This window comes from Argiope bruennichi, chromosome 6 (genome assembly GCF_947563725.1).
Source record: "Argiope bruennichi chromosome 6, qqArgBrue1.1, whole genome shotgun sequence".
Lineage (NCBI taxonomy): Eukaryota > Metazoa > Arthropoda > Arachnida > Araneae > Araneidae > Argiope > Argiope bruennichi.
Window position 1 is genome coordinate 136,493,697 of NC_079156.1, and position 56,627 is coordinate 136,550,323.

General features: G+C 32.1%; 1 protein-coding gene across 1 annotated transcript; it reads left to right on the plus strand.

Moving 5' to 3' along the window:
* Positions 1-357: 357 nt before the first annotated feature.
* Positions 358-49,204, plus strand: LOC129972481 (pancreatic triacylglycerol lipase-like). Its single transcript, XM_056086627.1, has 10 exons — positions 358-496; positions 20,331-20,566; positions 23,351-23,497; positions 24,913-25,021; positions 27,863-27,979; positions 28,094-28,210; positions 43,505-43,786; positions 46,879-47,029; positions 48,008-48,205; positions 48,898-49,204. Exons 1-10 carry the CDS (start codon positions 409-411, stop codon positions 48,995-48,997), a joined length of 1,545 nt encoding a protein of 514 aa, XP_055942602.1. The 5' UTR covers positions 358-408; the 3' UTR covers positions 48,998-49,204.
* Positions 49,205-56,627: the final 7,423 nt, after the last annotated feature.

Below are 56,627 nucleotides of genomic sequence, written 5' to 3' on the forward strand. Positions count from 1 at the left end.
TCTAATAAATGCATTCGAAAAGCGCTTTCAATGAGTACCTTCGGATTCTTAGTTTTACTTCACCAAAACGCAAAAATAAACATTTGAAAGTATTTGGATTTATTTTGCATCGTAATGCACTTTTTAATGAATATGGAATAGCTTTTAAGTGTAAAACATGGGTGATTAATTGACAATCAGATTATCTTTAAACAATTAAAAGTATATATTTCAACGTTTAAAACAAAAAAGAAAAGCCGGCAATCCTCTTCAGAATCGCATGCAACGGGAAATGACCATTCTCGCCAACCTTGCGATGAAACGGTGGTACTGGCAACCTCCTTGGCTCCGGAAATTAAATCTTTCAGATATCTGCTAAAAACTTTTTAATCTGAGATCTCTGTTCATTGAGAAGATATTTCAACGCATATGATGTGGTCCGGCCTGATATCGACGCTTCTTCTGCTTTTCTTCGCCAATGCTTCTGCATATCAAACATTCTTGAGGCAGATATTCGGTAAGAAATCTTAAATTGTAACCGGGCATTTTAAAAATTATATTTTAATGCCCATTTATAAATTTAGAACTTCATTTCAAAAGTAAATGCTCAATACAAGCGTTGTTTCAATTGCGTTAAAAAGGCTAACTTAAATAGTTTTGGTACCTACCAACTGCTTCCAATATGGAGCCAAAATTCTATGTGATAATTTTAACAGCTATTTATTAGAAAACGCAATTTCACTATAGGATTGAAATAACTGCCGTTTTTCTTATTAAATTAATATTTAAAGGCAATTCCACAATAATATTATAGAAATAGTATTGGTATTAACAATATTACAAATACAATTGACTATTGGTAACTATTTTTAGATAATTGGTAACTGGAAGATTCTTTGAATATCCATTTACTTAGTTTCTACCTATACGGTAAAAATTATCGATATTCTGTTCAGATTGTTAAGAGACATTTCAATAATGTAATTGAAATTATTGAGAGTTCATTATTATTTGTAATATTCAGATGCAAAGCATAATTTAGAAATGGATAGTTATTGACTAAACACATTATTACTATGTTGTTCCATAAAATAATTGCGATAATTAAACTGTAATCAAATGTCGGTTCTAAATTTTTTAAATATTATTTCGATAATTATAAAAATTTGATTATATGTAATAAACATTTTAATCTTCGTTCATACAATAATCTTATGCATATTTGCTAGTTAAATTACTTTTTATTTTTTCCATTCCTGTGGTCACATACAGTCACTCAAAAAAGTATTGGGACACAAAGTTTGAATAACTACAAAGTTATTTATAAAACTATTTATCACATTAAAATAAACATGAATGAACAAATATTTTTAAATGTAAATATTTTAACAAATTTTAATTAAATATTTTTAAACAAATATTTGGTGTACAGGAAATTCGAATGAAAATTTTATTGGGTATTTTTCATTTGTAAGGAAAATTTTATTGGTATTTCAGAATTATAATTTGATCTAGCTTTTTAAAGATAATTCAAAGGCGAATAGGAGTTGAAAAAGTACTGGGACATTTTTGAAATGAGAAATTCAACAAATATATAGCACTTCAATAAAATTAAATTTACTATAATATTTTTAGGCTATAATTTTAAGTATAAAATTTTCATTAGATAAGATTAGTTGTAGAAAAAATGGTGAGAAACAAAGATATATCGATTGATGAGCGAAATCTTGTAATAAGTCATTAGAAAAAATGGAAAATCAGTTCGCTTTATAGGACATATTTTGAAAGTGAGTTAGTCTACTGTTTTTAACATTATTCACAAGTTCAAGAAAACAAATCGTGTTCAAAACAAGCAAAAATCAGGGCGTCCGAGGGCATTTAATGCACGTGAAAAGAGGTGAATTGTGAAATAAGTTCACTTTAATCCGAAAATTAGAGCAGTAATATTGACTCTGCAATATAAAAGTAAGTTTGGAAAATCTGGAAATCCTGAAACTGCCAGTGTTTTGAGAAAACATAAATATCACTGCAAAGTACCTCAAAGGAAGCCCTACATCAGCAAAGCAAATCGACAAGCTAGGCTGGCATTTACTAAAATGTTTGTAAAGCAGCCAAAAGAGTTTTGGGAAAATGTCACTTTTGTTGATGAAAGTTAATATAACAATTTCGGATCGGATGGTAAGCAAAACATTTGGCTGAAATCAAATACAGCTATGCATGCCAAAAATTTACAACTTACTGTCAAATAGGGAGGTGTCAATAGTCTGGGGTTGTATGGCAAGCAGTGGTGTCGGGAACTTGTATTTATTGGTTGTACAATGTATAAACATGTCTATCTTTTCATTCTCAAGTGAAACTTAAAAAAAAAGGGTGAGCAAGCTGGGAATCGCAAGACATTTTAAATTGTAACAAGATAATGACCCGAAACATAGAGGACCTATCACTGATATTTGCAAGTAATGGATCCTCTACCACTATCCTATTGCTATTAAGGCTGCTGAACAAAATCCTGACCTTAATCAAACTGAGCATGCGTGGGATAATTTGCAGCAAAAACTATATGAACATCAAATTTCTAACAAGCAGGATTTAAGAAAACATTTGGTCGAAGTGAGGGCCAAAACTCGATGGATCATTTTGCAAACAATTGGTCCAATCCATGCCAAATATACAAGAGTTCATAAGAAGCAAATGCGGCCCTTCAAGATATTAACTTTTAAGTTTGCATTGTTTTCTTTATTTATTGGGAAGTGTCCCAATGCGTTTTCGAGCACGTTTTTTTACTTGATTTCCTTTATTTTCAATTATAACCATAATTGCATTAATAAATGAGTTTTGTTTGAATTATTATGATTTGTATATATCAAAATTATATTTATTTCTTTGTTTTGGTTTCATATGTATATTTAAGTGAAATATTCTGAAAAAAATCTGTGAACTTTTGGTGTGTCCCGATACTTTTTGGACAGATTGTGCATACATGGCGAACTCGAACAGAAACTCATACGGTGACGTATTCGTTATATAGTTTTATTAGTTTTAAACTGAAAAGGTGTGATTGATTTGTACAGAATCTTTTATATTTAAATTCAAATTTAAAAAGAAGTAGCAATTCATTTAAAAAGATAAATCACTAAGTCAGTTCTGTCTTTTCATTCACAGTTTCACATTAATAGAAACGCCTATTTTGCGTCGCATTCTAAAATTTTTTATTTTTAATATAGCGTTTAGATACTTTGACTACATGCAGTTTTAATAGGTATCAAAGTTACAATTTATTACCAAATAAATCCTTCAACTTTCCTGCAAATTGAGCAATAATTTTACGCGAAATTTTCTTCTTTGCTATGCACTAGATACAAATGCCTCTTTTACGTGATTCAACGACGCTCTAATAAGTAGAAAATCTGCAGTCGGCTGATAAGGAGAAGCTCTTAAAATCTTTAGAATGATTCTATGCATCATCAGTTGTGGATTCAATTCATTGCTTAACTTTTTGACATTTGGTCGAAAAATAGACCTTGGAATTCTGAGATCTACGAGTTCGTGGCAATTTTATTTGAATCGTTAGTACCGAATCGTAATTAAAATATTGCGCTGAATGCGTACCAGCAAAATCGAAACATTCGAATCCAAATATTTCTAAATTCAATTTAAATTTCGAAATAAAGCAGTTGAGTTAAACTCTAATTGCCAATTGAGCACTCCATCTACCGGTAACGGAATATCTATGGAATATTCGTAATTCGTAGATGGCCATCAAGAATTCAAACAATTTCGAAATGAGTGCAATAAAAAAAAAGCTTCATATGCAATTATGTGAGGATTTTGGCAAGTATTTATTTGCCTCAGAAAATTGTTAGTCAAAAATATATGCTATAAAATGATAACATTTAATTGAAAGACAGAAACATGCAAATTCAATACAGAACAGCTTCCGCGCTAAGGTTTTGGAATTTAACTTAATGATACAGGATGCAATGCCAAAATATTAATTTTTAAAATTGCTTTAATTCGTTGAGAATATTGCTATTCAGCTTGTGGAAATCCGAGTAAACATTCAAATTCATTCAAAATTAAAATTTTCATAAAGAAAATAAAACAAAGCATTTGCATAAAAATCTGTGTTAAGAGAAGACACAATTTGATGCTTGAAATAAACAAGAGAAAGATTTTCTCTGGATGCTCTAGATATTATCTAGGGAACGATGCAAAAGCACGGATTGTTCTAATTTTAATCGATTGCAGTTGTCTGGAAGGAGTGTTTTTCGGAAATGGATACTGAAAGATTCGAGATTCGATTCCAACAAAGAACTTTGAGCGTAAGGGTTTGGTATTGGTTTAATCAGATGTCGTCGAGCCAAGGATCATGATATTGTTGTGCCGTAGAAGTTTGGAGAATGAAACATCTACATAAGTGCTTTTCACGTATTCTGATCAAAGTTTAAAAGATGATCCTGCCCCAAAATTAATCTTCCAGTGAAATTTTGAAATGGGACGTTAATCACATTAAATTATTCCGGTTAATCCGAGGTATCTTTACTACTAAGATTAATAATAGAACAAGCCTACACAACACGGTAATTTATAATTTTCAAAGGAATTACGGCATTAAATGGTCGTTATTCATTTTAATAACTTTTTTTATTAAGTAAAAATACAGAAAGTAAATTTTTTAGAAAATAATTTTAAAAAACTGATTTTTGTTGGTCGCTTTTACTTTCTCGTATGCTAAGTATAAAACATAATGTAAATATATATTTAAAATAAAGTTGACTTCGAGATTTCGGCCCTTATGAGTCTAAAAGACACATTTTTGGGATTGGACCTATGGATTACATTGCAAGTGAATAAGCAAAATATCTGAAACATAATAAGCTAAAACTATGAAATATGGTAGGTGGTACACCAAATTTATAGATTTCTATCAAATTTTAATTGAAATCTGTCGATCTGTTTTTAGTCCGTTTGCTTATAAACACGGTGAATCTTCAAAAGCATGAAAAATTAAGTAGATGATCTTTAATATATTTTATCGTTTAAGCTATATAGCATTTTGAATTGGTCTATATATTCGCTTGTATATGCACACGATAGTTCAAAGACCTAGCCAGTTAGATAAATGAAATTTGGTATGTGTCTTGTAACCAAAAATGTAAATCAATATCAAACTTTAAATTTACTCGGTCGAATTGAAGATACTCAAATACATGCACTACTTTCTTTTTTTTCATAACACTCCAAAGCATAACATGCCATGTTGTGTCAGCATGCGCGATGCTTTACCTGGTGTGTGATTCACTTATGGACTTTGACACTTTCTCCCTCCCGAGAATTCAGATTCTTACAGAAAAAGAACAGAACGCATCTTGTATCGAGTGGAAAACTGGGGATTAAATATTCTTTTAGCATGGTTTACTTATAACCACGTAAGTGGCTGCACGGTCTTGGACATTGTGCTCAAAACCATGGAAGCCCGCAACATAGCCACCTGGTTTTCATTCCCGAAATCTTCTCTCGGGAATTCTTTTGTTAAAAGTTTCTCGGTACAAGGAGCTCTGTTTCTATAGAGAAATCATAATTCTGAATTTTGTTTAGGTGCATTTTAAAATATGAAAGACAGAATTTGTGAGCTAAAGAAATATGTAATGACACTGCACTTTTTTGACCTGCAAAATCCTTGGCCCTAAATAAATTTTCGTTCCGAAATAGCGAATATTTATGTAAAATTCATTTCTATATTTGGTATTTTAATATTATTTGTACATAACACTTGCGAATAAATTCAAATGTTTTTCTAGCGAATCGAATTGTCAGTTTTATGCAAAGTTATATTAGCGCTTTCTGACAAGCTAATATAGCGTCTTGAATAACAATATTGCTACATTACTCCTATATTGTTTGGGGAAAAAAGATTGTTTCAAATATAAAAGCAATAGTGTTTAAAATGTTTTCGTGTCAGATGTTACTATGAATTATTTTAAAATTCATTTAAAAATTATTTTATTAATTTAAAAAAAATTCAAAATCCTATTTCAAGAAAATTTTTGACTCATTATGTTGTAATTTCAAATAAAGAAACAACAAATAGCTTTTAAATCCAACCATCACATGATTCTAAGGATTTAGAAAGGGCTGGTAAGGGTGTCTCAACTACGGAATTTTTTAAAATACAGTGCTGATCCTGGAGTCCGGCCACCCATCTGAGGCCTTCCATTGATTTTATCTAAAGTATTTCTTCGGTAATGATTTATAGAAGTTTCGACCTTCACAATCTTCTTTTTATTTGACTTCTTCTTCACACGTTTCTTCATTTCCATAATTATGAAAATAATTATCTGTAGAATAATAAGAAACCGAAAATTATTTTATTACTACAAGCAATAAAATGAGCTTTTGCATACAATGAACTATGAATCTAATTACTTATCCGAGTGCGAAATGCTATGACAGTTAAAAAGTAGCTATTAGTTTATAATTGTTAGTTAAATTATCGCTTGATAATATTACCTAAATAATATTCAGATACTTTATAAAAGCTAGTCGATTATTTCAGTGACTTTTGGAAATAACTATAATTTTTTATAATATTTTATGAAACGTATTATTAGACATAATTGTAGATAAAAGAGCTAAATGGATCAACAATGTCACAACTTTTACACCTTTCGTTTCCAATATGATAAAGACAAAATATATTAGAGCAGTGAGAAAAATTTAAGTCTTTCGGACTTGAATCAAAAGAAATGAAATGATTATTTGCTTTTAGGTACGATAATCTTTGATTAATCAATATTACCAATGGAAAACGGAAAATGTTTTGTGATGTGAAACATTGCAATGAAAAATGATCATTGTAGATCAGCATAAAAGTGAAAAAAAAAATCGTTTCGAAAAAAAAGCGATATTAAAAATAAGCAAGTCTACAATACTCAGTATATTTTCTAAATACAGGAAAACTGTAGAAAATACAGCGTGGGAAGGACGTAAAGCAATTTTCATACTTCGTATGCAGATGTATTTGTTAAACACTATCACCCAAAGGTAAGTGATATTAAATTAAATTAAACCTAAAAAGCATTTCATTAAAGCATCTATTCCTCAAACTGTAAGAAACATATTGAGGAATCATTAATGCTCGCGTCGCTAGAAAAAAACGGTTCGACTAAAATGAGCTAGAAGGAATTAAGATTAGCTAGTTTTTTTAAAACTAAGACTTCTGAAAGTCCACAATTGAAAGCAAAAGATATGGAGATAGGTTTAATACTGAGCTTATAATCTTCGTTCTATAGTAAGACATGGCGGTGGTGGCCAATTTTTCTGAGGCTGCATGTGTAGTTTTGAAGTAGGAATCTTTGAATTAATTAACGTAAATGTCAACAAATATGGTTACTTAAACACTCTTAAAAGAAAGAAAAGACAAAATTCTAAAAACTGTGCTAAAAGGGAATTTTGGCCAATTTTAAAATTTGCTGAGACAACGATCTGAAGCATATGCCCTATATTTGTAGGTTAAGGGTTCTCTATCATGGTCCTATGGACATTAAATTGCCAATCCGATTTAAGTCTTTAGAATATTTATGGGATAATATGCAGCAACGTTTGCAACAAGTAAAAATATCCTGGACAAAAAAAGTAATTGAAACACGGAGAAATATTTTTGTCATTATATGCAAGCAATTAATCAATTTGATGTCAACTAGATTGAAAGAAATAAAGAAACAAGGGTCGGTTAACAAAATACTAAAACAGTGCTTTCAAGTACAATTAAAATAGAATATTTTTACAAAGCAAAACATTGGCTCAGAGTAAATTTTTAAAAAGTAACATAAAACTCAAAAAAGCGGAGAGGGAAATGTGAAAATCAAACAAAAGTATTTGTAACATTTTCTTGGTTTTTGGATTGACACTCTTTCCGGAAATTGCATACTATGAACATTGATACACGCAGAATACAATGATAAATGGAATCAAGTAATATGCTAAAGTGACCCGACTAAAAATGGGCTTCTCTTTTAAATTAAATTTAATCCATTCAAATATAAATTGAGAGGTTTGATTCATACTGCTCTGGAGAAATTTTCTACTACATCTTTTAAAATCCAAATTCTAGATCTATGAAATAACGGCGGCAGTACCAGCCTCGATCTTTGCATATTCATTGTAAGTCTGATATTATTTAATCGTGTTAAAGAATCTCGAGTGTTTAATGGAATCTCCTGATATTACGTGTTTATTACAAGTAACGATAGACGCGATGTAATTCCCCGAAAAGTCCTCTCGTTCCAGCCACTGACCCCAACGCATTTATCGCCGGATTCCTTGATGGCCGCTTTTCGCCAATCATTTCTGCCCTTTGGTCTTCATCTGAGGCAAGATAATGCCTTCCGTTTTAATGACATTATCTGTCGTCCGAAAAGAATGAATGCGATTGGATTCGTCTGACGGAAGATCACTCGCATGAACCGAAGGTATTTGCATAGGGAAGTACATCAGAACTACGGTGACTTTTGCTGCGTTGGTTCCAATCTTATACTGATGGACCTTAATTGAAATTCGTCCCGAAAATTGCGATTCATTACATTACAGTAGGGTTTTTCCACTCACTATCAATTATAAAAAATATCTTTGCCACCTCAAATCTGAAAAATAAATAAAATGAACCGTATATTAAAGGTAACTGAAAATAAAATCAATTGAATTAGATATTTACCAGATTTTAGGGAAATATTTCAACAAGATTTTTTAAAACTATTTTGCCTTGTGAAAATGGAAGATAATAAAGACCCCATAAGGTCTATGAAGATCCCCAATAATTTTCGGGGCCCCAAATAAGTATGCAATTTTTAGTTTCAGATGCATTAGACAATAGACCACATATTTATGAAGCAGATTTGGTTGTTCTTCTTGCTTCAAGAGTGAAGCTGCATAAAAATGAGGTAATACATAAATTAAGCTTCCAAACATTGAGTTCTGGTAGAATGGCTCCCTTTACCGAAAGCATTTAAGATCGAGACAGAAAGACGCGAGCACAACCAATTCGTAAAGAATTTTATTCTTTCTATGCTGAAAAAAAAATCCCTCTCAAAACAATTTAAAGAAGGCTAAGAGAAAGAATTCTTTAAAAAGAGTAAGAAGACTTGAAAAATATTTTTTTAAAAACCATAAAAAAATATTCACCAACCTGATTAAAACTGAAAGTTTAGTTGAATCTTGAAGAATATTTTTGAAACATATTAGTAAGAAAATGATTTCCTCGAAATGAAATTTAAAACTATTACCTGCTAAAAGCTCTCCATTTTTCCTTTTAATTGCCGAGTTTAAATAAAATCAATGTGTTTTATATGAAAATTATATCTATTCGAGTAATTTCGGTGTAAAAAAATGTATACATTATAAAGAGTGAATTAAATATGCTTATGTCTTTATGTATGTGCATATTTATGAGGTTTCTACAGTTTAATCCCTGAAGTAGCATCGAGATAATCATTATTGGAGTCGTGCGAAGTGCACATTGCCATCTTGTACATTTCTCAATATTGAAAATGATTTTCTTAATTTTTTTAAATTTTTATCTCAAATGTTTCAAGCAGAGTAATTAAAAATAATTTTCTTTGAGTTATCCATTTTTTTACTTGCATTTGAATTTTGAGATCGTAACAAAATTTTTAGAATGAGCGAAGAATTACAACTAATCTGATGCCTATAAAGATTACATACAGGAAAAAATTTAAAGCTAGTTTTGATTAACACATTGCGTAAGGCGCTCTTTGCGCTCATCACGCTACCAGAGCCCGCACATTTTTGACGCTCTAGAAGCCTGCTTGGCAAGCAATAGGATGCATATATGCACATTTTTAAAAATTTCCATTTGATATTATATTTGAGTAAAATATTCTTAAATATTACTATATATTTTATACATGTATTTATTATATAAGATTTTTTACATTTTATTTCAGACTTGAATAATGCTTTAGAGTGTGATATTTGGTAAAGCCTATTCTCTTGTGAAATGGTATACGGTGCGATTTGCAGCAGTATCTTGTTTTAAGACTTGTTTTCTCGTGTTGCGTGTCCCTCTGTTATTGCTTCATAAATAACAAAGTTATGATGATATTAGAACTTGCAAGTTTTCCTTAAAACGTGCTGTCCCAGGCGTATGTTTTACAGATTTCATTGCGGTCCTTAATGTGTTAAATACTTGTCTCTGGTTGATTACGCATCGATTTAGCCGAAAAAACAAGAAAACGAGATATCTCGTGACCCGTACGTAATACGTTAATATGTGAATTTTGGGAATGAAGTAGCGAAAGGGGAGGGGCAAAAGGATGCTGTAAAATACAATTGCTCAGTACACGACTCTTTTAAAAACATTGAGGTTTATTTCGCCCTTTAAATTCAAACATAATTTGGAGGGTGATGTTTATTTCTGTTCCGTCACTGATTTAAAAAAAAAAAAAAATATTAAGTGTAAAATGAAGCTACAAGAGTTTCTTGCTTTTACTTTCCAGCAACGCTTAAAGCTCGATTGGAAATAATTTTAGGTGTGAAAAATACAGTTCTTTGTTTTGGAGAATTTTTGACTTCTCAATTTAATTTTTAAGTCTCTTGAACAAACACCAATATTCCCTTATGAGTTTTTATCTATTATTAGTAGCTTTGGCGGCCAACTTATTCGTCCGAAATATTGGTTTTCTAGGCTGGTAAATTGTTAATATGGAATTGATATATTTGAAGTTTATCTTGTTATAGGATCAGTCTATTACAAACAAATCAGTCAATTTTGATCAGTTTATTGCGAACAAATTTAAAATGTATATACTATGACATAAAAGCAAAAGTGGAAACCTTACTTCGATTTAATGCTCAACAAAAAAGCAATTTTTTAAAATCTAAAGTTAAAAAAGGTTAAAAGTTATAAAAGGTTTGACGAGACAGTGAAATGAATCTGAATTTCATTTCATTTTCATCACAAAATAAAAATATTTTTGCAGATTACGTATCAAATAAAAAGTTTATTGGAGAAAATCGGAAGGAAAAAAATTATGAAAAGAAATTAGTATCATTAAAAAGGGAAATTTTTCGAGTTTCAAGAAAAAAATATTTGTGGGAGATAAGATATAACTGAAAAAAAAAATCAAAAATTTGCTTACGATTTAACTCATTTGTATTTAATTTAACTTTTGGAGAAGCACTTAAAATGGACAGACACTTCTCCTGTCTTGGTGAGAATGGGCCATACTTTATCAAGATCGGGAATCGGAGATTTGTACAAATACATGTAAACATTCATCTTTAATTTAATCTCATTTTCCCGAGTGACTGTCGGAATGACGTGGATATTGTCACTATAAATAGCCTGCAGAGGCTACTATGAATATCTAACAAAAATGGAAATCGGATGCGATACAATGCCCTCGTTTATTGTCATGTTCAGCTGAACAACAACAGAACTTTAACGAGGCAGGTGCTAAATTGCGCGCGGGAAGAGAAAGTGCATGGTGGCAGGGGGTGGGAGAGAGAAGTGGGTCAAATGATTTGGGGTGTGTTGGTGGGTAAAAAAAGAAAGTGATCTGTCGCTGCCCGCATACTCTAGTGTTCAGCTATGGCGCGCCTGGCAAAGGTTATCTTCTGTCTCATTGCTTGGGGCTTGTTGAAGGCGGACTGCATTCTACTGAAGAAAACGAAGAAAGTAATAAGTGAGTCAATGAAATCTATTTACTAAACATGTATACTATTAAGTTCTTCGAAAAATCACTCCAGATTCGTGAAAGTTACTTCAAATGTTCCAGCATAGGATCCGGCTGTGCCCAGCTCTAGGAAAAGACCTAGGGCTGCTATCGAGAACTCCTACATAAATTTCCCGTTCCGTATAAAGACTGAGAATTCACTAACTCCGTTGCTTATCTGGTAGATTAAAATATCTCAAATTTTTTCCTGTTTAGCTGATCGTAGCTTCCTAAGGCCGAGCTACACGAGTGAAATTTCTGGATTTTTCCGGAAATAGTTAATCAAAATAGTTAATTCAGTTTCCATAGTAAAAGGCACGAGCTACGTAATTCCATTAAAGTTCTACTTCTCCCATAAATAATCAAAATATAATTTTATATTAATAATTATATCATAACAGTTTCAATCTAATAATTCTACCAATGTTCATGACATTAGAGCATTATGCGCTCGTTTAAACTATTTTGAATTCATTTTAATCTTTACCTAAACGTGCAAATTATAATAACTATTCCAAATTATGATGTGGAGGTACTCGTGACCGCTTGTCATACTTCGGAACTCCGAAACAACACGACATTGCCATTGTATATGTTCGAATATTAATTGATCTTTTATTTCAATTAAAAATTATTAACTGTGATTTTAATTTGTAATTTCTGTCTTTTAAAGTAAACTTATATTTTCAGTAAAAAATTAAGCATTTTTTAAAATTGTGAATAATATTTATTTTAAATATATCTGATTTAATTGAAAATACATTTTATTTTATTCCTGAATAACATTAAAATCAGACTGAAATGAGACAACTCTAAGTTTAAAAAATTCAGATAACAATTGAGAAAGCTGATATTTTAGGTTAAGTAATTTTTTTTCCCATGCATTTTTTTAGTGGCCAAAGAAGTATCCATTATCGTATTAAAAAAGGCTTTTCCAAGTAGAGAAATATCACTGACAGAATAATAATAATAAAAAAAATACCCTATGCAAAAAAGAAAGCCGGAATTTCATATAATTGTTTTTGGTAATACATTTTTTTTAAGTCGATAATTTTAAAAGATGATATCTCTGGGAAATATTAACTTTTTGAAGTTCTGCTGTCTGCGACCTACCATAAGCTCGTCGATTTTGCTAAGAAATATTCCTTTGTACATAATCCTGAATAATTCATCCTATTTTCAATATTTTAAACTGAAAATTGTTCTGTCAGAGAAGAAAACGTTTTAAAGAGTAACAATCTCTTATTGTGGAATGATTAGGGACTATGGCATCATAACTGTGTCTCCACTTCTAGGTTAGAGGGCGGTGGATTGGAGACCCCATTTCACCATAAATCCGTCGTGTCTGTAAGCTTAATGTATCTGAATATATCGTTGAGTATGAAGCATTGGGTGATGATCAAACTTCGGACGATACCAAGATTGGAAATACGGAGACAGGAATGCAGGTTCAAGTGCCATTCTTATCACGATCATTGTTCACTTTCCAACCCTTGCACGTTTTCAAAGACGAACGCTCATCTAATCGCCTATCTTGTAGAAAGATAAAGAAACGAAAATTTAAAGGTTTATTGCATCCAATTGAAAATGAATATCGCTGAAGCAAGATTTCGAGATAAGTGAATTTCTTTCGTGAAAGATGCAGTTGATAGATAGGGAGGAAAAAAAGAACGCATTCACTGAAAGCGATGTAGTATCGATATGGGGTGATTATATAATTTGGAGAAGTCTGCTTTCGAAACCTGGCTAATATTTGAAATAGAAAATGCGCATTTAAAGTGAAGAAAAATCCCTCAAACGCCAGATGTTTTGCAAAGGAAGACAAGGACAAAGTGGTTTGTCAGATATTGCAATCTCTCAGTTTTAATAAACATCAGAAAATAAACGAACGCTCCAAAAAGGATTTTAAAAAAGTGTTTCAATAAAATATATTTATCAATCACACATTTAGTATTCTTTTAAAAAAAATCACATTCGAATTTATTTTATTTAACCCTTTTCATACGGATGGTGCCTCTCACTCACCATTCAAGACGGTGCATCATTTTAAAGTTTTATTTGTTTATTTTTCACTTTTGATTGTTAAAGATATCTGCAGAGTAGTAAGAAGATTCAAATTGATTAAACGGGAGAATTCAACTTAAAGCAATTATATATACATAATATAAATATATTTTTCGGAGCAATAAAAAAGTATTTGTATTAGGTGAGTAAGTATGCATAGAATTACTTTTCCGAGTACAAATAGTTAAATATAGCTAAAATGGCTTTCTGATTCTCTGCTTAGCAAACCGATTATAATATCTGTATGGAAATCTTTGATTAAAGTTGCACCGTGAAGTTTCATAAAAAAAATAATGAAACTTTTTAAATAATAGTTATCTATCAAAATTTCCCCCCGCTTGGGATAAGAACATTGTTATTTGATTTAAAATGAACGCGATTGTATTGAAGACCCCTTGTTATAAAACTGAATGTTTCGTAGTTTACTTGATTCATTATGAACTGGCACTATTTCTTCTCTATGAAAATGTATTGTTTTTTTTTCTTTTATTTTTAAATCACTTCACTTGATTGTATCTAACATTTTTCGATAAAACGCGATCGAAAAAAAGTATCAAAAAATGAGTTTTGTTGATTCACAAAATACGAATTTTATGAGGTAATATACTAGTAGCACATTTTGATAACCTAAGAATCAATTATATGACATGAAAATACTTAATTTCTAATTAGAAAAAAATAAGCATCTTAAAAGTCACCATATATTGTCAATAGATCCCATTTTCTGTATTTTAAAGGAAGAAAAAATGAATTCCCGCCCCGCCCTAGTCGTAAGGTGATGGTGTGCCACAGCGCAGGTCATTTCGCATCTAGCTGCCCATCCCAGAGAAGGAGAACTGACATAACGTATTTTTTCTCCTTACGAGAAGCACAGTGATTTCAAAATGAGAGAGATGTATTTCGTCTCTATCTTATGAGATTCCAATGGAAAAAAGTATCAAGTATAATACTTCTTAATATCCGCAAACACTTCAAGAAAGTACTATCATCACCAAAGAATGAGCCATTTTGCAATTCAATCGCAGGTAACAAAGGTTATGGTTTTCAACGGATTTCAAGTCGGTCCTGGCAGGGTAGCTGTCGTTTTAAATCAATCTGGATATCTCTATTCCAGACAAAAGAATGTGACATTCATACCATGGGAGAAATATCTCTCAAGCGTTTTCTTACAAAGGGGAGTAAGAAATTTAATAAATGTCCATCTTTAATGTAGGCTAATAATGAAAAATGAGTCAAATCTTCATTTCAAAACTGATAACATTAAACTATGTAACGATCTAATTAAGAAAAATTGAGCTTAACCAGCGTTTTTTATTTTACCCTCCAGCTACGTATCCCGCGATTTCCGCGGGTTGGTATTTAGTCCATTTTCTGGTGCATCCCGCGTTTTTTGCAGTTTAGAGTGTTTATTTTTACGATTACAGATTTATATTATATTATTATCGCGTAACATATAGTATCAGTTCACTTTCTTTGAAAAGTATTATTTGCAGACTTCACATCTAAATAGTGATTTTAAAGAATGACGCAGTCAGAAGGTTAATAGTATGCCAAGACTTTCACACCCACGATAGAAAATTTTATTGTTATCTACGGTGAAGAGAACCCAACCAGAATTGTCTTTGGAATCGCAGTGAAATGACTGTCAAAAGTGGTGAAATGGGATGTTCTCCTCTCCACTTCCTCATATTTGGACAAATGGAGTTCTCGCGGTGTCCAAATAGGATGAAGAGAATCAAATGCGCATTTGGACTTATTCTTTTATACATATGACAATGAAAATTGAACACATACCAAAGAGGAATGTTACGATAACGCCTGAATTTCATTTCTTTCACCTATTCTGCTTCTGAGTTCACACATCTCCAAAGAGATTTCTGAAAATGTTTCTTTGGACTCGAGGATATAAAAAGAAAAAGATTTAATGAAATAACGAGGTTTCATCTTTAGTCGGTTGCAACACTCAGTCTTTGTATTACATGAATACAAGAAATTTCATTCGCTATTTCCGCCTTCGAGATAAAGTAAAATGTATGTATATTTTAAAGAGCATGACACAAATCATGGTGACAGTTTACATCTCGGATAACACCCGAGGTCGACGATAAGCATCGTAGAAAGTGAAAACTGCCGCATCTTATCGATATCTTGCATATAAAGAATATTTTTGTAGGATGGTACAGAAATCCATTTGGAACATTTTATCCAAAAGTTCATTGGCCATTGTTCTCTAAAGCATCCAGGGAAAGAAAAAGGAGATTCAAAACTTGAAAATATTTTTCTGTTTATTAAAATTCATTATTCAGCAACAGTAATGTGCACTCGCAAAAAAAAAAAAAATAATAATAATAATAATAGTAAAAATCCCTATAACCGTAACGCACAAGAATGCCGCCACCAAAATAATGTCACCACAATCATGAAATATATTGTTGTAAACTATGCTTGCCTTTTCCCGATATATATCAAATTGTATGGGAATAAATTTTGTCACTGAAAAGCTTATTTTTTGAGCTTTAAAGTGCAAAAAATGGGTTTTGTACATATGCTCCGAAGTTATTTAGAGAAAAGAAAACTTTTTTTGATTCATTTTTAATTTGAATGGTCTTGAATGGTGAGTGAGAGGCACCATCCGTGTGAAAAGGGTTAAATAAAATAAATTCGAATATGATTTTTTTAATAAATGAATTTTTTGATTCATTTTTTGTACACGAGAAAATAAAACCTTTCTATCCGGCAGTAGAAGATTATAAACTTAAGATCCCGCAAGCATTTCCTGGACCTCTCAAAATCAAGAAAAAATTCGAAATGTTACATTGCCCGAGAAGACGTCGGAATGCAAAAGCATAAATTATGAAACTTCACAATCATGCAAGAAGCATGCGCCATTTTTAAAACATGTAAATACTCTTAAAAACATTGATGGAATAATGATGTATTTTTCATATAAATCGAAATGTGTATCATACATTCATGTTTCATTTCTTAAAAAAGTCTTCATTGGTCTCAATACAACTTTGCCTTTTAGTTTTTTTTTTTTTTTTCTTTTCTTTAGATGCATGCATGCACTCTAAAGTCTTTATTAAGAATGTCTCAAAAGCGGTTAGTCATTTAGTGTTATGGTTGAGTGCCTTTATATATTCGAAATTTTGAAAGAATTTTATGGATGTATTTATTTGAATGGGAAAGGGATACTATAGTGAAAATTCCAATAACAGAGTACATTACAAAATATGCACCAAATTCTTTAAAAATAAAGACTGAAAATTGTAAACCATAAAAATATTTTAAAATCATGTTATATATAATCAATTCAAAAATATTAAAAATAATATTTTAAGAGTTTATAAATTGTGAGTTTTGAATTTTAAAAATATTAAAGAAGTAAAGAGATTGAAAAGATAAATATATTCAATCTTTAAAAAAAAAAAAAAAAACCTTTTAACAAAAACCATTACTTTCAAAGTAATATCTCCATACTTTTTTATTGACAATTTCTATTAATTATTTTTAATAGTCGGTTTTGAAATCCTGAGAGTTCTATTGAGGAATGACACTGGCATTTTGAACTGTGGCTGGAAGCGCGGGCGATAGCTGACTGATATGTTGTTTTCGAAATTTTCATACCAACGCAATAAATTACATTAGCACCACACACACATGATGGAACCACCATCTCAAAATCAAGCTGCAACCAGACAGCCGATCATTCTGAGCAGTTTCACTGCTTTCGGGAGCCGCGGTGGCCTGGTGGTAAGGTCTCGGCTTCGGAACCGGAGGGTTTCAAGTTCGAGACCTGATTCCACCGAAGAACCGTCGTGTAAGGGGGTCAGCTGCATGTTAAATCCGTCATGACCAAACGTCCTCCCGCTGGTGTGGAGAGGGGGGTGCCAGCTCAGGTGTCGTCCTCGTCATCTGACAGCGGTTCAAAATGACGAGGTTCGTCCCAAAATAGCCCTAGTGTTGCTTCAAACGGGACGTTAATATAACTAAACTAAACCTCACTGCTTTCGGTACAACGCGGATTATAACTACGTATTCAACCGAATATACGAGATCCCGTTTAAGCACATATGGAAATATGCTGAAAATAAACGATGATTTATGCTAGTTTTTTTGCGCAGGAAATTGATTAAAATAGGCTAGCAGTCTAACCGTGTTTGAAGTGTTTAGTTATGCTAGAGGGCGGAGAGCTGTGCGATGGTGGAGGGTTCACCTGACATTATTTTCGAAGTGGGCACCCGCGGATTTATGATCCTAATTTTCGCATGACCCCGTTGCGGATTCTCGGAGAAACCCAAACAAGAGTTTAACTTTTGAGTCGAGACTTTTTACGACGTGGATATTGAAATCAAAGCGAGCAACTTTTTTTTAAAACAATTTATAGATCCTTGCATTAACGATGAAAATAAATTACTTCTGTATTATTGATGATTTATTTTCAGATAGTTTTGGCAAGTAAGATGCTGAAATAGTGCTTTAGAAAGAAATAGTGATATGAATGTTAAACAGAGGGCATACCGTAGGAAGTTACACAATATTTCGCGAGTTTCTAATTCGAAATTATTTTGCATTTCTTAATTTTGAAAGGGTAGTTGAAATATTTATTTGAAAATTCTGAATCTGCAATTGTTTTTTTAAAGTGTCTGTAACTATTTCCTGGCGTTACGGGATTACTGTTTCTATTTGTCTTGCCATTTCAGATAAATTGAATTGAAAAAAGATTACATAATTACAAAAGCTTCTCATATAAATTTGAGTTTCTACTGATTTGCAAATAAATCAAATACAGACAAATCGGTTTTTATGCTTATTTTTCTAGTTTAATTTTTTTATATAAAAAAGCCTTTTTATTCAAAATGTCTCAAATGAATAAAAAGTAATTTTAAAAGAAAACATAAAATGAGACATAAAATATTATATCTTCACATTACAAAAAAAAAAAAAAAATGCTCATATTGCATCACTATTTTTATTAGATATGGACTATCTGAAATTTTTGTATTTGTAATAATTAATGTATAATTAAACAAAACCTTTAAAATATATTCTTGTATGCAACTGAATTTTTGCCTTTTTTGCAAAGAAGTTTTAAGTTTACATTGTGAGATTTTGTTTCATTTTCTGGACTTCTTTTAGGTAAGCTATTTAGTTACTTTATATATTCTTTTCTCTATTATTATTATTTTTTACTTCGTATACTTTTTATTTTATATTCTATATTCCTTACACTTACATAAATTTATTTTTCTTTAATTTCTTGTCAATTTTTGGATTCTTAGCGCATTTTTTTAAAAAAAGTGTTGCTGGTAAGCCATACTGCGAGTCAAGGTATTAGATATCCCCGTAGATGAGTGTTTTCTAGTTCTCGTTCTGGAGGGCCCTGGAATGAGGGCCATCATTGATTGATTGCCAGTCTTGGTTTGCCCTTTAAAGTGTGGATGATAAAACGGGTTTCTTTATTTGCGCTAGTTCTGAATAAGTTGCTTTGCAGCGAGCGCCTTTCAGTTGTACTGGTAGGCTTTGACCAAGTCATGGTACATTCTTCTTATCCATCAAATCGCCTGTTTTTTTTCCATTAAATTCCTTTCGATATAATTCAGCTAGCATTTGATTTTATATATTGTCTTGGCTCTCGTATAAAACTAAGATTGTTCTTTAAATGACTTATGACAAATAAAGATGGACTTTTTTTTCACAGTATTTCCTTGAACATTTGTTTATTATTGTTGGATCACATAATGTTGCTATATATTTTAAACATTTTTCATATTCATAGGAACTAAAACTGACATTACGTCTTGAGTTTTTTTATGCTATGCATCTTGATCGATTTACCTTCCGTAATAGTTATTTGGAAAAAAAATCTTGTCTGTATTTATAACTTCATTGACGAATGGAAAACCGGATGGGCGATGGTGGCCTGGTGGTAAGGTCTCGAGTTCAGAACCGGAGGGTTTCAGGTTCGGGCTCGATTCCATTGAATAACCGTCGTGTAAGCGGATATGGTGCAAGCTAAATCCGTCTGGGCCAAACGTCTCCATACTGGTATGGTGTGAAAATTTTGAGAGGGGGTGGTATCGACTTCTTCATCTGACCGCGATTCAAAAGAGCAAGATCCATCCCAAAATTGCCCTAGTGTTGCTTTAAAAACGGGACGTTAATATAACTAAACTAGCAATGTAATATAACTAACTAGCAACATCTGGCTACCAGCTGGTATATTGCAAATATTTATTGACTTTTATTTCGATTATAATTTTTATGCATAATATGTTTTTGGTTTTCTCTAAAAGGTATTTTTAAACATCAAATGATTATTATTTCAGTAGATTTGCACTTTTTCTGTTATTGTAGGCATACACTTTCCTAATGGCGCCATCATATTAGATTGCTATTAAAAACGTAACTACTCGGGCTTTCTATCTTCTAATGGCGCGTTACTGAAATTCATCTTATTCCTCATGTAAACTGCACTAATTACTAATAATGTACAAGAATTGTGCAACAAACAATCCTTTATGAACCACATATCTTAAAATGACATATTTCCAGGTTCTGCCTTGATGGGGGACCTCCTGTCCACTTTGCCGTCTCGGTTCCAGTGCGTTGGTGCAGGTAAAAATTTCACACACTTTCTGCTCTTCTCCCGGATCCACCCGGACAAGCCTCACCCACTGAGACCGGACGACCACGAACTCCTAGTCAAATCCGACTACGATCCGGCTTTTCCCACCAAGATCATCATCCACGGATTCGTTGACAACCTCCAACTGAGCGACTGGATGCAGGTGAGAAAGCCGCAGTTGCTATGAAAAGGCTCTCGTATCGTGACCCGCATCTGGCTTTTCATTCAGTGATAGAATAAATAAATTCGGTTAATAATAAGGGTGCGATTACAGTTGCAATTGTTATTTTCGGTCAAGATCATTCTCCAGGATGGAATTCCGTTGCAGTGCGCTGTGTAGAGAAATTGTGTGGTAGCTTATTTGTAAAATCTATGCGGGGAACGTGCTTCAAATATTCGGAGTACAAATTTCCATTTTAAAGTCTATGGTAAAGATAATATGGCCATTAAAAGCAGCTAATACAGGGGTGGGTCGATCGCAATCGACCTGGGGACCACCAAGACATTTGGGGATGATCGCTTTTACTGAGACCTAAGACACGCATACTTAACCCTCTGGATGCGCCATTCTTTCAAATCAGTATTTAGATGCGATATTTGCAAATATGTTCAAATAGTTTTCAAAGAAAGTGAACTAATACAATATGTTACACGATAATAATATAATAAAAATCTGTAATCGTAAAAATAAATACTCTAAACTGCGAAAAACGCGGGTTGCAAAAAAAAAAAAAAAAAAAAAAAATGGTCTGATTGCCAAACCACGAAAATCGCGGGATAGGCAGCTGGAGAGTTAAGACAGCATATCGTAGCCGTCTCGCAGACGACCACTTAGAATTCAGTGGAAGATGAGAAGTTAGTAATTATATAACCGAGATATTGGCGGACGGCATGTAGCAGAAGTCTTCTACTAACTATAACTACAAGAACTAACTTTAGATGAAAAATGATTTATTTTTTAATACATTTTGAACTGTTTGCTATTAAATCTCTTGATATTATCATTTTTGATATTCTTATAAATAATATCATCTCTTGACATTATTATATTTGTGGCTATTATTATTATGTCTGTAGTTATCTTTGGTAAGTACATATCCCGTATTTATTAATTAAGCTATAATAAATATTGTAAACTTACGCCACTGGGAGGATCGCAACATTTTGGAAAAGTTAAAAGTAGCCCTTACCCTGAAAAAGGCTGCCCACCCCTGATTTAATACATAGTTACATTTTATTTTACATTAAAAGGATTATAACTTTGTTTCGATTCATATTAGAATCTCCTATTGCCGTAGTGATTTGTTTAAAATCTTTTCTTTACAAATGTTTATATTTCTACGTATTGTTTTACTATTAAAAAACTTCAAAGATAAATCTTTTAAGAATATTAATTTTTATTATATTTAGAAAAAAAAAAGACTAATCTTATTTAGCTGCGATGGAAAGCAAAACAAAAGATTTTTTTCAAACACATCGTCTTCTACAAATTTAACTCATTATCTTATGCGAGTAAAAGCAAATGAATACTAAGTTACGCAGAATAGCTGAATTCCTATTTCTGTTTCAATCATGCTGCATTTTGCCTTTATTGGGAAAAGAAACTCGAAGCCATCCATCACAAATAATTCTCTTTCCCTTTATCATAAATTCATTGCAGCACTAACAGATGCTGTGGTGAATTATCTTTCACTCTCTTCTCCACTGTCATATTTTAAACATGAATACACATTTCAACAAAACTAGATGCTTGAGGTTTCGCTACACGAACTGAATATTTATTTTTTACAATTTGACATGCTGCTTAAAGGCTAATCATTTACCTTCCGGATTCGGAATAACCTTTGAGTCTTTGATTCACGGCGGTATTAGAAATGCCCCATCTTTTTGATTCAGAAATAGGAGTAGGAGGCTTTTTTGAACCACCATGTTTCAATAAGATTTATGATGACTATTGGAGCGGTGGAGCCGTTAGAGTTTAAACTTATCAAATGTTTTAAATGAATTGTTTTTCTCATGTTATTACTTTATTTATAAAAATGAACCCATCTGTTCAATTTAAACAGAAATAAAAATTTCTGTGAAGCATGAGCCTTTTTACTTTCTAAAACCAGTAGGTGAATCTGAGAAACACTATTTCTCTGCAAATCTATTTAAATTCATTTATTGTAACTTGATAGAAAAAATTGGTTTCATTTTGCTGTGCTGTTCATTTGATATGGTCATTCCGAAGTAACATTTCTATTCTTAATAGCTCTGTTTGGCGAAAGTAAAATTTCTAGACGTTGAACACTGAATTTTTAAAAAATTTCGCTTTAACGACCCAATTTATTTTCTTCTATTTTTTTATGAAGAAGGCATAATGACTCTAAAGGCTGAAATTGTTTAGCAAAATTCACATACAAGGCTAAAAAAGTGGGGCAAAAGACTAAAATGAAAGCTTTTCTGAATTAAATGCGATTATTTGCACGCATTCCGTTTAATGCTATCAGGACGCATTACAAATTGCAACGAAATGTTTCATATTCCTGAACTCATAAAACGGCTCGGCTGAGTGAAGATGAAGTCTCCATCTGAAAAATTAAGATGCAAGGACCCTTCGAAAGAGTCTGACGAATACAAAGACGCCGATGTGTTCTAACAAAGGCATTAGACTGTGTTGCATGAAACTTGTAATTTTTTTTTTGTCAGATGTGTCAGATCATCGATAGATTAATGTAAGATGTAAATTGAGAATCTTTTGTATATGATTTGGAAAATTGGCAATCTTTAATTTACATATATATTTCAATTAATAAATGGTATAACCGTATCATGAATATAATGGTTTCATATTTATTCATTATTAAAAAATTTCCAGTATATCTATTAGACCTATTATTTAACAGTAGCTCAATTAACTTAATGAAATGCATTCCAAAAAATTTAATTTTTTATTATCCTACAGAGAATGAAGACAAAATTCCTGGCAACAGGCGATTTCAACGTGATCATAGTGGATTGGTCCTGCGGCAACGAGTTTCCGTATTACCAGGCAGTGCAGAACTCTAAAATTGTTGCTGACGAGCTGGGAAAACTTGTCAACTTCTTGCAGGTACGTTGAGGTCTGTCCGGAAAGTTCTCAAAAACCGATCGCACTTAATTCCGAAAGATTAATTTTTTCTTCTCATTTGAGCGTTGTCCTGATTCTTCATTTATCATAGGAATTTCTTATGCGTTTTATTGTCCATTAAAAAAAAATCTAAATTCTAGTCTGAAATATCATAGCATGATTGCTTTAACAAATTAAAAATAATCATTTTTATGTTAAAATATTGCGGCCATGGTGGCCCGATGGTAAGGTTTCGGCTTCGGGACTGAAGGTTCCAAGTTCGAACCCCGTTGGCTTGGCGCAAAAGTTTGGAGAGGGGGTGCCAGCTCAGATGTAGTCTCATCATCCGATTATGGTTAGAAATTATGAGATCAGTCCTAAAATAGTCCTAGTGTTGTGTTAAAAACGGGAAGTTAATGCAACTAAAACTAAACTTTATTACAGTATTTTGACATCCTTTCTAAATCATGTTTGTAAATTCATAAAAATATTAAAACATTCATCGTTTCATTAAGCAGATAATCTTGTTAGATTATGCTATTCCTTTATGTGTTGTAATTAGATTAAAAAGAAACTAAGTAAATTGTAATTCTTATTTAAATAAGAACTGTGCATGAAAAAATAAAAAATAAAAATTTTTATTAAACGTTTTTTAACAGTTAAAAGTAAAGGCCTAAGTTATTAAAATTAATTGTCAAATATTCTGTGAATTTTCAATCCATTTAGGAATCTGAAACATTTCATGTTTCTCCTTTTTCTTATTCGCTTTGTTTGCTTTTTATAGCATTTAATTTTTGTTTTTTTATAACATTTTTTTTGAAAACATTCATTTGCAAAACATAAGGTGAGTGGACATGACTCTTGTACATATTTATGTCGGTTTTAGATTTTCTTACTTAGAAAAATAAAACCTACTACTTCAACGCTAAATAAATGATATAATAAAGTGATTCCTATCCGATGAAAATGCATCCTATCTGAATACGTCGTTAATTATTCGATGTAAAATAAAATAGATGAATATAATCTTATAAAATATGGACATCGAAAGTAAAAGTAACATGTTTTGTCAATAAATGCAATTATTACAAAAATTGGAGGAAAACCAAAATATTGTAGTAAAGGCATCTTCAAAAATATTTGTTGAGAAATGAGTAAACTGCATCTTGCATCGGATTATTGCGCTTTGAATATCTCTCAATAATTTTATTATTCTCATTAATGCTAATAGCCTATCGAATGACAAAAAATTAAATATTATAATAAGTTTTAGATAATTATATATTGAATATCGCTTACGTAGCAGTTCTTCTGAATTGCTCTGGGCTTAAATGTGTGTACCTGTAAGAGAAGGTCAAATTGTTTGGTATTGCATTTAAAAATCTATCGCTATTGATCTGTTATTCTCTTTTCCTCAGGCTGCGACAGGCGCGGATGCCGGCGACTTCCACTTGATCGGGCACAGTCTGGGCAGCCACATCGCAGCTCTGGTGGGGCACGCGGTGCCGCATCTGGGGAGGATTTCCGGTGAGATCCCCTTTCAAACGATCTTTTTTTTAATCACTCTTTCTCTCTCTGCTATTTTCGTTGTCAGCCAAGTGTTCAGAGGGGCGGAAAGCCTCCGTTGTTGAATTTAAGTTTTGCGCGGGAAAAGGTATCTAAGCGGAAATGAGTACGTACCAAATCCTTTTCGCGCACGTGTCACTTTTTTGAATGATATTAGAGCCGGTCTTAAAAAGTGCGGAGCCCAACGGAAAAAAAATGATGGTTAAAATGATTTTCTTAAGAATTCAATGATTTAGTATTAAGAAAAAAGCAGAGGGAGCACTTACCCCCCCCCCCAAACTTTAATATATATTAACCCTTTGAGTACTTTTGACATATCAGTACGTCTTGCATTTGTTTGGGCAAAGACGCACATGGCGTTCTGATACGTGATGGAATCTACTGCTCTTGCTTGGCCATGAAATTAAAATGTTCCAAGTACAATTTTTTTTTTCAAATAAATGTGTATCCAAAGGCTTAAAAGAATACAGCGCGTTTTGCTCTTCTCAAAATAGTGAAGAAAATGGAGCATGAATTTAAATCGTTTTCTTTTCTTAATGGAATGAACAAGCTTAGGTGACAAGACCAATAAATAAATAATAAAAAAAAATTAAATAAAAAACATAATACAGCAGTCTAGCTTATCGTGGTTTTGACTTATAGTGTTCATATATTTAAGGATACAGCAAGAAGCAAAACGAAGGGTAACCATCTCCCTAAATGAATATTTTCCAAAAATATAATAAAACCATGAGCTAAATTTCATCCATTTAGTTGTTTGCTTTTTTCATCCACCTTGTCTGCATGCGTACGAATAGATTTCTCTCTCGTCATTTCGTTGAAATCTGCAGTTTCGAGGTAAGAAGCATGTATTGAATGGAAGCTTTCTACCTTGTCACCTTTTTCGTAGACTCGGAAAAAATGCTTTCAGGGATTCTAAAAGATCTAAAATATGGTTATTTATCGAATATCTATGCCAAATATTTTGAGAATTTCAATAACTTGTCTTTGCTTACTTTATATGCAACAGCATGGGAAAAAAAAAAAAAAAAAAAAAGATTAGATTTGACATTTTAAATCTCAGTTTTTCATTCTGTGGTAATTTTATTTTGGGTGCATGCTGTACCTGCATCTGAATGAAGCAGAGAGATTATAATAATTAGATGCGGGGCCCTTTAGGCTTAGGCACGAGGCTCAATGGACCAAAATTCAGCTGAATGTGTAAGGACCTTTAAGCGATACAGCTTTCGAGTCCCACCCTTCTTTTCCATTCTCAACTACCCAAACGAGATTTTTTTTTCATTGCTTTCAGTTCCATTTCAATAAAAATAGATTCCAAGTATGAAATGGACGACTGATTGTAATAACGAAAAATGAATTGGAAATCGCCTTCAAGGGAGGGAGTTCCGTTTATTATATAAAAAGGGGGAAAGAAATTTGTGTAATATATGCATTAACTTTTTGCCTTTTCATCTTTCACCGTTTAATTTGCATGCTTCTCATGTGGTTCCAAAATATTTGCATGTTATCAACAATTAGTTAATTTTATTTCCCATTCCTGGCAATTTTATTTCCTAATGATTATAATATCTGTAAATTTTTTTTACTCTTAAGAAAATTACTATTTTATTTGACCAAAATTGAAGTATAACTTCTGGTTGCACATTCCTTGCGTGATTAACATGATTTTCACTCAAAATCTGATCGATGAATGGCTTAACAAAATGTTATTTAGGTATAAAGAATATCAACTTCCTTTTATTTATGGAAATGCTTGTGCTCCGAACAAGAATATAATCTGTTAATAAAGAAAAAAGGGTACAAACTTAGAAAATGGGAATTAAAATCCCTTTAAAAAACAATTGTTATTAAAACAAGTTGATGGGACGTTATATCGTTCTTGAGAGATGATGAAAATCTAATTAATAAAAGAACTCGGGCATTACAAGCAACTGCGCCGTTTCTGTATACATTTCAAGCAAATTTTTCACTTGCTTCTGATCAGTGCTAACTTTTGGATATTTGAAGTCCTAGGCTCAAATGCGGAGCAGATAATACGACTTGAAGAATATTTTGAGTTTGAATGTTTGGGAAGAAAAACCAGGATATCAATGTATATGTATGAATCAAACTTCCAGTTAGAGAAAATTATATATGGAGCTTACTTTAAGCCAAATAACCCCTTGATATTAGCTAAAAATGGTTCAACATTTTCACCAGTCCAAATATTCCAAACATATGCAATTTTACATAATAAAGTAACGCATAGTATGCTTAAACCTAATTTCAAAAACTCACTAATTCAATTTCTCATTTTACTTGACGATTAAGAAAGTGTAAGGATTACAGAAAAAGAAAAATGAATGGAACGAGGACACTGACGGTTGCAGTGTTCTTGTAACTTTGATTTCATGTGATTCTATAATGGGGGGGGGATATGTACAAAATAAACATGTGCAAGGATATCGAAACAACAAGACTCAATATACATCGTAATCTTTTGTGTTAAAAATACTTGCTAAGGAAAAAACTCTCAATATCAAGTGATAGCTAAACGCTGCAATTAAATAAATAATTACTCAATATTCCCTAAGAATCAGTCGGTTGCCAAAGACGGCTAATATAAAACGAAATGAAATCAGTCGTATGCTGTTTTCTTTCCATGATCGATACCAATTGCATTTAGTATATCCTTCCACCCCTTTCATCTTTCTCTAAGTGCTTAAGATGAATAAATACCCGCGATGAAATATTGCATTTATTTTCATTGATTGAAATTTCTCTCTATTCAAACCGATATCAAAATTTCTTTCTATCACGCAGCCCTGGATCCTGCCGGCCCGCGGTTCTATGATGCTCCGCTGGAAGACCGGCTGGACCCGAGCGACGCCCAGTTCGTCGACGCTATTCACACCGATTCCGGACACGGTCTGATGGAAGGTGAGGACATTCTATTTTGAGTAAAAAGAAAAAAAAAGTATTCTTCCTGTTTGAGAAATGGCATTTTAATTATCTACTGGTGCCCGTGTACATGTTCCTGTTGTTTATTCTTAGGTTTAGGGATGCGCTCGCAGGTGGGTCACGTGGACTTCTATCCGAATGGAGGCAGCGACCAGCCCGGCTGCCACAGCTCACCTTTCACCATCCTGCCCAGGATAGGAATACATAGAGGTGAACATCGATTGTCATTTTACAGACGCTGTTTCCTCCTCTTTTAGGAAAATCCACTTAGCGATTTGATTTTAGAGCTTATTGTGATTCGGAGGGAAGAGAACCCTTTCTTAAATTCCATTATTAGTAATAGTGAATTTACAAGTATTTTAAATAGCAATACAAAAACTACAAAAAGCTTTATTTTTATGATTTCATAACAAGAAATATCTTTATCAATAATTTATGAAAAGGAACAGTTGCAAGCTACAACAGAGGAACGTTTCGAATTCATAAAATTGCCATAAAATTTAAATTATATTTTAATGATATAAATGCAATTGATGAAATAATCTTTTAAAGAAAGCGCTCCTCCGTGGCTTCAGTAAGAGAATAAATGTTTTAAAAAGCATCATGATCCTTACGCTGTTTTTAAAGAAAATAGCAAAATATTCCACATACCCGGAGGAAAACTTATTAGGCTAAAATGAATATAAAAATCTTCTTAAAATAAAGATTAGTTGAAGTGATTATTTTTTGTTATTCAGAAGTGACTCAGACTATATCAGTTGTCTAAATTCCGATGTTTAAATCAATGCGACTATCACTTTAATAGTTAAGAATAGGCAGAAATATTTATAATTAATAACAGGCCGCGTCAATTGGAAGTGAAACGAACAAAGCAAAAACAGAAAAGCAGCCGGTGGGGTTTTCTCCCCAATTTTTTCGTATACCCTCTAATGAAAGTGTTCTCCCCTCCCTATGCAAGTCGTGTTCAAAGCGTCCCTGTGCATCAACTGCATGGCACAAAAATAACATCAGTTTATTAAATTGAATTTAATGTTTGTTATTTGCATACACTTATGCCATTATAATATTTTTCGAAAGGAGAACCTTCTTTTCTGTAACAAATAAATATTTTACAAATGTGTAATAATTTCGAATGACTTGGGAATGCATTTAAATAAAAATTCATTATTTTAAAAGAATTTGCAAAAAATTGCTTGATAAAAAAAATTAGATATTTATTTTAAAAAAACTTAGATAAAAAAATAGATAAATTTATTCCTTCGAATGTGCCTTTTCATTGAAAGAAAGCTTGCGTCATTTGGATGTTAAAAATTATTTTTTCAGTCACCTATAATAATTTCGGACAGCTTTTACATTACATGATATTTTCTTTCCGTAATTTTTTTTAACTTAATGAAATCGCACGCTGTATTCTTTACTCAACTCGCCAATATTTTAAAGTAAATACTCAAGATGGGAGCATAAAGAGCATATTTTTTTCATGTTTCAAATAACATCTTTAAATTCGTAGTATCTTTTCCTGCATCGTTGTAGTTGAAATCCTTGTAATATTTTCTGAATGATGTACTGTTGATACTCATGGTTTTTCTTCACTGATTTCATTTTCTTCCTCAAATTTTATTTTTCATTAACCGTTTTATATCTGGGTTGAGAAAGACACCTTCCTTGATTTTAATTTCTAATAAATGTGAGAAAACATCATTTAAATACCTAAAGCAATGATCATTTTTAGCCAAGACTTTAACAAATTGTACCACCAACTCTAATTTTATATGCTAGAGTGCTAAGAAGACATCATTTAGATCTGCGAATTACGTTTGATCAGGTCCATTAGAGTCCATTCTTTCCTTATATAGCGATAATTTCTAGATTTAATATTCCTTCTCATCGAAAAAAAAAGGTAATTTTCATACAGACATGTTGATGACGAATAAACATGATCAAAATTTTAAAACTCCCTCAATTTTATTTAATGAAGTAAAATTAAATTTTTTAATGATTTTTTAAAAAAATGCCGAATTAGTTACTGAAAATGAAGCAAAATGATACACTATAGTGGAATCTTTAAATAACTTCCATTGAAAAGAAACATTGTCAGCGTGGGAAAGTAAATGAGCTTTAAGACCAAAAATAACTCGTATGATATATAAATGATTCTTCTTTTTAAAAAATTTGGTAAATACAGTAGACTCTCGATTATCCGCGGGAGGGTTATCCGCGCCTGCCACACAGTTTTTTTTTTTGACTGATTTTTTCAAAAAGGTGCAGTTTTACAGTTATGCTTTTGTAATTACATAATACATTACAGTATTAAAACAGTACATATGTATTCATTTTTCTGTGTATCCTTGACGCCTCTCGTAAGTACAAAGCACTTTTCTGTTTTCATTAACAAAATGCATTTTAGGTTAGTTTTGAGTGATATACTAAAATATTAAGCGTTAGTTAAACATTTCCTGCTGTTTATTTTACGTTTTATTGTACATAAAACGATTGTTCAAAGTTGGAATGACTGTTTTCTCTTTTGCTATGCCCGTTTTTAGCTTTTTTCGGATTATCCGCGACTTTTTTTATCCGTTGCGGCCGCGCCACCCAATTCCGCGGATAATCGGGAGTGTACTGTACTTTTTCTCGATTTTTGTAACAAAAGGGGAAAAAATTGTTCCTGTAGCAAGAAAATGTGTAAGTTACGAATCCAAAATTTAAGCATTTTCTTTTGAAGAAATAAAAGGGAGTATTAAATTATTTAATTTCAGTGCACATTCGAGTATCCAGTTCGCGAGTATATGGCTTCCGTACTATCCGGCCTAGTTTTTCCAAAACTAAAAATTGAAAATTTTAACTCTTGTCTTAGGGTTACATTTTCATATCTGTGTAATCATTTATCAATGAAAAATGAAATCAATTTGAGTCAATTGTCTCGCGAATTAGGTCTACGATTTTCATCAATGCTTTATGTTGCCCGAATTGAAGTTGGGCATTACAGAATTTAAGTTAAAATGTAAACAGTTTATATCCTTTAACTTCCTTTTCCTCTAATAAATTCTTGAAACTTGCAGTGCAGTATATTAACATATATAAACTACTGGTACAGAGCTTTCCATTTTAACTCAACACGGTACCGGCAACTGCTTCTGTGATTCACCGGACCGCGGCCGCTTTCACATTCCTCTCATAGAACTCCGGCCTGCCCTTCGCCGCATTAGACCGGATACTCGGGAGTGTACTGTATTAATTTATTTTTTTAAGTTTTCTTCTTTTTTTTTTTTAACAGTATTGCATTTTATATTAAAATTTTTCTGGATCAAGATTTTTATAACAATATATTTGATTCAATGAAGTTTCACACTATATTTATTAAATATCCTTCATCATTTGTTTTATTTGTGAAGAAATCTCTCAGATGGAAAATAAACATTTCTGTGATCAACGTGTCTGATTTGCTATACAAAATATTTGACATTGTAAAGATCGATTTAATTCCAGCTGACCTTTTTAACTCCATTTGATAGTGATTTATCACTTTTTGGGAAGATTCACTATCCCATTCCTGAGAAATATTCTGACCATTCTAAAGAAAAAAAAAGTTAAGAAACTGCTCAAGATTCTGTTTGCCGGCAATAGAAATAATTTTCCACCAAGGAAATAATTTTTTTCCTTCTCATTAGCTAATTTTTCAAAACCCAGAACAAACGGACATCCAAAGGTGCTAAATCAGGACTATATAGCGAGTGCAGAAACCTAGTTCCGTTAACTTCGGCCAAATGGCCTAAATTGATGCTGTTTAGCTTTATCCTAGTAAGAGACCATCCCTTTAAGATTAGCCTATTCTAGACATTTCCGGTCACTGGCTTGCTTTAAAACATCCGGTTGGTCTTTTTCTTGCCTGAGAAATTAGACAACATCCCTTCCAATTTCAGGAGAAAAAAAAAAGCATAACTTTCTGGAAATGAGCACTGGCATTTTAGGTGATTAAAAGTGTATTATTTGAATAGCTCCATGATTATTTTGGCTCAGCATTATTACAGACAATCTATTTTACCTTGTCTATCACCTCACTTTCAAAAGTGAGTCATTTTCGTTGAATATAAGCAACAAATATTAAAAAAGGAAACGATATTTAAATATTAAGGTGGATACAAGAGTCGCTACGTCGACATTAAATACTCACAAATTGTCGAATTGGACACTTCGAATCTCTCATCTGTTTCAAGAGTGATAATGCGGTAATTTGTAATCAGAGCGCCTTAATTAATTGAAGAATATTGTTTTTATTTGAAGAAACGCAAAACACATTGCGAGAACGTACCCTAGAAACCCTACAATGAAAAATGCATGAAAGATCATTCTGTGACATTCATTAAAAATTTTAATGTATGCTATGAAAATGATTAAGTTTTCAATTTTCTTAGATTATTTTCATCAGTGTCTCTTTTTCACAATGTGGTTTTCCCTCCATATTTTTTGACCTAAAAAAAGCTTTCCTGTACTATTATAAGCTATTAAAAGTGTGCCTAACTTTTGTTATATTATGTTCAAATTTTATTTTATACGACCAACAACAAAAGGCAAAGTTTTTCAGAAAAGGAGTTTTATTAATATGGGAAGTATTTGAGGCTTATTTTCAAGGTTGCGATCCACGTTATACTCTCAAATTCTGTATTCGTGCTGACTGACATCAAAATTATTTAATGTTAAATTCCTTCTTTGAAAGAGGTTTTCCCCTTCTGATGACATCTTCCGCTTTATGCAGAGATTTACCGAGTTCTTTTTCTAGAGATCGTGTGCTCTCCTTGGTCGTGACCGAAAGAGGGCTGGTGTCTTGGCTGGTTCTGCATGTGGCGTCTGCAGCAGTCGAGAAAGCGACCGCTTTATCGTTGGTGGCTTTGAAAGGATCGGCTCCGTAGACACGACGATTCCAGTCATTGCCGACCAGCATCTCATCGATCTCTTTTATTTCGCCTGTGGTCATCATCTTCATTTTCAGATTTTCAGGATCTGATTTCAAGTTCGGCCCAAAAGAGGTGCCCCCGTCAGTCGAAAGGTCAGCTTCGTAGCTGATGATTGACTCTAAATCGCAGCTGGGGGCGCGGAATTTCGACTTCTTCAAGCTGGATCGCCGTCTTTGCCTGCTTGCCTTTTGTGCCTTCTGCCTGGATGGTTGATCGTAATCTGAATCAGAGTCTGCTGAGGGAAGACGAGTGATTTTGGGGCATTTCAGAATTTTCCCCAGAGAATCATCGAAAGCAGAAACTTCAGAAGCTGCTGGATCCGCAGTTGTTTTCATATCGGAATAGTTTTCTGCTCTTTTATTTGCTCTTCTGAATTTCGATTCCTCGTTGCTCTCTTCTATATTTTTGGATGGTAATGTTTTTTGCATCCATCTGAAAATATTGAATAAGTTCCGATGTTCACGAGTGGGCTGTTCTTCGTGATTATGTTCGTCGAAATTAAAACATGCTTTGGGATTTGACACCACCGCTATGTTTTCTGCAAAATAATCTGAATCGTATTCATCTTTCCCACCCCAATGATGTCCTTTTCCAGACGATTTTGAATTCGTTTTCCTCTTGGAATGAATACGAGATTTTGGTCTCTCTTTCTTATTCTTGAACCCATGGTGTTTCTCTATAGCCATGTTACATTTCCAATTATCTTTGATTGATTCGTTTCCCATTTTGTTAGTTATATTTTTCAGTTTTCCTTCTTCAGAAAGATCACTCTCTTCCGAATCTTGATGAAATGGAGAAGACTTGTCTTCAAGCGGGTTTGTTTCATCACATCCAGCGGATGGATTCTTTCCGAACTTATAGTGCCACCAGCGCTTATAAAAAGTAACTTCTGATCCATCCCCTGGATGAAAGCGACCGTCCTGTTTCTTGTAAATGCAGCTTTGAGGGTTTTTTCCCAAGCTACAAACTGCATACAGAAAGAGTATTATTATTACTATTATTAGAATCATAATGAACGATACTGCAATTGTATTCGATTTGAGTGCCTGCATGAAATATGTATCACGGTGTTCAAGACGTTCTGTCGTGTCCTCGACATAAAAAACGCCATTTCCGCTATCTGCGCTTTTGAACGGCTTTTCTACGAAGACGAAAGTATCATCTCTAGGCTTAGGATTCAGTTTCAAAGGGGCAAGTTTTAAAGGATTTCTGACGATTTTCAGTAAAGGCTTTGTGATTTTAAACACGTCATCTATTTCTGGAAATTTATTGTAAGAAAAATTCAGCATCAATGTTTGATTGTCAATACTTCTTTCTGTTTCTCGTAATCCATTTTCTGTCAACATCACTCTGACTGGACTATCGTCAGATGAGGTCTTCCCTTTGTTTTTCTTGCTTTTCTTGTTGCCATCTTCGGAACTGGTCAAACTTTTCCGCTCAACCTTCTGACTTATATTTCGACCTTGGTATGGCAGAAATCTGAAATTGACTTTATCTGTAGATGGATCGGTTTTTATATCTATTTCCATCGGATCTTCTTCGATTATTGTTTCTCCACCGGTATTATTTATGATGCGCGCCTGGGAATAGTTGCCAACATTTTCTGTTCTTGGAAGACTATATTGAGTAATTAGCTCGGTTTTGAAAGCAGGCTTTCTTAAGGCCGAAGAATCATTATTATTCCTTTTAAGATTATGTATTCGAAGAAATTTTTCGAAATCTCTGAGCGACAAATTGTTGTAAGTTGTACTTCTAACAGCACGATGCATGCTCTTTTCGTCATAGTTTTCAGCAAAAGGGCGGTCATTTTCTCTCTCCTTGTAAGTATTTGCTAGAGAATGGCCTTGATTTTCTATTATTTCGTAGACTTTTGATTTCGTAGGCACATAATTTTGATTATAAAATTCTTTGTAGTAGGAGTTCTTGTCAGTAGGAACATAACTTTTAACGAATTCTTCTTTATAGATTTTAGTCGACATACGCATCTGACTTGGTACTCTCTGAAAGTTTTTAGCATCTTCTTGGAATCCTATGTCTGCAGCATCATAATCTGGATTTAATTCGTCATCGTCCTCTTGATCACTATTTTCACTTAAGACTTTTGCACTTGGTACTTCTGTTGAATGTCCGTTCGATGTACCTGCTCGGGGAAGATGGTAACTCTCAGAATATACTCTGGTGAACCTCTTTGCGGCAGGCTGGTTGACGTCCGGCGAAGAAGTTGCAACTTCTTGAACTGCGCTGATTTTCTTTTCTTCGAATTCGACGGAGTCGTATTTGGGAGAATCGTTCGATGTTTTGGCATCGCTCGGGCCGATGTGTTCTGCAACTAAGCGATAGATCTTGAGCTTTTCTTTGTCCACATCTCTTTTGCTGGGATCACTAATTTCGACAGGATTTTCGATTTTCTAAAGAAGGTAAAAATAAAATTGTAAATGCAGTTTTAACATTGTATATGCCATAAGAAAGAATTGGTAACAAAAGTATTTTTTAAAAAAGATTTTACATTGGTGCCTGGACAAAATGTATTATCTGGGAATTTAATCTTTTAAACCTATTCAGTAACTAAAAGTAATCCCAATCTTCATATCCCGATTATTAACAATGGAAAAAAACTATCAGGAAATATCGTAGCAATAATGAAAACTATTTTAGTTTTACTTCAACAATGAAATATATAGTTGTAAAATATGTTTGAAATATTTTTAAAAAATAAATACAAATAGATTAAATCTTTTAATATAAAAAATTAGTATCAAAAGTTATATATTTTAAATTTTTAGGTGATGTGAAAAGCATTTTTGTGCAGTAATATTTTCGGAAATTATGGTAAAAAAAAGGATCAAAACATTGATTAATTTTTTATAAAAATTCTAACTAAAATTTAAAAAAAATTTGAGAGCTATTCTCCCCTCCTTTTAAAAGTATATTTATGTTAAATTTGGTAACATTATGTATTAATTAATTATCTGTTCTGTAAAGCAGCAGTACATGCACATCTTTTTTTATTTTTTTCGAACATAAGACATATTTTCACTGAGTATCATCGCTGTCTATTTTCGAGATAAATGGAGGGGAAAACATTATTTCACAATATATTCACAAAGGAGATAACAGACAGAAAAGATGGAGTGTTTCATTCACAACTATAGTATCGATTTCGAAAACTTTTGTTTTATGTAAATGTTCTTAACCTCTTTACATGACATCAATATTTACCTATTCCCTTCGCCATTTTAACAGATATTACAAAATAACTCTTTGAAACAGCCTCACTCTAGTTGTTAGGTTTAGTTGTATCAGTCCAACTGTTAATCAACCTTTACAATTAGACCAATTTAACCCATTTTTTACACCATTTTGAAATATGTTAATCAAAGTCCTCTATCATTGAACAAATGTAATTTTAAATAATACATTTTTTTACTTATGATATCGCAATGCCACTTTTATTATGTTGAGTTTGCAGATCACAAAAGTAGATTGACAAGACTACTTTATTCTATAATGGCCGCCATCGGCGATGATTGGTTTGTCCAGTGACTGAGGATGGTTTTTGAGATTTATCTCGCAATATATTTAGGACAGGCGAGCTCTGTCAACGTATTTTCATTGAGAATGTGTAGGGAAGTGGTATTTTTGAGATTTTTCTCGAAAATGGACTTGACAAAATCGGACAGTGATTTTGGATGGAGAACTGCCTTTCCCCCAAGTTTTGCAAATTATTTTCAATATATAGATGGTGAAGTGAACGGCTCATCGTTTAAGGGGGCACATGGATAGTAAAATCGTCTGTTAGGATGGAAAAATTTCATCAGTAACATAGTCATCACGAATGTGCGCCACTTTTAATCGATTTTTCAAAGTTCGCCAATATAAATGACGCCATTGAATGCGCTTCTCGGAAATTTTTAAATATAGAATAACATTTTTGAACCGCTTATCGAAAATGCCAAATGAGAGAGAGAGAGAGAGAGAGAGAGAGAGAGCTATTGCAAACACAATGTGGCAAGAATAGAGATGCAAGAGTAAAATGAAATTTGAAAAAACGCTGGAAAGAAAATGAATAGAATATCAATGTGGATGATTCTAGACGAAATAGAAAATAATAAGAATCAACCTGTCGAATTTCAAAACTGTGTTCATTATTTTATTAAATCGCAAATGGGAGTGCTCTGTCATTATAATTAAGATATTTTATTGAATTTTTTTAAATTTATAAGACATACTTGGTTATTACACTAAAGTTCCCAACTTCTTTTGTTCCTTCAAATACCGATATTCAGTCGAAATGACTACGTTTTGCATTAATTCTTGCCTCACCACTGTTTTGAGTCGGAGAATAGTGGCTCCTATTTTCAAGTATTTTTCGTGCTGGCTCTCTGCATTGGTTCTCCGCAGGATTCACTCAGCACAAATGCAAAGCAAATAATATTCCAGTAGAAGCAGAATTGTGTCGATTTTTAAAGATCAACTAAGGCTATTTTTTTTGTTTGAAAAGTAGTATCGAGTTCACTCAAAAACTTCAAATGATTCTTTAACATTTACTAATAGAACTCAATATTTTACTGAAGACGGCCAATAAAGTTTTAGCATTCCATTCAAAACTTCCCCAAATCATTCATGTTCTTCCATGCTGTTTATTATTGTTAATTATTAAAACGATGCTGTTAAAAGTTCATACATGGCCTCCATCTATATTCCTCGTCTTTTTTTATCCTTAAGTATGATGAAAAGCAATGATCACCAGGAGACTTTCATTATTTGTATATTTTAATAAATCTTTTCCAATGAAACTCAGCATTTTCTTGAAAGGGATACTTCTAGTCTGTTCTGTGAATCATGTTTTCGGATTTCCTAGTTTTGGATGCCATTTATTATAGGGATATATTCTCGGTATGTTATGTTTGATTTTATCACCTCGAAGAAATGTTTTCTTTCCAACAGTTTTTCTTCTTATCAGACCCTTTTCTCCCCCCCCCCTCTCTAAGATTTTATAAATACTCACCAAAGTGAGTTTTAAATTCACACCTTTATTTGGGATATTTCCCTTTAACTTGGAAATGTAAAGATTACATAAGCCCCTCTTAGAAATGTCTTTATCACTCTGCATTTCTATAAAATTATTTTAAAAAAAGCCATTAAACGGCGAACAAACTAAACAATTATTCTGCAAAGCTATATATAATATGAGTAAAAAAACTCGCATGCATTTAGAAAAACTATAAATAATTGTCAGTGAAATTTTTGAAAAGCGTGGATAATGATTAAAACTAATGCTTTGACTTATAAATAGATGATGTTTATATTTAAGGAGAAGGTAATTTTTTTATTTCCTGAATTTTTAATGATTGATTCATATTTTTATAATATATTCAAATAAACTAATGCACAAAAATAAACTGGATCATTTCTTAAATTGAACTTTCGTTTGAATGCTGTTTTCTATCTGTATTTTTAAGACAGGACGGGCATTCGTATCAGTAAATCGTTTTAGCTATTTTTCGCATAAACTTTGCTGAGTATTGAATTCCAACAAAATATTAAATCTTCTTTTTTTTGAGGGGGCGGGATATATGAAAACTTTGTTTACTTAAATTGGCTTTACATGTAACCTTTAATTTAAAAAAATTCGTAAATTTACATTTCAAAAAAATTTATTATTGGGCGTACCTGCGTACATTTGTTTCAAATTGAACCCTTTTGCAGTCGAATGTCTTCTCTCAGACACCATTCGAGACGAGGCATCATTTTGACATTTCATTTATTTATTTATTTTTATTTTTATTGTTAAAAATGCATACAGAATGTTAAAATGATATCGATTCATTTTTCTGGGAAACACAGCTTAAAGCAGTTGCAAATATTTGTTTTTTGGTGCAATAAACAGGTCCGTGTTTTAAGTGAATAATGATGCATCGAATTATCTTTCCGACAGCAAAGGGTTAAAGTGTTTCGCATTTTATTTCATTTTGATATAGTTTTATGAAAGTTCATTTGGAAATGATAGCAAAATATTATTATAAAAACGCCGGCAATGAAATGATTAATGCCGTTTAATAGATGTTTTTAGTCTGTCCTTCTTCTTGTAAATGACGTGACATGAAAATCGATGCACATAGAATAACAACGATCGTTGTAGTCAACACAGGTAAATCAAGCCTGAAATATTACGCTACAACGATTACATTTTTCGGTTCCATTTTTTCTTACTTTGTAAAGTGGATGCAGTTATCTAAGAAATAAGAATTTTCTTCAACTGAAAAAAAAAGAGGACAACTGAATTTAATTAAGTTTATTTGTACTGCTGTAACATCAAATCTTTTTCACTCTTTAAGAGTTGTCTAAAATAACCGGAGTGAGATGTCGCTTCCGGCATGTTATGAAGCATGAATGGACTCCATAGAATTTCTCAGCTCTCTGAAAGGTTTATATCCACCAACATTTTTTTCACTTTGATTACTTTAATCTTTAATACTTGATTACTTAATCTTCAAAATGATTACATAAATATATTCAAAATACTATTTGATGATAGTAAAAAATTTTTAGTGTTGAAATTGGAAGCTTTAATTGGTATTTCGGTAGAACATATTTTATCAGAATACTTAGTATTTTGACATTTAACGAATGCAATACTTACAGGAGAACGTTTTATTATTGCACTATTTGTCAGAAGTGGCAGCAGATGTCCAAACAATTTCACGGCAAAGAAAATCTTTAATATTGATGAATAATTCATAGGTTATGAATTAAATACTTTTACTTTCAAAAGTATGACTATGTAATTTCATGCTAAAGGAAAGAATGGAGATATTGAAGTGTTATTGAATGTATTTGTTCTCTCTCGCAGAAAGGACATTGTTAGGAGTATTTTTCTGTTCGATAAAAGATTATTATTGCAATTCAGCGATTTCAATTCATAAAACTGCACAACAATGATACATAATTTTATGAATGAATTTAAGAAAATGTGTCCATTATAATATTCAACAATTAATCTATAAATGTTTTTGCTATAAAATTCGATGCAAGATACGGTTTTTAAACACCCTCATTCTTCGTTCTCTGAAATATCGAGAGTATTCCGCATATAATATAGATGTGTGTGTAGTTGTGTGTCTTGGCGTTATATAGACCTGGCCATTTGACTTACAAATACATATATATTTTGCAGAACGGTAATGTGTCACTCAGAGAAGTTTTAAATTTTTTTTTTAGATTTTTAATTAATTAAAAATTAAGCTAAAATTTGGCATTTTCCGTCATGATTTCTGAAAATATTATTGCCCAAAAATAAATTTTATATCACTTTAAAATTCAAAAAATATTTTTTAATATCAATTTAATAATCGTGCAAATTTTTCCTGAATTTTGGCAATTTCTAAAAATATTTTTTTTGTCAACAATAGATTGTATTGTTGTCCTGAAATTCAAACAGTTTTCATTCTTTCATCAAATATTTAATCGCTTGATTTTTTTTCCAGTTTTGAAAATTGTTGGAAGAGGATTCTGTTGAATATGTGAGTTGTTTACGAGACCAATAAAAAAAAAATAACTGAAAGTACAGTACCCCTGAATTTAGAATATAGATGAACGGTACATTTATGCTTTTCACTGCATTATGATGTCATGGAACTGGTGTCCATTATAACAGTTCATGTATACAATAAACAGAGCATATTCTAGACAATTAAAATAACATGGCATTAATATCTGATAATTTGACAGAATCATGAACATGCTGTTATATCTAAATGATTTAACTGAAATGAAATATAACTAATATCCCCGGCGCATCAGTGGGTCACTAAAGGTGGCTAGTTTGTTAATAATGCATTTTCAGGATCATGATTTTAGCAAATTTTTTCAAGCACTTTAATAATTATTTACTAAATTTAATTCGTGAAATATTTATTTTAATAAATCAAATATCTTTTAGATTCACATATGCTATTAGTTTAAAGTTATACCTCTAGATGGCAGCACAGAATCGTTTGAAGCATTACATTAATTCAATTTGGATTTTTTCCCAAAGCATTATGTTTTTATGCATGAATCATGGAAACAAAGAACTATCCAAGTTGAAAATGGGAAATTTTCATGTTTCCCCCATGAAAATGACTCGAAGCATTTCATAAGACTCGGAGGTCCCGGCCTTGGGACAACAAGATCGCGAGTTTGTGCATGGATTAGGAAAATAGTCAGTAGTACTATTTCTGAGTTAAAAGAGTCTACTTTATACTTGGCAGACCTTAGATGGATGGTAGAAAAAGTTAAATCATTGAAGAATTGTTCCTTTCAAACGAAATAAAAAATATATATTAGTTTTCAATTAGCTTTTTCTATCGTTGGTTTTCATTATGTCTGTTATTTTCACTGTCTAGTAGAATTGTGCATAATGAAAAGAGATTGGAGAAAGAAGAAACTTTTATTTATCAAATACCAGCAGTGAGCTTTCAAATGACTGAACTGCCATCAGTCTGACAACAGTTCCTTATAAAAGTATTAAAGACTAAAGTATTCAAATTACGTTCATTTGAGATGTTTGCAATGAATTGTATGAATCTACGTGTTTTGGAAATTGAACAGAAATCCTACAAACAGCCAAATGGCTTCGATTAAGCTTGAACCGACGACTTGAACGATTCACAGCCAAAGACGCATCCTCTAGGCCACGGCACCATTTTCACATTTTCTGACAGTGTGACATTTTGAAGATATTCGAGGGAATTTATGGCATCGCCATTTTGAAATGTGTTCAGATAACGAATTCAATTTCAGGGCCCATCCTTCTCTCCAAACTTCCACTCCACATCCGTGGGTGGACGTTTGATACCAAATATCGGATTTAATGTACATCTGAGTCGTATACATAGAGGAACATCAATGGAATCATATCCCAAATCTGCAAGAATGCAGTCAAGATATTAGAATACCCCCCACCCCCAAGAAAAAATGAATTATCTTTTGCATTCTTCAAAGAAGTTCATTCATCCAAGAGAATTTTAGCACTGTAGTTCCATTCATTTAACATGTTGCACTCATTTTTTTAGTTCTTATGCATAACTTTTTCATGAAAATAAGAATAGATGTAGCCAGCGTTGTAGCAACGTGTTAATTTGAATAAAACACGTTTTCACGACGTGTTTTCGCCATCAGTTCTTTTAAAATATTTTTATTTTATACGAATAGTTAAAGATGGATTTTTAAAATTAATTTTTATCCACTTCTCGATAAGCTAGAGGTTTGAAATTTTATGCACTTATATACTCTCGGTCACGAAAACCCCATTTTAATATTTTTGGAACTTATTTATCAGTTTACCATCTTTACTATGAATGAAGGTGTGTGCATTGGCACTCTACAGTCTAAACCAGTAGGCTTTGAATTAACAAAATTGGTACATATATATTTTGGAGAGTCGAATCTTAAAGCCTTTTTGAAATTCTGATTAACGGTAAAATTTTACTTCATTTTTAATTTTCTCCCGTTAACTACCATAAACATTTTTGTACAAAAGATATTTTCATACCATTTTAATGTTCAAAAACTTTTTTTTTTTGATGAAACCAATTAGTTTTTATAAAATTCTTTAATCTAGGTTTAATTTTTAATGATATCTTTAAGCATATTTTTCAACAATAATTTCACTGGTGTGAACGATAATCCAAGTCTTTTCATTGCTGCTGCCAATGTTTCATGTTGCGTCTTTTCTTCCCTTATTGTTGATGAAGCTCTGATGAATGGGGCTCATTTTCCATATTGAATAGGTTTCTGTTTAAAGCATGCTTGAAAAAAAACGTTTTTTGATACTTCTCAATTAGAGCTAAACTTTAAAACTAAATAAAAATGAATCTTAAAAAAAAAAGTCATGCATTTCTTTGAAAAAAACATTTATATATTATTACTGATTTCTTATTGAAGAACATTATAATTATACAAGTAATATACGATACATCTCTTATACTTGTTGATTTAAAGAAATTTTTATTAACTCTATATATCACTTAAGTCATGAAATATATTCGTAATACATCTAAAACTTCAATATTAAATTATTCTTCATTCTCCTTTTATATTTTTTACGGACATGCTTCGATTCAGCATGCATGCCATTGTGCTAACTGAAGTCTCATTCAAAACTGAATTTCAAATTTTAAATGCAATGAATCGAAAATAAGGAGAATTCATAGAAACAATGAATATAAGGCTCTTGAAATAATGCGAGTTACACGGGTATCAAAATTTGAAATTTAAGAACAATTTACTGAGGAAACCATTAAGAGCAAATTATCTTCAAAAGATTCAACATTGAAATTTTTCGTTAGTAATAATATCGACGAACCAGTTGATCTCCAAAGGCGGCTATTTAATTGAATAAAAATTTGCCTTGCATGAGTTGTGCCTTTTAATGGTCAACTTGGGAAACAGTAAATGATGATAAACGCTGAAAATAATTAAAATTTCTGCTCTTAGAACATTAACAGAAGTATATTTTTAAAGCTATTTTTAAATGGATGTCATAATATTTTTATCGTTTTTACCACAGCCGCACGTTACTACGTCACGTGTGACCACTTCCGGTCGATAGAATACTACATCGACAGCATTCGACCTCCAATTCAGCCGAGGATGGGAGAACCTGCCTGCCAGATGGTGGGGGTCGCCTGCAGGGATTGGGAAACATACGCCCAGGGAAGGTGCGCCGACTGCTCCCACCCTGGAGACTGCGCAGCGATGGGCTACCTGAGCCACCTGAACATGGAGACGGGACCGCAAGCCACCAAACACGAGTACTACGTGAAGACGGCAGAGGAGGAACCCTTCTGTTGTGAGTACGGCCGGTCGCTGACGTGATTTCTAAAAAGCTTCGATTTTTTGTAAGCTTTTTTAACAGATTGAAAGATTTTGTTTCAGTTAATTAATCCATAAACATTTAAAAATCATCCTAAACACCAAAAGCTTTCAAGACAAAATCCTAGACTTTTCAAAAAACTCCAAGGAAGATCTAAATTTGAATTTTTCTCTTTTACATCTAATTATTCTCAATGACACTGAATTGTAAATGTTTATGGACAAATAAATATAAAATTTTAACTTTTGCTTTTATGTAGATTGGAAAAAATATAAATAAAAAAAGATCGTTTCATAGCCAAAACTATTTACAAAGATATAAATGTTTCCAAGTATGGAGAGGGGGCATGAAATGATGGTGCTGTCGTCATTAGGAGTTTTCATAACACATTAAGGACCGCTCACGAGTTTTCTCGTGTTTCGCGTTCTATCTGTTACGGACCGCTCACGCGTTTTCTCGTGTTGCGCATATTGTCTGTTATTGCTTCATAAATAACAAAGTTATGATGAACGTAGTTTGAATTCAGAATTTATGTTTGCCTCAAAACATGCGGTCCCAGGCGTATGTCTTACAGATTTCTTTGCAGTCCATAATGTGATAAGATGGGGGATGTTCGTGAAAGGAGGCGCCTAGGAGCATGGCTGATTTGAAGATGGCCAGACTAAGAATCCGATCTATCTAAAAAGCCTAATCGAGAAAAACTGCATTTAAAATTGTGTACAACAAAAACTAACGACACTTTTTAAGTTAAAAACACAGGCATCGATTTATTTTTAATATTGATAATACATCATTCATAAAACATTATGTAATCTTAAAGAAGTAATAATTTATTGTTTTAATCATTATAATTTTTTAAATTTTATAAAAATTTCTTTAATAATTTTAACGAATAATAAAAAAAAAAAAACTTTGAATATGAATAATGTACAATAAAACTTTAAAATAGTGAAAACTTTAAATAAGCTGTTTTTATTAGCAATGTGTTCTTCCCATTTTAATATTTTTGTAATATGATACAGTTTATGTGGAATAGAATGCCGCAAGAATTTTGACCTCTTTCCTTTAACGACTGAATCCAAATTTAGAGGCAAATCAACAATATTGCTACAAACAGCAGACACCTGAATTCATTCATCTATAAATTCCATTCTTGAATTGTCATAAACACGTGTACTCTGACGAATAAATGCACGTACAATTCCGCAACCGCGTTTAAACGAGGACAAAGTTTTATTTTTTAAAAATGTTAGATTTCTTTTTCTTTTTTTTATTGAATAGAAATTTTAATTTAAAAAAGAATTCACTTATAAACTCAGAAGGCGCAAAACGCAAATGTGTTTAACGTAATAATTTAGAAAATGAAATAATTTTTCAGTGTTATTAGAATTCAGAAAGAATTCTATTATTGAATTCAAAAAAAGCAAAAATGAATTTGAATGATGGCGATATTTTAAACTTGTTAGTTAAAGAAACCTCTAGAACCCAGCGAAAGATTCGACAAGCTGACTCATTCGAATTAGCCTCTCGTTTCAGCCATGGTGCTAGCCGATATTCAGTTTTAAAAAACATTATTATTTACACTTCAATGGCCTGGAACTCTGTGCATCGCTTTTGAATAGGAGTTAAATATTATAATAAAATTTTGAGGTAATTGAATTTTGCTTGAACCGATTCTTATTTTATAAATTTTAAAACTTACAGTCTGAAGATAGATTTTATGCTGTTTATACACTCACAATGGCAAAAAAACCTACTTATTGGCATATAGTTATTAATGCATCATCTATGGAGAGAGAGAGCAAGAATTTGTATCAAATTCCTTAAAAACACTAGTTTTTATTTTTAAAAACTTGATTTAAGAAAAAACACTTTCTATCTTTGGGACTTTGTTGAATCGACTGTTTTTATCTGTGTGTTTATGCGACGGACACTTAATCACTCCATCACAACTATTTGCAATCGTATAGTTGCAATTTCTGGATAATAGGATGCACTTCACTCTATGTATAATGATCTTGTAATTTCTGTTCTGAATGATTGAAAATTTTTTTCTAGGCGAAGACTTTTAGCGTTTAAAACTCTTCTGCAGAAAACCACAAATTTAAAAGAGTTCAGAGGATAGCGAAAGAGTCGTAAATACCATTTGCATTTCGTTGCGATAGTTTTAGATTTCTTTGAAATATCCCTTCAGCTATTATTATTTGATTCTTAATTATGGAAAGAAGTAATGCGTTTCAGCGGTTTTAGTTACTGAAACTGTTTGAGTGATTGGTGCATTAAAGTCACCGACCCACCCAAAATTTTATTCATTTTCTCGCTGGGCTCCCAATCCGAATTATCAACTGAAAAATCGTAATAATTTTCACTCATTGATCAAGTATTAATTCTTTATTTCCTTTTCAGCCAACTATCTTTTATAGTATTTCGAAAAATATCAGAGTAAAACTTGCTAAAATATTAGAGAAAAATATCTATGATTCCCACACGCTAATGCACACTTACAAACATACCCCGCACTTGAAAATCTGGATTATTCCTCTCCAAAAACGAATCCTGAATATCAGATATAAAATATAAGTCTTTTAGTCAAAATTTAAGTTTTCTAATCTAAAGAGAAAATTGCTCATTTAAGTTTAATGGAAATTTAATTCTACTAATCGGGAACAAACCCAAAAAATGCTGTCTACCACAAACAATCACTCAAAATCATATATATTTTCTAAATTTAAATAAATATATATTTAGAAACTTTTGTTTTCAAGTAGAATTTCTTAATTCAAGTGACAGAATAAAAACTGATATTCTTAAATAAGCAAACACAAAAACCGGGACATACATCCACAGATGAAAATTATTTTTGCTTTTTTAATCAACTCTCGTTTTGTTACGTACTAGCTGTAAATTGTTTTAGCAACATTTTCTGCTTATCATCTTGCTGGCAACATTAGGTATTATAGCTTCATTCTTATTCTCTTTATATTTTAGTAGAGAAAATTGGATATGTAAAAGCAACATATAGCATTTAAGGGTAAATATGTTCTCATTGGAATTAAATATTCTTGCAGTGTTTCAATACCAAGTTCTCGTTGAGACAGGCTGTGGACACGACTTCTGTGGCGATGTGACCGATACCACATCCGGTTTCAATCCGGGAGTGATACGAGTTGAGCTCCAAACTAGAGCTGGAAAATTGGCGAGGCTGAATTTAGATGACTAGTGAGACTCGAATTTTATTTTCACTGCACTTTCACTAAAATTTAGTTTTCGATATATGTGTATATTTTTGCAATTGAAAATGGTTCGAAAATTCTAAGACTGGTTTCTAAAGTTTCTTTGTTTTTGAATTAAGTTAATGAAAAGGATATATCCTAAGTAAAGTGTACACAGTTTCAATGGAATACACATTTAGAAAAGCACCACACAGTCACATAAATAACTGCATGTGAGGCGTGCATAGGTTCAAATGGCGAGATCATTGAACCTTTTAAGTACTCCAAGGATTTGTAACTGATACGGGTTCTTTCTTGCCACTATATTTGTCATATCTAATATATAAAAATGAATTTTTTTGCTTGTTCGTATTTTATGCGCTGCCGCACCGTTCATTCGAGAGCGATAAAACTTTGTCAACGTATTGCTTGCACTTGTGCGAAGGTTATAGGCACAGTACAGTTATCATGTCTAATAGTGAACCTAGAAAATCCGCACATTTTTCACATGGCCAGTTGTATGTTGGGTGTTCAAGAGTCAGACAGCCAAGAAACTTATTTGTTTTGGCTGAGGACGGAAAAACAAAACTATTGTCTACTCTAAAGCACTTATTTATACTTTTCCTTTATATATCATTCCATTTCAATGAATGTATATCATTTTTTCTATCATTCCTAATGAAACAAGATAGCTATTTCAAACTATATTTCCAACATTTTTTTCTTCTGCGGCAGCAACGCGCCGGGTACCAGCTAGTTGCATATAACTTGCAATGTTATTCATATAGTTGTAATGCTATGTTGTTGCGAATTTGATTCATTCGTTGGACTTGATCTGGGGTATATCCTTTACATTGACTTAATTCTCTGGGAAACAGACCCCTATTCAATCTCTTTCAATTGTGATCCCATATTCAATTGCAGAAAAGATTGCTTTTCGTACATATGATAATAACCCACCATTTGGACATTTTTTTTCCGATAGCGCTGACACGGAACTAAAACCGAGTGCTCAATATGTGTATTTGGCGACAAGTCGTTTCCCTCTTGGCGAAGTGAGAGGCGCCAAAGTGTGGTGGGGATATTCGTCGAAACCAGAAATGGCAGCAGAACTTCGGGCGAGCACTTCTGGCCTAAGCCTGAAGAAAATACAAGTCATCCCCATCGATTTACCTGAAAAAATGTGAGCATTATTTAAATCATTTTATATAGTTTAAGAAGCATAATAACATGATCCTCATTTTACTTTAATATAGTCTAAAAAAAGATAAAAAATGAGGCCCAGCTTTTTATTCAAATTTGTCTAAAATTGTAGTTTTAGATACTTCTTATAATAACAAGCAAGCGTTATAGCGTTATAGTTTTAGAAACAAATGATTAGTAATAGACGCTTCGGTAAGTGATGATGATGAACCAGCATGTATGCAGAAAATTTCAGGCGATAGAATCACCATTAATAGATACCATAAATGGAGTTCAGAAGCATTTTTGAGACTACAGGCAAATCTTTGAGAAATCAGCTTTTATTTTGCACCAAAAATTTTGTTACTCTAAGTAACGTGTACTGGTGAAAAGAATCAATTTACTGAAGTATATCAATTCCATTTTAAATACATCAGTATGGAATTCAGGGCTATTTAAAAGGATTAACGGCTCCCATCATAGCTTTCCCCACATCATCAACTTTAGTTGCCTCAGATAATTTTATCTTTCCTTATAGGTGAGAATGTTGGAATGCCGTTTTAAACAGATGATTATTAACCCTCTCATCATTTATTTTCTTTTTCTTTGATGTCAAATTTTATTTAAATGTGTTTATTTTTCTCAGATTCATTTTCGCTTCTATAAGATTCTCTTCTGGTTTTTTTTTCCTAGAAAAAGATTTTCCATACCTGAAGTGACTGTGTTATGTGGATCTCCGGAGAAAGTCATCGACAAAAATCAATACTTGGAACTGACCATCAACAACTGCTGAGAACTTTTCAAAATCCACACATTCTTGTTTTAATGTGCTGTGTCTACAACCAAAGATCTTATTTCGAGTTTTAAACATTTCTTTGATGCATATGAGCTTTGTAAATACCTTTTGTAATTTATTGATATGATGCAGAACTGCCACTTCGATCCGGCAGTGCATGTAAATATTACTAGTATAAGAATAAATATTTTATTCATGCTCGTCCTTTCCGTTTAATGATTAATGCTGGCATTTTAATGACGGGAAAATAGCATTATAAGCAATCCATTCAAATAGAAGTTAGTCTGACATTCTCACTGATCTTGGAATTCAATGTCAACAAATATTTCATCACAGCAGTTCATTTTTCGATATTTTAAACCTATACGGATTTTACGAAAAATTGAAAATTAAATTTGACGAATAACGATTTAAAATACTATATTTCTGAAATATGTTATCATCCGTTTCATTTAAATAATTAAATATTTTCTGCTCCTGGTTTAATAAGAATAAAGGATAGGGCGAATATACAAGAAAGTGGGACAAAGGGATTTTTATTGATCAAAAATGAAGTGAAAGTTTGGCGATTTTTGCATAATGACTCTTCATAAATGTGATTTTTACACCATCCTATAGCCAAAATGTTTTCAAAATATACAAAACACTAATGAGCGTGGCACAAAAAATCGTTCTTATTTTTGTCGAATGGCAACAGTGAAATGAAAACAAACCCTCATATGAATTTCAGACTGCTTCATCGAACTTTTTTGCAATTGCACTGAATTGAGCGCTTCGTTTAGCTAATTTATGGAGTAGCAAAATGTTATTGGAACTATTATGGAGAAGGCACACCATGTAAGCAAAACGTCCATTCAGTCAGATAGAAGGATATAAAAAAAATATCGAGAAGCAGGCTTTAAACCGAAGATTTAGTCGAGCACTAAAAAGGCATAATCGTAGCCAGATGGGTAGGACTTGCCTTTGCAAATGAATGTTGATGTTTTTCAAAACAGTTATGATAATAGAAAGACACTTCTTATAATATAACACTCAAAAAATGACCTTTTTAATAACAATTCTATTTCCGTATATTTTTAATTTAATTTTAATAATATTTATAATTCAATTTGATACACCCTATTTAACAATGTTTTTAAATGTTATTATGAAATTCAAACTCACCCATCAAAACGTTCAATCGCGTACTTTTAATTCTGTTGTAAGGTTTTCAGTTCTGCTTTAATTTCGTTGTATAAAGATTTTTTATTTTGCAGTCAAATGATTAAATTGAACTCACCTTTTCAGTCGCATCAAATAACAAGATGAACATTTTTAAAAATTGCATTCCAAATTTATGGTTTAACATCTTAAATGTCAATAACCTGAACGAAGAGTCTGGTCGCTAAGACCGACTAGTGTTATCTTTTTGCTAATCTCAATTTAGATATCGAGCCATTTCTTCTCTTTTTAGAAGTTATTTTTATGCATAACTTGCGATTATTTTCATTGCTGTAATAAAATTGAATTTTTATCGCTTCATCGCATATTTTCTTTCATCATTCAAAACTACAGAATGAAGGCTTCAAATATTTAATATTTTGGTCAATGTTATAATAATTTTTATTTTCTGATTTCACTCAATTAAATTTTTGAATCTTTAAACACAGTCTTCTAAGATTTTGGGAAACATTTCCGACATTCGGAATGTTTGTGTTATGAACCATCAAATCTTCTTCCGAATGTTTTAATCTAGCCAACATGCAATGAAATGAAGTCAATTTTCATCCTTTTCAATTCTGCGGCCTTTTTCATATCCCAAATGAGTAAGATGGTAAATACAACTTATAAAATCATGCATTTAGAGGTTTAAGAGCACATTGCTCAAGGAACAGATAACAGGACATGTATAAAGAAAAATATACAGAAAATTCACGAAAAGATTGGACTATCTACCATATTATGAAATTTCAAACACCTTTCTAGAAGAAATATGAGCAGAATAGGACGTTCATTATGTATGAATATGTTGGCACATTGGTCCCCAAAGGCGGCTAGTGATAAATCAATCAAACGAAAAGCTTACCGAACAATTCAAATGCAAAAAACAAAACAAAAAACAAAAAACAACCCTGCATTAAGTTTTATTTTTTCAGTGAATGAGATGAACTCATCTAGAAGATGAAGAAAAGAGAATCCGAAGCTTTTTTTTTAATATTAACTATCTGATCGGAACACCTTTCGAATATCAGATTGTATATCAAATACTTTAACAGTCATAATGGTTGATGTTTTGAGCAGAAAGTTAATGAAACATTTTTTGACCCTTCTATGATATAAAAGGCAACATGAAATAATATTATATATTGTACGTTATATTAAAACTTAGTTAAAATATCAAAAAGTGTGATAAATTAGACCATTATGTGCACGAAATGGAACCAAAATTCAGTTCCAATTCACCCAGTAATTGCTATTTCTTTACAGTTAAAATTATTTTTTCTAAAAAAAATAAATAAGTAAATAAAATTTGAAAGAAAAGACAATTTAGAAAAGAAATTCATGCTTAAAATGATTCATACTGAAATAAATTGTATTTAAAATCATTAAAAATGAATCCTTTTTTTAATCCAGATCGTCTTATCCTTCACTTCCATCAAACCTCCTTCAGACCAAATTAAAAGCAGAAATACATATCATTAGCAAGACCGATCATGCGATTCCAAATAGCATGACCGGGCCAGAAAGAGTAAATAATTTACAAAATGGGTTAAGAAAGTAGTTTCAAACCACTCGTGGTAGCAACAAGGAATCTTACTGTAGATATTAAAATAATTTTTCAAAACATTTTCTGCAATCCGTTTAGAAATATTAGTTACTTTTAAAGCACTGGCTTTTGCGATTGTAAACTTAATTTGTTAATTTTTCACTTTTTAAGCATATGGAACCAGAAAAGTCTCTTTCGTGCTGGGAGTTTAGAGAATTACAAGTTGGATACCCATTTTCATCGAACGCTGTGTCAGGGATCTGATGTGCACCAAGTCTACCGCTGTGGGTCGAAAAGCCTCCATTGAAGCGAAATGGAAGTATGTAAATGACCACAGCTCTTGTGAAGTCCTCATCGTTTGACCGCGAATTTGAATGACAAAGTCCACCTCAAAATAGTCCATGAGTAACTTTAGATACTACATAAATCAAATAAACGAATTGTTCTTGTACACATCCTTTCGCATTTATAATTTCAAAATCTTGGGGTGTAAGTTCACTTTCTCCAAACATGGCGAGTTTGTTGAATTTTTTAAACAGATTTTCATTAGTGCAGCTAGGCGAAACAAAAAATTTTAATGGATAAATCAAACATAAGTACGTGTTAGAAATGAGTATCTTTTGAAGATATGGGCAGTACAGGAATATTTTGCCGTACATTTTAAGTTTAAAATTTTATACTATTTACTACATTTTAAATTATTATTCTCTCGTGTATCAATAACACTTTCAGTTTATGATGTTTGGATCGATCTCTATCAAAAGATAATCCCAATATGAATGGACAACATGAACCCGATTGGTTATTTTCATATAATATGTTTATGAATTTCTTCAGGAAATTCGACGAACTGTTTATGAAGTGGTATAACCAGTTTTTTTGATTATGCTCAGAGGACTTGTAACAAACTCTTGGTTTCTAGATGGATCTTGATGATGGGATGATCCGCTTTGTGTACTGATCAAATGAGAATGGAAGAAGTGAAAAGTCAAATATCATCACACTCATTGGATGTAAACATTTGGAGGAATATACCGCCCGTGTCAGCTGATCGTGTCTCCAAAAGAAGAGATCTATTCCAAAATAATTCTCGCGGTTCTTCAAAAGGGAATGTCAGTGACACTGAATACACTCCCCCAATTTGTTGAGTTCTGACTCAGAATACAAATACTGGGGAGAAAATATTAATGGGGGGGGGGGAGTCGATATTCATGATCGCTAAAAATCAAATTCTGCTTTATTTCAGAAAAAGTACCGGAAACGTGAATGAGTTTTAAATCTAGAATCTGGGAGACCGAGCTTCGCGCAGCATTTTTTTTCTTCTTCTTCTTTTTTTTTTTTTTTTTTCTTTTTGCAAAATTGCGTTTTTTCGGAGAAAATATTTAGATACGAATCACAAACTGATGACACGTGAATATTTTTCAGTCTTACCTAAGTATGAACTGGTCATTTAAATAAAACAAAATGAATGCACTTAGTTTAACTTGTTATTCAAAACAATCAGTATTTATTTTGAGGAAATCGAGTCCTAAATAGCGCTTCATGACATTTTGAGCTTGAGAGCAGATAGAAAAAAGGCTCTAATCATTAGTTATAAAAAAAATATTGTGCGTCTGTGTGAGTGTAAAAATCACGGTTTTTTTTTTTTTTTTTTTTTTTTTCCAGAAAAGACACCTATATAGATAAATTTAAAGAACAAAATCTTATCTAAATATAAAATTTGATCCAAATCGTTAGAGCTGTTCCCAAAATACATTAAATAAATAAATTCTTATATATGCAAGAATTGTTCGTTTAAAGTTATAAACCAACTAATGTAAAAACGTGATAAATCCGTTAGAGTCAAACGCCTCCCTATGGATACGAAGTGGAAATTTGGAAAGAGGTACGCAGACTTAGATATAATAACCTCATGATATGATCATGGTTCAAAACGATGTGAGACGTTTCAAAATAGTCATCGTATTGCTCAGAAATAAGATTTTAATAGGATTAAACCATTATTTACAATATGTTTAATAGGATCAAACCATTAGTTACAATATGAACCAATACCTCTCCTAAATATGAAATCATATCCTACTATATCTTAATTCATTCATTTGCGATAATTTTGCATTTATAACTACAATAAATCATTTTAATGGGAATACAAAGGAAAGAAATTTTTTGTAAGGACAATTCAAATTGTAATAAGTTAATAATAGCTGATACATGCATACTGCATACATATCTTATCAAATAATGCAATTTATAGAGAATTAATGGAACTGCAAAAAAGCGATCGCATCGTGTATACACTGCCCTAAATTATAATAAATTCCAGTTATTGCACAAAGGAAATAGAAATGTAAGAATAGGATTTTCTATTTCCTTATCCTCAAGAAATTTTTCAAGAAAAATCCAATAAAAAAAAGAAATTAATCCATACATTCTTAAAATATGATATTTGCTTTTCTTATGACAAAGAAAAATTGGGTTATGATGGCCTGGTGGTAAGGTCTCAGCCTCGGAACCGGAGGGTTTCAGGTTTTGCACCCGATTCCATCGCAGAACCGTTGTGAAGTGGGGGCTGGTAAATTCATCGGGGCCAAATGTCCTCCGTTGGTGTGGTGTGGAAGTTGGAGTGGGGTGCCGGCTCAGGTGTCATTCTCGTCATCTGACCTCGTTTCAAAAGGACGAGATCCGTCCCGAAATAGCCCTAGTGTTGCTTTAAAAAGGGGGAATTAATATAATTAAACTAAATTGACACAGAAAAATTAGTAATAAAATTAATCTACATGCTACATCAAAAGATTAAATATTTGAGTTCTTTTGAAACTCTTTCGGTTAAAGGTTTGACCCAGTGAAATAAAAATAAATAAAGAATAAAATAATAGAATAATTCAAACTGAAGTCTCATGTGTATTACAGAATATTTTTCATAACTTGTGTAATAATTAACAGAATAATTTAATAAAAACTTCTTTGTTTCAACGAAAAAATTCAGGACTCTTCAATAAGACAAATAATGCAATTTTCAATCGCTAATAAAAAATAATGTATTTTTATGCATCCAATTATATTATATTAAAAAGGAGCAATATTTTAAAATGTACGCACTTAAAATAATGTGATCATTTCCTACTTATGAAGTTATAGCTTGATTGTAAATTTTCAAAAATTATACTAAAAGCATGCTCTGAATAGAAACTTATTATGGAAAAGCAAGCCTCACTTCAGATTTTCTTCATCGACGATGGAAAGAAAAATCCAGGAATGAAATATTTGAAGTACAATGAAAACGATTTGAGTTTCATTCTCAACAGTGAAATACATTGCTTTAAAATACGTTTGAAATATCGTTAAATATTGATTCGGAATATAAAACAACTATAAGTCGAAAATCGGCATCCTTGAGAAGATAAAAGATTGGACTCATTGATTAATGAACGAATTTTTATGTGTCCCAAAGTACCCATCCACACTTTTCAAAGTATATATGTACCCATTTTGATAGCTCCACATCAGACCACATTCCGTGTAGAACACCAACGCCCATACGCATAGACACATACATTTGTTCTGATTATTAGCAGAAATAGAGATTAGATGATGAACAGAGCTGCGAAATTGAATCTTACAAATATACAAATTACATTGCAACGAATAAGAAATTCGTAAATAATGCCCTTTTGCATTCGTATATAATGTTACACATTATGCCAGATTGAGAAATTACAATGAAATATATTACAATGTATGAATAAACTTTAGTACAACTCATAAATAAATGGTTTTATCGCTTCATATGATTGCATCAGTAAGAATAGGCACGAATCATTTTTGCAGAAAGCGACGTGATTCTGTCAACATCTAAATATATGTTGGAAATGGTTGGGAAGGAATTCCATTATTTTGCTCTATGAGCGTATGATGGAAATATACACTTGAACTTGCTTCTCTACACCCCATTTACCATGTCGCAAAAAATGTCCCACGACAGTCAATTTTATGTTATCTGCACAATTTGGCAGATTCTCCTTCAAATTGAGTTCCATCTCATGATTTCCTATCTTTTAGCTAAGACTACTTCAACAAATCTCCAATTATTTCATTTTTAAACGGTCACAGGATACCCCAATAATGAAAAAAAAATCTATTCTATCACATGTTTATTAATTTTTGATGATTTTTCCTCCATAATTGTAATTATTAGTCCCAATGTGAGAGCAGATTCCTGTACGAAGAATTCAAATTTTAATGCATTAAGAGCAGCTAACACATACATCTATTAGATATTGCAATGACGAAGAGCTAAAGCAATTGTGTTGAGGTTATTTTGATAGAAGGAAAAATTTATTCTTGAAACCGCAGAAACCTAAAAATGATTAGAAAATCTGTTATATCCAGAGGTGTGTATTTTAGATTTTCAAAAATTAATCCATGTTTTTTGTTCTCTAATCAATTTTTAAAAACTATTTTTCATCTAATTGAACCCGGAATTCTTTTGTGGTGCACTCTTTTTAAGCATGGGAATCCAATTCATCTTTAATAACAGATATAGATTTTAGTTCAGATAAGTAAACAACACTCATTTAGTAAAGTCAGTAATGATACTGAAAATAAATACCGTACTTAAATTCAAGTAATGTGTATGGAATTTCTAATAACAAATGAATTAGATACCATAAGCTTATTAATCCATTTTTTTACAGAATTTTTTTAAAGATATATTTTTGAAATTACAATTATGTTGCACTACGCACTTTTATTTCAGTTGGAATAACTTTCCTTTTTGAAATGGCATTAAGATTAATTTGGAGTAATTGAATTAAGGCAAATTCTTTTTCAGGAAGTGAATGAAAACGACACCTCTTATCCATATCTCTCCGCTGCAGC

Coding starts and splice junctions, on each gene's coding strand:
- LOC129972481 (XM_056086627.1), top strand. CDS start 409: ATGATGTGGTCCGGCCTGATATCGACGCTTCTTCTGCTTTTCTTCGCC. Junction 25,022..27,862: donor GCATCTGGGGAGGATTTCCG/GTGAGATCCCCT, acceptor TCTATCACGCAG/CCCTGGATCCTGCCGGCCCG. Junction 28,211..43,504: donor CAGGATAGGAATACATAGAG/GTGAACATCGAT, acceptor TTTTTACCACAG/CCGCACGTTACTACGTCACG.